This window comes from Hyaena hyaena, unplaced genomic scaffold (genome assembly GCF_003009895.1).
Source record: "Hyaena hyaena isolate Hyena2069 unplaced genomic scaffold, ASM300989v1 scaffold_406, whole genome shotgun sequence".
NCBI lineage: Eukaryota > Metazoa > Chordata > Mammalia > Carnivora > Hyaenidae > Hyaena > Hyaena hyaena.
In genome coordinates this window covers 1,501,674-1,573,762 of record NW_024081038.1, presented here as the reverse complement: position 1 = coordinate 1,573,762, position 72,089 = coordinate 1,501,674, and the positions used below count along the sequence as shown (strand labels likewise).

Here is a 72,089-nt window from a genome sequence, read left to right as displayed (position 1 = left end):
ACCCAAGGGATACAGGAGTGTTGATGCATAGGGGCACATGTACCCCAGTGTTCATAGTAGCACTCTCAACAATAGCCAAAAATGGAAACAGCCTAAGTATCTATCAATGGACTAATGGATCAAGAAGATGTGGTTTATCTATACAATGGAATATCACATAGCAATGAGAAAGAATGAAATCTGGCCATTTGTAGCAATGTGGATGGAACTTGAGGGTGTTATGCTGAGCGAAATAAGTCAGGCAGAGAAAGACAGATGCCATATGTTTGCACGTATAGGAGGATTAGGAGGAACTTAATGGAGGACCATGGGGGAGAAGAAGGGGAAAAATAGTGGGGGAGAGGGAGAGAGGCAAACCATGAGAGACTCTTGAATGCCGAGTATAATGGATATTTTAAAAATTACTAAAGGGCAATTTAGCAAATGAATTCATCTGGAACTAGGTTAAACACAAACTGAATGCTTTTGGAAAGCAGTTTGACAACAGGATTCATGAGGCCTGCACGATAGTCAGTAATTTCCCTTCTAGGATTCTATCCTAAGGTTGAACAGAAAAAAATGTTGACAACTATGTCTGTACCACTTGGTATACATAAACAAACTAGCCTCACTACTCTGAGAAGTGAAAGTTAACCACAGACCTGGACACACAATGTAAATTGTAATTACAAATATTTTTAATCAAACATGATTTTTTAAAAAAAAGGAAAATTACAATGTTGATGAAATCTAGTATATGATGTATATCTAGGCACAGCTTACATCTTGTTTTTAAATAATAATTGACCCAAAAGTATCCATATTGATTATAACATCATCTGATGTGGTTTTTTTTTTCCAGCCTTCTATTGAGAACTCCTTCCCAGTGTCCCTCTTGGAGACCTTGAATACCTTAGGCTTGAGGTTTAGATGTCTGAAACCTAGGGCCAGTCACGAGCCCCAGCAGGAGAGTAGGAATTAAGTCTATAATCCAGTCTTGGGAATGGAGTGGGATTAGGAGGACACCCAAGGGGGCAGTAACTGAAGGTCCAGAGGGAAGGGCACAGGTTTCTTTGTGCAGCCCTTGAGAAATAACTGGCTATTTTTGATGCCTGGATAAAGAACACAGGATAAAATAATGAAGAGATCAGGGCTATGGCCTTCCCTTGACTCTAAACTAAATTTTTCCAAGCATCCAGTTCAGAGGGGACCACTGTAAGGCACATAGCCTAGAACTCGGAGGACAGGACCCCCAATGAGTAAGTACATCTCCGTGAAGGAATCAAAGTCAGTGGGAACAAACTCCAAGTTCTAGAAACTACATTTGTCTTCTGGTCCAACTAGGGCTTCTCTTCTTCCTGGGTCTAGGCAAAAGTAGAACAGAGCACCATTTGGCCAGGGTTATGAAGACAAGAAACCCCAAGGTAGGAGGCCTCATTGCCTAGTACTGTCCATCAGAATACAAGAGGAAAAATTGAACTATTCCAGCCTTCTTGGGCCTCTGGTCTCTTGCTCCACAGTCTGACAACCTCTCCTAAGTTGATCCTTACACTATCAGAAGGTCTCTTCAATGATTATACCCATGTTTTAAAAAGCTACTCCTATAAGTTAGGAAAGAAGGATATGGAATCAACAAGGTCATATGGTAACAGTACAGTGTGTCTGTGTTCTGTGGAAGAGAGCAAAGAATAGAGGGGAGGAATAGGTAGAGAGGAAACACAGTGCCTATTCCAGAGGCCACGCATCCTAACACTGACTTTCCACGCACACACAATTATAAACAGGTCATTTAATACATGAAGTAACCCTAAAGTAGTTATTTTCTTCATTTCACATACTGGGAAACAGGACAGAAAACTGAGGCAGACAGTGTATGCTCCCTAAGTTAGAGCCAAAATACAGCAGGTTAGTATTTGAACCTAAGTCTGTCTTCCTGCTAATCCATGTTTAATTTTTCATAGCAAAACCTTTCTCAGGAGCCTCAGACCCATCAGGATGCTTTTTCTAGGACTTGTAGACACTGGTCACCAGTGTTCCAAGTAGGGTGGGCTGACACAGAAAATATTTCTCTGGAATGTTCTAGGTAAAGTGACACTATTCTGGTGCCACAACCTAGTTCAAACCACCACTTAAGGTGCCAATTATCAGCTTTTAGTGGATTTTATTTTTATACTTATGTTCATATTCTGCTTGTCCTAGCCCAAAATTTGGTTAGTTTCATTGACTAAACTCGATCTGGTACAAATCAAAATTAGAATCTGGGGGTTTAAGTCCATCCTATGAACATTAATTCCCTTTGTGATAATGCAGGGTAGGTTACTTGAGTAATCAGGCCCCTTCCTGCTTTAAGATGGTAGTTTACCACAATATTTTTAGAGAACACTTCAGGCATTCTCCCTATTGTGAAATAAAATTGCATATTGCTGAGGGTTCCTTTTAAATTCCTGTCTCCTCTCTCATTCCTGGACTTTCTGAGACTTCCTCAAAGATGTCCCATGTAACAGATAAACATAGGAAACTGTCACTTTGCAGATTCTAAGATTCTGGTCTACTTCCCCATAATGAACGGCAAGAATTCAAGTAGAGAATGTTGCCACCATGCACCAAGAAATGCATACTCCTTTTGTTCTTTATAATTCTTTGTAGTGGGTAAACCCACCTTTTTTAATGAAAAGGACAAACTTAGAGGTTAGACTACTTGCCCAGATAGAGTGAGATAAAGGTCTGGAACGGGAAACCTGGTTTATTAGGTGGCAAAGCTGGTGCCCTGAGTGGCCCCTGTGGTGCTGTCTCCAGGACATCTTTCCCTTTCTTGTCTTCTCCAGAAAACATAAAAGCTCACGTTTGAACTCTGAAAAAGTGACTTCACACATTATCACTTGCTGGCATATTAAAGTACTCGATTCAAAGAACTGCTGAAGTTAGTGAGTTAATTTAACAAGAACACTGTGTAACACTTTAAAGTTCACAAAACTCTGCTTTTTCTTTTCAGCACCCAGTCAATGGCTGACCAAGAAGTAGGCAAACTTGTAAAAACTTGTGTTGGAGTTACAATTAGGGATCCCTGAGGTTATATAGAGGCATTTTTTGTGCTTACTTGCCATGGAAATGTGATTGCTACTTATATTTTAGACAAGAATATTTTAAATATGTCTGGGCTTGAGACAATTAGGAATTTAGGGACTACCCACCACTCTGGTGTAGACTAGAGTTCCCAAATAAGACTTTGTAGGAGAGATGATCTGAGATGAGCCTTGGATAATTGGGGAAATATGCCTGTGTAAAAACCAAAATGGTGGTGAAACCTCTTAACAAAACATGGCTGCGTGAAGAAAGTTACCGTGATGAGGGTGGGGAGACTGAGACTTGCTGCCTATTGCTGAGAATCTGATGGAAAACAGCAGGACGGCAACCCTGAGACAGGACCAGTCCCAAATTAAACTCTATGCTCTCAGGTTCTGAACCCTGAGGATGTGAAGCAATAGGACCCATTGCTGGTTTCTTGGAGATGACTGAGGGGCAGAAGAGCAAGAAGTGGACGAGACTTTTACATGTAATGGCCAGTGAAATAGTGCTTATCTCTCTTTAATAGAGAACAAGAGGATGTGGTCAGTAAGAAGGATCTTGTCAACTGTTTTCTTTGTCCATTCTTCTTATTTGCTATCATCAGGTAATGTGGAAAACATCCAGTGAGATATGCTTGTAAAAAGATGCACTTTTTCTTTTATCTGTCTCCTAGATACCCAGATTCTTAGATAGGTTTACTCTAATAACACACTATTAAACTTTCCTAAAGAATTTGTCTCTTCATCTTTTAACCATGAAATATGAGCAACTTTAAATGAAAGATTTTTCTTTGAGAAATAAGATCCTGTGCCAAATATCTTTGAATAAGTCCATTAGATTTGACAAGCTGACTAACCCAGTGTTAAACCCTTAGAGAAAAGGATATTGTAAATACATAGGTCTAAAAATATTATAAACCTAATTCTAATTCATTGAGTGGATGTTCTATAACTTAAATGCTTTACTTTCAATACACACTGCTTCCAAATTTTCATTATAAAATCAATAGTTGCAAATAGCTAATCAATGTTATTGATGTTATTAATGTTACTATTTATACAGAGAAACATGCAGACACAGAGCTAGACACATTACATGGATATACATTTAAACATTGCACATAGAACTTTTCTGTAGTTTCTGTTTCTGTTAGGAAGTACTTCCCAAAGCAAGAATACTGGATCAAAGGGAATGAACCAGTTGGGAAGACTTCTAGGGTGGATTAGGGTATTTTAGCAATAGAAGTCATAAGCATTCCCATTTCCACTTTACCATTGGGTGTTATCATGCATAATTTTTAAATATGTAACATGCCAATCTTCAAGTAGACCTTCAGAATTCTTTATTATAGGTTCCACCAGTTGCACAAGATGAAAATCAGAATCTAATAGTCTACAGTTTCCAGAGACCATATTTCTCATAAGAATAAAAGTCTAAAACTAAGAGCTCCTATCTCCTGGATACTTCACTCACTGAAACATGTTCATATCTAATAATGCCTGCTTGGTGCCTAGTTCTTTCTGGCTTACTGGCATTCCAGGGCTGGAGTCCCTGCACATCTGGCTTTCTATCCCCTTCAGCTCTATGTACCTGGTGGCTGTGGTGGGCAATGTGATGATCCTGGTAGTGATAAAGATGGAACGCAGCCTGCACCAGCCCATGTACTTCTTCCTGTGCATGTTGGCTGTCATTGACTTGGTCCTGTCAACTTCTACCATGCCCAAACTGCTAACTATCTTCTGGTTTGGTGCCCGCAACATTGACCGGGATGCCTGCTTGACCCAGATGTTCTTCATCCACTGCTTTGCCACCGTTGAGTCAGGCGTCTTCCTTGCCATGGCTTTTGATCGCTATGTGGCTATTTGTGACCCATTACGCCACACTTTGGTGCTTACTCATGCAGTGGTGGGTCGTTTGGGCCTGGCTGCCCTCCTCCGTGGAGTACTCTACATTGGACCCCTGCCCCTGATGATTCGCCTGAGGCTGCCCCTTTACCGGACACAAATCATTGCCCACTCCTATTGTGAGCACATGGCCGTAGTCACCGTGGCATGTGGTGACACAACAGTCAACAACTTCTATGGAATGGGAATTGGCTTCCTGGTATTGATCTTGGATTCATTAGCCATCACTGCCTCCTATGTGATGATTTTCAAGGCTGTAATGGGATTGGCCACCCCTGAGGCTAGGCTTAAAACTCTAGGGACATGTAGTTCTCATATTTGTGCCATTCTTATCTTCTATATCCCCATTGCTGTTTCTTCTCTCACTCACCGCTTTGGCCATGATGTGCCTCCCCATATCCATATCCTTTTGGCCAACTTCTATCTCCTCATCCCACCCATCCTCAACCCAGTTGTCTATGCTGTCCGTACCAAACAGATTCGAGAGAGACTTCTCCACATTGTTAAGGTAGGTTCTCAATCCAAGTAACTGTTCTGCATCTGTGGGGCATACAGACAGTTACACATAAAGGCTCTGACTGGGGAAGCCAATGCAATAATACCCATGCAACTAGATCTTACCTGAGTTGTGGAAATAAGAGTCTAAGAAGAATGCTGGAATATATTCCATTTGATTATGGATTTTCTCAAAGTGGAGAGAAGAATATCTGAGAAAACCAGGCCATGAGTTCTTATATAGTATCCCTTTTCATATTTAACTTCATAAAACTATAAGACACAAGCATGCTAACCACAGAAGTAGGATAATTTCTATATTCGACATTTTTTTGTAAAGGATTTCTAGTTTCTCTTTGGGGTATGTTTTGCACAATTTGTGGAAGATAAAATTATACTCTAATACCTTCTTGAAGGCAATTTGCAAATTGTTAGTAAAGACCTTGGAAAATTCAACTGCATTAACAATCTTTTCCAATCCTTTTGGCTTGCCACAGAAAAGATCTTTTGTTGAGGATAGAGGCAATATGAATGTGACAAATCTTAATAGGACTTGGACTGGACCTCACTGCCCATAGGAGTTAGTCCTCAAGCCAGGTCATTCTCCAATTTAAATAAATGGAAATGCAATATCCCACATCTCCTCTTGATAATTAATTGGTCTCCTCTTCCCGTCTCCCAAAGGACATTAGGAAAGTTTGTTGTGGAGGCCCTGAAATGGTCATGAGGGACAGTAGCCACACTGAAATAATGACAAAGAGAGAAGAAAGTAACAGTGGGATTATTGGCAGGAAAGAAGTTGGGTAGAGATTGGAGTAAAAGTGAGATTAAGTGAAGACCTAGTGGTAGATACAAACTGTGAAATAACTTCACATCCTTCTGGAAAATTCTTGATTTTGTTATGATTGGATCCTTTTTGTTAATCAAAGAAGTTCTATAATGAGATGATTACTTCAGACTAGAAACTCGCGAGAATTTTGTGGTAATGCATGAAAAATAAAGCAATTCCCAATTTTAGTGATTCAGAATTATGGTATATTTATTTTAGTTCTAAAATACTTGAGACTTTAAATATAAAATGTTCATCTACCCTCAGTTTACAAACCATTACAAAATCTAAGGTGACTTATCTTAAGTTAAAAATAAATACTTTAAATATTTATTCAATAAACATCTAATATTTTATTTATTTAATATTTAATATTTTGAACTTATAAATTTAAGGAAGCCAATTTCAACAATATTCAACAACAATAAGCCACAACAATATTCAAACTTCCTATCATCCAAACAAATTTTTAGGGAAAACACAAATTTGGAACTAGCTAGGGGTTTAAGCTAAACTTCAGAATAGTTTACGATATTTTATTTCCTCAGAATCCTATGCCTAACGCTCTTTAGTTGGCGCATACTGATTTTCCTCCATTGTTTGGGGGTGAGGCTTGCTCATTCCCCCATCTCCTTATCAAGGACTCTGGAGTCCACTGCCAAACCCAAGTTCATGTATTTTAGAAAAGTTATGTTCTATGAACATAATTTTGGTGCCAAATATACCCACTGATATTTTTAGATGAAAAGATAGTATAGAAGGCTCAGAGCTAAAAGTTTATCTCCTGACTATACCCTGAGCTTTGGAGAAAATTAAGAAAAATTATATATTCAAATCCATCAATGACACCAATACTGAAGGGAATGACCAAAAAACCTTTGTCATGGGATAGTTCTTTGGCATATTGTGTGAAGTCCATGATTTATGCTACATAAAACAATGTGTATGGAGATCCAGGGCTTTTATTTGGGGTTGAACTGCATACAGTAGGGTTAGTACTATAAACTTCATAGCCAAATAATCTAAAAAACCCCACAATATGTTTCTAGATGAACTTCTATGTCTACTGTAGTTCAAAACCAAATACCAAAGGTCTCTAGCTTCATCCCCCTAAGGCACTGATTATGAGTAAAAAGGAGAAAATAGGATGTGGATGCGTGCTCCCACTCCATTTAGTGGTAACCACCCATGACAAAGTCCAGACCCATCTAACCCGGAATGTGAGTTGAGTTACAGTAAAGCATTTAATCCCATTGTCAAATGTAGTCATGTCTGGACTCCTTCATAAACTTTCATGAAGGGGTGAGCTCAGAGTAGGATGGAAGAGAATGTATCCTTCCATAGTATGGGGGTATGACAAATAAGTCTAATAATTGAACATCTTATTTAAAGTCAATATCTTGTTTCTCCTTCACAGAAATTTATCTTTGTTCTTTTTTCTACCACCCACGTTCAAGGTGGGAATAAAAGACTATAAGTACCTCTCGAGCCGGCAAAAGTCTTCATGGAAAAAGTGAAGATGGGGTGGGGTACGTGGGTGGCTCATTTGTTAACATCTGACTTCAGCTCAAGTCATGATCTCACTGGTTTGTGAGCATGAACCCTGTTTATCTCCCTCCATCCCCCACCTCTCTCTCTCTCTCTCTCTCTGCCCCTTGCTCACTTGCACTCTCCGAAAAAAAAAAAAGTAATGACTAGGGAAAAGTTGAGGGAGGCATCCTTAAAGTTTTTTGTAAATGGTCATGTGACAAAGGTGGTTAAGAACTTGGGCTCTGAAGGGACCCCTGTGGCTCAGTCAGTTAAGCATCAGACTTCAGCTTAGATCATAATGTCACAGATGGTAAATTCGAACCCCACAGTGGACTCAGTGCTGACAGCTCAGAACCTGGAACCTGCTTCAAATTCTGTGTCTCCCTCCCCCACTCAGGTGCTCTCTCTCACTCTCTCTCTCTCTCTCTCTAAGAATAAAGAAACATTAAAAAAAAAAAAAACCTTAGACAGAAATGGATCTGAACCAATAACTATCAGACTTTGGATATATTCACAATCTAAGCTTCAAGTTCCTTTTTTTAAAAATGAAAGTAATGAGAGTAGCTTCTTGGTTTTATTTATAGATTTAATGACATAATGAATCTAAAATGCCTACCTCATTTCTGGCAAATAAAGAAAAAACTCGCCTTTAAATAGTAACAGAATCTTATTGTACACTGAAAGGCCCAGAGGTAGAATGACTTAAACAAGTCTCTGGAAAAGCCATAGAATGTCTGCAATTGTTCCTCATGAATGTACCAGCCTCAGCTCTAGAAAATTCTTTCTGTTCTTTGCTTCTCTGTATAAAATCATAGCAACAGAGCCAGCTTTCCTCTAGGTTCCTTGGCTGCCCAGTACCCATTCACATACATCTGAGGATTTTCAACTAGTGACATCCATTTATTTAGTCTTGGGATGGTAAAAGGCTAAATATCTCTAAACATCTCTTGTATAACAAGTTAAAAGCCTATATTCACATGTTCGGTTGTACAAAAATGTTCCATTGGTTTTTTTTCCTGCATGATCCAACATGGGGCTTACAGTAAAAATAAAACCAAATTGAGCTATAGCAGATAGCACTTCCAACAAAATCCAATCAACTTTAATAATATCTTAGTCCATTCCAATTTATAGTTTAGTCTGATACAGGTTTTAAAATTCTCCCAGTTTTTGTCACCTCTTTCCTTGTGTTAAATTTAAAATTGCAGTAGGAGATGGGTGTGTTTTTACAAGATTGCTACCATGGCAGTTACATAAAAGAGGACTTTCTCTTTCCTTATTCCTCACCTGACCTCTGACCCCAAATACATCCTATTCTATACTTATGATTCTTCTTCACAGTGTGACCATGGGAAATGACCATCTCTACTGGATTCTCTGGCACTGTTGATCCACAGAGACTATAATCACATTCCCACAGGCCCCTGGCAGGGATTGTTGACTCTGTATCCTTCTAATTCTCATTTCTTTGCCCCAGTACCAGGGATGTGTGCAAACTGGTCAGAGTGATCACCCTTACTTTCTTTCAGCCAACCTCTTTGTCTCACTTGTGCCTCAGGGATGCTTAGGATCCACTTTGACACCACTTGAGCCTTGGGAGCTCGCTAAAGGAGGAGTAGGAGATATGATTCCAACTAATGTGTTTTCTCCTGCTGGGAACATAGGGTCTTTATGCCTAACCTAATCTAAAGCTAGAAAGATAAACCTGTTCTGCCAGATCAGACACCCACATTTTTTTTTCCAGAACAGATGCCCTTATAAATCTTCTGACTTTCTGGATCAAGGCTTTTGAACTTGAAAGCCTAGAATCATCTGTCCTGCTACAAGGGCACAGTAGAAAGCCCTGGCTGTTCTGATCTTCTATGACTGGATTCTAGAATTGAGGATTCTAGAATTGAGCTTGAGAAGTGACTCTGCAAAATATTTAGAAATAAAAATCTGAGATCTGAGGGATCTACACTTCTGGAAATCTTGTCTGACCAGCACAAATCTTCTTGGAGACTAATACGGTTGTTTACATTTTTCTTCAGGAATGAAGGAAACCAACTCACTTAAGTCAAATAGAACAAACATTATCTATGTATAAAATTTATTATGTTGCTCACAATTGGATAAGAATCTTGGCAAGGACTCCTTTTCAAGGAATTTCTGGTTCAATTCTGACTTGTTAGATTTGGACGGATATGAAAGTGAGAGTGAGACCTAATTATTCCAGTGATACAAGCGTCCTTCTGTGTTTTACAGACAGATTAGATAAACAAATATAGGATATAAATAAGTAGGCAGGTAGACTTTCCACTTAGGAGCTAATGTTATTCTCAACTTGATTAGTACAAAATTTCTCAGGTGTATCTAATGTTAGGGCATTGTACTGTGTCTTCCTGGCCAAGCTGAAACTGTTTCCCAGAATTCCTTTCCCTGTGAGGTTTCTGATTAAGGGTGCCTGTAGGGTCCATTTCTGTGAGATTGGAAGGCAGTGGTGACCCAGTAACCATTATTTTCTAAAGACTGGGGTAGAGCACCCAGTGCTGCTATAGCTCCTTCTAGATCCCTGATCTGTGAGCTCACCTTGTTCACAAGAAGTAGCCACTGAACCCACAATTCCTTCATCTCCTGCTTTATCTCCTTCCATTTCTCCAAATCCCGGGGCAGGTGTGTGCTCAGCTCCATGATAAAAGGCATCTCTTTCTGCCACTCACCTGCATTGTAAAGGTTGGAGACAAGGAGTGATATGTGGATTCTAGGCTTCCTCTGTGGGTTCTAGAGATGCTTATCCTTACTCTTTACTCTTCCAGTCCACATCCAAGTTTTCTTTGAGTGTTGGTCCTGCTGAACTGTAGGGTCACTTCAGACACAGGGTCTTCCATATAGTTCACCAGATCCATTAATTGCTTAAGGTCTAATACCTATAATCAATCCATTAATCCATATCATTCATAGTAGTTCTGCCTCCCTAATCAAACCATAATTGATATATCCTATCTCTTTCTATATCCACCCTCATCCAGTCTAAGGCAGGAAGGAAAATCCAGTCAGTACTACTCCAGGTACCTTTGTAGAATAGACAGGACCTCACTCTTACCTCTTTAAAAAAATTTTTTACCACTCCTGTTGGCAATAAGAATTTATTCATAGGGTTATGATAGCTCCCTAATAGAGAAATGTTTTACCCTGGGACTAGAATAAAAAGTTATAAGCTAAAAGTTAAGCAGATTTGGGACATGAGCCACTACAACACAAGGCTCTGGGGAGAGGATCAATGTCATTTCCTATACCTGAGAGATTACAAGGCTACAACTAAAGGGAAGTGGTAGCATACTGCTTAAAAATATACAGGGGAACACCTGGATGACTCAGTTGGTTGAGTGTCCAACTTCAGCTCAGGACATGATCTGTTTTGTGGATTCAAGCCCCACTTTGGGCTCACTACTGTCAGTGCAGACCCCACTTCAGATCCTCTGTCTCCCTCTCTCACTGCCCCTCTCCTGCTCATGCTCTCTCATAAAATAAACATTTTGTTTTGTCGATTGTTTCCTTTGCAGTGCAGAAGCTTTTTATCTTAATGAGGTCCCAACAGTTCGTTTTTGCTTTTAATTCCCTTGCCTTTGAAGACCTGTTGAGTAAGAAGTTGCTGCAGCTGAGGTCGAAGAGGTTGTTCTCCTCTAGAGTTTTGATGATTTTCTGTCTCATGTGTAGGTCTTTCATCCACTTTGAGTTTATTTTTGTGTACGGTGTAAGAAAGCAGTCTAGTTTCATTCTTCTGAGTGTTGCTGTCCAGTTTTCCCAGCACCATTTGCTAAAGGGGCTGTCTTTTTACCATTGAATGCTCTTTCCTGCTTTGTCAAAGACTAGTAGATCATACATTTGTGGGTCCAATTCTGGGTTCTCTATTCCTTTGGTGTGTGTTTAACAATAAACTATATTCATAAAACAAATAAACATTTTAAAATATAGGATTTAGTGTCATCACAACTATCATTTATTGAGCATCTTTTTTTTTTGCCAGATATGAACCTAGTATATATGTTACTTTATAGAAGTTAACCAATTATAAAGCCTCAAACCCTCAGATATAGATACATATTATTTTGAAAATGAGGCCACTGGCTTTGGAGAAATTACTTAATTTCATGAAGGCTCATTGACTTGGGTTTGAAACTTGGTTCCACCACTTTGAGATGTTTCTATTACCATGTTACCACTGTACTACAACTACCTCTGCTGGGCCGTCTTCTGTTGAAGTGAACCAATAACCACATAAGAACCACATCTGAGTGATTTTTGTTTAACCAGAGGTCCTTCTGGCTACTGTAGCTTGACACAAGTCCCTGAAAGTAGATCAGGCTCACTTACTGTCATCTGTTCATAGACAGTTCAGCTTTGAATAACTCTATTTTGAATTGTGGATCAACAGGAAAGATACTATTCATGTTCCTGTCTGAGGAGAGTTAAATGACAAATTAATGAACATTAGTTTAAGGCTTAAGGCCCAAACTAAGACACTATCAGTACAGTTGCATATTTTCATACGGTTACATATTTTCTTCAGGAACACCCTCTGTTGAGTGCCTCATTATCTTTCAAAGCCTTTTCTGGGTTAACAATATAGTCTTACATTAGAGAAATACCTTCTTGACCGGCAGATTTCCCCAGTATAAATCTTCCCAAGCCTCCCCAAACATCTAGGTTTCTGAATTAACAACTTTTTGTGTGTGAAGATTATGTTCATCTGTAAATCAAGCTATACCATCTTGTGACTATTTTTAAACACATATAGTTGAATACCAATGACTATATGACCTCTAATGGGGTATTTACCTACTAATTTATGAAATTTGTTGGCATCTATAAAATAAGATTTTAGAAGATGACCCCTAAGCTCCATTTTTAGGTTCTAAATTGAAAAACCGTGACTTTACCAAGGAAACACCAGAATGGAATTGCCTTTGAGTACCAGATATGGGAGCAATATTCCATTAAGGATCTTTCAGCAGACTTGGCTTCCTGTAATTTTTGTCTCCATTGAATGAGGATATAAACTTCCATTTCTGATGATACAGCATCCAGACATCTTCCTTCCATTCATGTATCTACATACTCCCTTTCCTCTGGGTTGATATTGCTGGTAATGACAGAAGCTTAGAAGTAAGAAAGCCAGCCAAAGTCAGGAAACTGGAAGAAGCATGGTGTCAGTCATCAAATAGGCTCCAAACTAATTCTTGGGCAAAAATTTGAAGCAGACAGACAGACAGACAGACAGACACACACACACACACACACACACACACACACACACTACAACTAAGCAGATGATAGGACAGAATTCAGGCAGAATAGGCTGTTAAGAATGGTGTGCTGAAAGAGACAGTGGTTCTAGCTGTAGCATTTAAGGTTTTCTGGTATGAGTCACTCAAAGTTTGTCTCCTATCACACTGCCTTATTGTTCTGATTGTATACTTCATGAGTATAAAAATGCCACCCATAACATATTTAAGGCATCAATAAATGTTTGGCTAGATAGATGAATGAACTTGAGAAAGCATGAATTTCTTTAAGCTCAGATGGATAAGATCTAATTACATGTCATACAGGTATTACAAAACTTGACACAATTAAGATGTTACTGTCTTAAGTCTTCAGAAAAACCTTAGGGTCATAGACAGCTGTTATACCAATAGTCCAAGCCAAATGCTAACAATGGACTTAGGAACCATTACTATGGGTCATATATTTTCATGCTTATCTATTAGTTGACACTGAAGTGGACATAATATTAGTTCCTCAGTTAGTGCTTAAAATCATTAGGGATTGAGACCAATAAAATCACTCTACAGTCCTGAACTGGAAGCTGATTCCATTTCTATAATGAAAATAGGTCCATCTAAATCCTGCCCATTCTGAAAATTTTAAGTCAAACACTAGGGGTCTGTATATGTGCTTTAGAGAAGAGATTCTCTGATTTGGGGCGTAAGTGAACTTCTTAACCGCATAAAGAGGCATATAATTTTTGAAAAACAAGTTTTCATCCAGAATCTTTACCTAATTAAAGTATAGAATTCCTGCATTACATTAAATATTGGGATTTTAAAATCAAACTGCTATCAAACTTTTAAATGTATTCAGTGTTATAAAAATATTTTGATGCCCATCATTATGTTTAAAATATGGGGGCTCCTGGGTGGCTTAGTCAGTTAAGCATCATGATCTCGCGGTTCGTGGGTTCGAGCCCTGCGTCGGGCTCTGTGCTGACTGCCAGCTCAGAGCCTGGAGCCTATTTCAGAGTCTGTGTCTCCCTATCTCTCTGACCCTCCCCTGCTCGTTCTGTCTCTCTCTCTCCTAGAAATAAATAAAAATATTTTTAAAAAAATATGGACAAGCTCTTTTTAACTATCAAACTTTACATCATCCTTCTTTCTCTGTAAAACCCTAGAATTTATCTTGAAAAAGTGTTTTTACAGCCCCAGTGTCAGAAAACAAAAGCTTCAGAACTAAGGAAGGATACAAAACCAGGACTTAACCAGACACATTCTCAGAGGGAGGTCTCAGCATTATAGGAACTCAATTACCAAAAGTGACTAGACTTCTCCCAGACTGGAATCCTACATAGGGGAGAGCTCCTCTGACACCTGGACTTTAGTCATGTCTTTGTGGAGGCAGTACTACACGAGGGTAGAAGCTAAGACCGTCTTTAGTCTGCTTCTAGTAAGGTTGGTATATCTGTCTCTAACTCACTAAGCTTCCCAATGACCAGTGGGCAAGGAAGTCAGTTGAGCGGCTGACTTCAGCTCAAGTCATGATCTCACAGTCAATGAGTTCGAGCCCCGCATCGGGCTCTGTGCTGACAGCTCAGAGCCTGGAACCTGCTTGAGATTCTTGTATATTTAATTATCAGGAAATACACATTAGAAAAATTAAAGCAAATCACAAAAAACTACAGATGATAAAATTAGCATATAAAGAAAATAAGCATACAGAATACAATTATAATGGTTTAAGAATCTAGAGGAAAGATGGAGCATGTTAGAGGCATCAGAAGATAATAAAATACGTAAATAAAACTTTCAAAGATGAAAATTACAATATCTGAGATAAAATATATACAATCATGAAAATTATATCAGATGAAGTGTACAACATCAGAGATTAAAATGTACAATAAAGGGAAATAACAGCCACAACTATGATGCAGAAGGATCCTGAACAAAACACTACGTGAATTCTATTCAAATTGTAGTTATTTAAAATATTGCTTGTTAAAATGTAGGCTAAAGTTTGTCTTTTCTGTTATGTTAGTCTGCATTCTAACTCTGTCATTTGGCCATTCCAAACTATCAAAAGGCTGGGCTGCTCTAGCTAAGATTGATATCTGGGTGAATCAAGGATGCATGCAGAGGCATTGTTTAGGCAATTACTCCGGGTCCAGAAAACCCAAAACTAAGGTGTAGGAATTGTTGAAAGTGTTGTGTTTAAGTTTCAATTAGTGCATATTTTCTGTATCCTCTTGTATCACTTACATAACTGTAAAATTTCAACTCTAAAAATAGCGTACATGTATTCTTATGACTGCTACACTCCATCAAAGTACATAGTGTTAATTAATGTAAGAAATAACTCACCTTTGATTATTGTGAATAAAGCTAGCACTGCATACCATCATTTGTCACATAGAAACTGAGTCCCTAAACTATCAGACTTACATATTGGACTAAATCACTCTGTGGAGGGTATGGGTTTCATTTCTGCACCAAACCTAAGGACAACTCGGGTCTTCCAGCCTGGAAATACTAACTTAATCCACTCACTATATTCAGCTTACTAAATAACCATGACAGATTAATAGTTTCCAGAATTTGCTGTGGAAGAAAAATACCCACAAAGTCTGTGACATGTAACAGTAAAAATGTAACTCTCATACATCTGGAGATTGAGATGACTCTGCTGCCACAAATGGTAGATTGTCTTCTTTATTTATTTATTTTTTTTAATAGTTTATTGTCAAGTTGGTTTCCATATAAGACTCTGCTGATTTCAATTGGATTGGCTTATCCATTTGCAGGTCAGCTGGAGAACCTGCTGATCCAAATTGGCTTTGATTGTGAGGCTCTGCTTCAATCTGCAAGTTGATCAAGCAGCTCTGCTCATTCTCATTCTCTCTCATTCCTCATTCTCATTGAACCAATGGGCTATCCAGGATATATTGTCATGCTACAGCAAAGTCAGCAGAAGACAACAAGCCCCATTGCACAAGCAAATTTCAGGTCTTTGCTTGTACTTCATCTGCTAATACCCCATTAACAGATGGCCAACCCCAGAGTCCGTGGAGTTATGTATTCTGGGAGAGTGAATGTTTTTGAATAGTAATCTAATCTATCACCCAGAATGCCTGAACTCAACTCAAGAAAAAAACAAACAAAAAAAAAAAAGCAAGAGTTTGGGGAGGCTCAAGGAATAGTCAGAGGCTCTTGGTTAATATCACTTTCTTCCTTGGTGTCCACATGTCTAGAGGACTGAGACATTTGGGAACTAGTCAGAGACCTATTGAAAACAGCATCCTCCATATGTCCCTATGGGGTAACATGAGGTATAACATGGGTATAACATGAGGAGGGCCTGGGGATGCTTTTTCAGAGCCTATCAAGTTTCTTTGTTCTTAGAATGGGAGAAACTCCTTTTAAGGGGTTACAAAATTAGAAGAATAAGAACATAGTTGTATAAATAGACCTTCATGAAGGTGTATAAGAGCTTCTTTAAAGAACTGACTGAAAGAGTGTTCAATTATGAATTCACATAAGAACACAAGCAGAAAGATAAGTAAAATCCAGTTTCATTTTTAGGATGTACTACAAAACGAAATAGTATACTTTCCTTTTCTTCAAATACTCAAGGCCTTGAACTGTCATGAACTGGAGTGCAAAAATAGCTTACAACTCCAGAAATCTGTTTTCCCTGGGTTATGAAACAACTCCTAAATCTCATTTTACTACAAGAACAACAAAATCATCCTTATTCATGTTATAGGAACATTTTGAGGTCAGTGGAAGCTATGCTTCAGACTGTGAATCTGATTCACCTCTTCATGGATCTTCTCAATCATAGGTCTAGGTTGAATAAAACATTCTGCCGAGGGACATGCTCATTCTAGTGGCACAGACAAAAATTAAGAGAAACAGAATACACAAATGTATTTTCAAGTTTGTGATTATTGTGGAATATTTTAAGACCATTCAAATTCCATTGGCTGAAGAAAGTCACATAGCAAGATTGAATATTCCTGGAGTGAGGAAATTCCCCATCCCATGGTAGAGGGATGGGATAGTAAATATCTGTGAACAATAATACAGTCTACCACAACTATGTATTATAACGTCTTTAGCTTCAGATGTCTCAAGTTCAAGAGCAAAGGGTATTAATCTTTCTTTCCATAATAGCTCAAAGATGATATTCAGCTCTTCATTCAATAAATACTAATGGTTGTTTTGGAAATGCATATGTGCATAAAAAGTTAGTTACATGATAGAAACTTATATAAGAGGATGTCAGAAGACTCTTTTGCAAAATGTTCAGCAAAGGAATTGGCTGTTCCTTGCACTTCTTTTCTGATTCACACTGACTTAGTGGAAGAAATAAGTCTGCTTAGAAGTGGAGCTGCCCAAGTGTAGACCCAATAACATAGGGTGTAGTAGTCTAATAGAGTGTCAGAGGCTAGAGGTCACTTAGAAAAGCTATGGAAACAGTTACAGTACTGGAAGTAATGCTGGCCTTTGGGTCATAAAATTTGTGGTCAATTGCTCACTCATGGTCTAGATGAAGAGTTCACCAAAACCTCAACTACATGAACCAGTCTCAGCAAATATTCCCATTGTCTTTCACTTAGATAACAATGGCATTTTGGAAGCTTCTTTGTTTTTCTTAATCATGTGATATGTCTAAGAAAATAAGAAGCTCAAACTAATGCTATCAGACATACTAAACGGACACACCTGGTTTAATCTAACTGTATCTGTGAGAATGAAACTTCATTTTCTTTGTCATACTACAAAACTGCCAAACTTGAAATTTTTCCTCTCTTGAGATTTTTCCTCTCTACCTCAAACAAGTATGCACTCCATCAGAAATAATAGGTGAGGAAAAAGTAATTTTCCTACTTGAGATTTTTCCTCTCTACCTCAAACAAGTATGCACTCCATCAGAACTGATAGGTGAGGGAAAAGTAAGCATCTAAACTTTCTTTCTCTGAAATAGACTGAGCACATGATCACGAATCTGCTTGGTCTTGACACCGTAAATGATGGGATTAACCATAGGTGGAAAAAGAAGATAGAAAATGGCAAGGAGTATGTGGACATGAGGAGCAGCCTGGCGAGCCACACGGTGCATGACTGAGGAGATGACCACAGGTGTGTAGGTGGACAAGATAGCACCTATGTGAGACACACATGTCCCAAAAGCCTTGTAACGGGCCTCCTGAGAGGCAAGCTGTAGAACTGCTCGAAGGATGAAGATATAAGACAGGATAACAAAGAGCAGGTCCAATACCACTATAAACACGGCCACAGAAATGCCATAGATATTGTTGAAACGAGTGTCCCCACAGGCCAGCCTTACCACAGCCATGTGCTCACAGTAGCAGTGGGCAATCAGGGGGCCTCGGCAGTAGTGGAAGCTTCTGAGCAGAAAGGGGAGTGGAGTCATTAGTGTCACAGCCCGAGTCACAGCAGCCATGCCAATCTTGGTGATAAGGGATCCAGTCAGGACCGTGGTGTAGTGCAGTGGCTTGCAGATGGCCACATAGCGGTCGAAGGCCATGGCCAGCAGCACTGCCGACTCCATGATAGAGAAGGAGTGGAGAAAGAACATCTGGACCAGACAGGCATAGAAGTTGATCTCCCGATCTCGGAACCAAAAAATAGCTAGCATTTTGGGAAGTGTTGTAGAAGAGAGGACCAGATCAATGGCTGCCAACATGGCCAGAAAGAGGTACATGGGCTCATGGAGGGCTGCATCAGCCTGGATGATGAAGAGGAGGGTGCAGTTGCCTAGCAAGGCCAGAGTGTAGGCAAAGCAGAATGGAATAGAGATCCAGACATGCAGGTGCTCCAAACCTGGAACTCCTACCAACAGGAAGGAAGCTGGATGGGTTGTGGTAATATTGGAGGCAGTCATGGTTTTTTGATATTTTCCTTGTCCATTTTTACAGGGCCCCTTCACCTTCTATATACAGATCTTCATTGGAGAATTAGCTCTTGTTCCTTTTGCTAGACTTTAAACAAAATCAGTTAGTAGTCCTCACAGACTTGGATAAGCATAATCCATGTTTTCTACCTTCAAGGAACTTTGACTCTTCTTGAGTACATAGAACATAAAACATCATCAGAACTGATATCACAAGGCAACTTACATAAAGAAATGGAGAAAAAGTAGTGTTTCCTGTGTCCATGGTGGACATCAGGAATACTCTGATAAAAGAAGTGAAAATACGGTTAAACTAATTCATTGTTTTAGAACATACACTGGTACACGATAATCAAGCTAAGCTCACAGTCACTAAAAACAATTTTCTGTCCTGAAATCTCAGACCATGGATGTCTGTATAAGTTGGAATAAAGCTTGCAGTGTCTAATGCCCCTATTTATCACAAAATCTGTTTTCTCTAGCACTACTTTTTTAGCTATGGTTGCCACTGCCACATATGGCTCTTTAAATTTGTTGATTAAAATTATTCAGTATTTCAATCACAAGACTTGTTAACTACTTACCAGACACACATGACTAGCAGCTACCATATTGGACTGCTCAGATACAGACTATTTCCATCGTTGCAGGACGTTCTGCAGGAGAAAACTGCTCTGGAATATATCTTTCCGGTCCTTTCCACACTCACAAATCTTTGTAAGTACAGCTTTGCCTCCAACTTACTGAATAAGTGAGGAGCTGCTACAGCTTTGGTTCTCCATCTAAATTCATGTAAAACCTATTCATGTGGTCCTCTCTCCATTCTCCTCCCAGCTCCTCCACTGTCCTCACAGGAGAACTCTCCTGTTTACAAGACTGCTATCTGTCTTCCATATCAAATGTACTTTGTTTTGTTCCTTTTGGTTTTTTTTTTTTTTTTACTATTGAAATTCAAGTTAGTTAACATATAGTATAGTATTTGTTTCAGGAATAGAATTTAGTGATTCATCACTTACATATAACATCCAGTGCTCAACCCAACAAGTGCCCTCCTTAATGCCCATCACCCATTTAGCCCATCCCCAAACCCACTCCCCCTCCAGCAACCCTCAGTCTATTCTCTGTATTTGAGTCTTTTATGGTTTGCCTCCCTCTCTTGTTATCCTTTTTCCTTCCCTTCCCCTATGTTCATCCATTTTGTTTCTCACGAGTAAAATCCTACAATAGTGGTCTTTCTCTGACTTATTTTGCTTAGCATAATACACTCTGGTTCCATCCACATTGTTGCAAATGGCATGATTTCATTCATTTTGATCACTGAGTAATACTAATAATTTTTATCTTTCCCTCTAGCTCATTTTTCTTTCTTCAAACCATTAAACACTGGAGTTGCCCAGTTTTTGTGCAATCTCACTTCTCTTATAGGATACAGTTAATGTGTGTTTTTAAAGCATTGAGATAATATTTAAAACATTTAACAAAACACTAAGCAGAGTACTAGAAAATGTGGTCTCTTTTTAACATAAGAAAACTACATTTCTGAAAGTTATGTCTAAGATACCATAGTTAATAGTTATAAAGCCGGTTTGAGTCCTAGCTTTCTCCATTCCAGTGTCCTAAATAACTAGGCATTTGTTTCTCCTATCTAAATGCCTAATAAACAACACACATTCAGTATACCTAAATTAAAAACTTTCCATTCAGTGCAGAGAACTGTTAGAATCTGAACATCTTGGATCAAGTCACTTTCACTTACACGAGTTGCATGACCCTTGCACTAGTGTCTTATCTCTAAACCCTGTTCCCTCCTCTATAAATAAGGACTAGTAATGCCCTGTATTTATGTAAGGGATTGTAGGGAAAGGCAAGTGGGATTATGTATAAAATACTTTTGTACAATCAGGATTTGCTGAGCTTTATTTGTCATTTAACTATATCTTTCTTCATCCATGTAACACCATTTTAAAAAATTAATATTCTCCCTCCTTTGATCTTATATCCTCATATTATTTCAAATCTCTGCTTCTCTTCACAGGAAGGATCCATTAAATGCTTGTATTCTGTTTCAATCTTCTCTCAAATATTTCATTTTCAAACATTCCAACCTGTATTCCATTCCCATTATTCCCTGAAACAACTCTCATCAAGAACACCAAAAGCCTTCATAATGATGTTGCCATTGTAATTTATGTGCTTTTGTGCAACTTGACCCCAAAGCGACTTGTATCTGTCTCCTTTTTAAAACACTCTTTTCTCGGGGCGCCTGGGTGGCTTAGTCGGTTAAGCGTCCGACTTTCGCTTAGGTCATGATCTTTTGGTTCGTGGGTTCGTGCCCTGCTTCTGGCTCTGTGCTGACTGCCAGCTCAGAGCCTGGAGCCTGTTTCAGTCTGTGACTCCCTCTCTCTCTGACCCTCCCCTGCTCACGCTGTCTCTCTCTCTACTAGAAATAAATAAAAAACATTAAAAAAAATAAATAAAACACTCTTTTCTCTTGGTAGAAAGATACTACCATTTCCTACTTCCTTAGATTGTCTTTTCAGTCTCCTATTTTTGCCTTACTTCTGATTATTGAATTTCACAGTGCTCAACATTGAGATCCGTTCAACTTTCTATTCACAAAACATTTAGTAAACACATTCGATACTTTGGGGGGGGTGAGGATTACATATATTTGCCAAAACAGTTAAGGATAAATGTAAGAACAGATCAGACTGATGATTTAGAAGAACAAATTTTCTAAAGGTTTGAAAAGGATAATAAAAGAACATAATTCTTACATACTACAGTAGCAGCTTATTAGAAAAATGGAAAGTGGGTAAAAAAAAACTCTGTGGCTAGGAGAGGGAGAAAGTAGTGATTTTAAATACATCAGGGTAGGCCTCTTCAGGAAGGGATTTGAGCAAAGATGGAATGAGGTAAGGAAATATTTTTGTTTCGAGTCTCTTTTTAAAAGCAGAACCTGAGGTTCCATACAGGTAATTTTGTGGGGAAAATAATGGGGAACAGGAATGATGATGAGGGGCGCCTGGGTGGCTCAGTCAGGCCTTCAACTTCAGCTCAGGTCATGATCTCGTGGTTCCTGAGTTCGAGCCCCGTGTTAGGCTCTGTGCTGACAGCTAGCTCATAGCCTGAAGGCTGCTTCAGATTCTGTGTCTTCCTCTCTCTCTAACCCTCCCCTGCTAGCTCTCTCTCTCTCTCTCAGAAATAAAAAAACATTAAAAAAATTTTTTTTTAATGTGGGGTGAAAGAAAAACAGGGAAACAGAGAATCCTAACTAGGAGTGCATTACTGAGCTGGGTACTGTTGTAATCAACTGTGTCCAATCAACAGTAGGAACCATGTAGAAGGCACATAAGAATTGTCTACTAGAGACATGAAAGAGGAATCTATTAAGCCACTGGTTTCCACCCCACTCCAAGGTCAAGGGTTGACCCATAGAGTGATAATTTCTTCAAATTTCCAGGTTCACACATGTTTCAGGGTAGCTGAGCTGTCTAATTCAAGTATACCCTCACAATAGAGCAGAGAAGCCCAGGGACAAGATGCAGCTGAGTAAGGTGCAGTCAAGATATACCTACACTTGAGTGTTTGCCACAGCATTGGCCAGGACAAAAAGGTGAATGAGAGGAAGTGTGAGGCATAGGAGATGAAAAGTAGAGAAACAGTCCTCGGTGACAAACTCTAAGGAAAAGGAACAGCCAGAGCAAATGTCCTAAGACAGCAATATGCTTAATGTCCAAAGCTCAGCTACCAGGACAGTGTAGCTAAGTGGTGTGAATGAATGAGATGTATATAGACAGTATAAAGATGGGCCAGCCAACGCAGGGCCTGTGGCCTTTTGTAGAACTTGGCAAATGCTCATTTCTCTCAAAGATCTTTAGAGCAAAGAAGTGACATATGACAAATTTTTAGTTTATCCTGGCCTCTATGATGAGAATTGCATTAAAGTGTAGGGGTAAAAGCAGGAAAGACTCTGGAGGCTAGTATAGAATTCATGAAATGGTGAATGTTGGCCAAGAACCAGGATGGCAGTACATGTGGTGAAAAGCAATCAGGTTTTGCAGGTATTTGAGAAAGGAGTCATGATATTTGACAAATTAATTGTTGGTCATGAGAGAAAAAGGAGTCCTACAAGACAGGAAGATATTTAGTTTGAACAACAACAACAACAAAAGAATTGTTTTCAAATGAGATGGGAAAGGTTGTGGAGAGAGGGGATCAAGATTTTAAGTTTAGATATGTTCTTTGAGAAGCCTATCAGAAATCTAAGTGAACATGTTGATATATTTGAATATATAAGTCTGGAGTTGGAAAGATTGATATAAACTTGTGATCATTGGAAACAGAAAATATCCATGAGACTGATATCACCAAGATAGTGTTTATAAAGAACAGAGAAACTAGGGCTCACTCCTGACAATAAGAACTAGACTAGAAAAGAAGTTAGAGGAAGTGGAGGAAGAGTCAGAAAGAGACTGAGAATAGTAACCCATTAATGTTTCTAGAATATGTGTTTCTTGGTAGACTATATTGAAAGCAACGCATCAAAGAGGAGAGAACTATTTCATGTTAAATGTTACTGGTGAGTCAAATAATTCCAAAACTGGACTGGTCTTATGTGTAGAGTTGCAGTGGTTAGATACCTTGGCAAGAAATTTTGCTAGAATAGAGACAAAGCCTGATTTGACTGTGTTTGATGAGGACAGGTGGGGAGGAAGAAAGTGAAGTTAGCTAACATGACTCACTCTTTTGAGGAGATTTACTACAAAGTCCAATGGTAAAAGGAACACTGGCTGCAGAGGAGGAAGTATGGTAAAAGGAAGGCTATTTGTGCATGTGTGTGTGCGTGTTTGTGTATGCATGTACCTGGGGGAGTGGGTGGGTATGAGTAGTCAATTGTTTTTAAGAAGGGAGAATGACATGTTTCAAAATGGAACATAATTGTCCAGTACCAAGGGAACTTAAAATATAGGAGAGAAAGAAGAATATTGCTTTAGAACAGTCTTTGAACACAGTCCTTTTTCTAGGTGTTCTAGTTACTATAAATTTGGTTATCAGATTCTAAAACTTGCATATGAGTCTCCCTATCTTCCCTCTAAGTGGCAGGCCAGTATATGCAACTGTCTATATGATATCCCCAAAGAGCAGTCTCACAGATATTAACCTACTATCAAAGTAGGAATCTTCATATGCATTCCACATGTCCATACATAATATTCTCTCCAACAAGTTGCTCAACCTAAAATCATGTCACCCTTGGTTCAGTCTATCACCAAATCCAGCTGGGTCAACCTCCACAGTCAATCACAAAGTTGCCTACTCTGGTCTAATTACCTCCACACCATGCAAGCCACTATTCTCTCTCACGACTGGAAAAAGACTCCTAACAAGTGTTCAAATTTCTGCTTTTCTCCAGTTCCTACCCTTCCACAAATACCCACCATCCTGTAGGGTGAAGGGACTGTGCTTTATTCACTTCTATAACCTGAGCCTCTGGCACACACACAGGTAAGTTAACTATTTCACCAAATGAAACATGATCATCCAGACTACTGAAGAATTGGTCTCTTCACTCTGTTCAGAAGACCTACCAATCCTATTCAAGCTCAGGATAGTTGGTTATATTCTAATTTAACATTCATCCAGATGGAAGTTCTAAGAAACCTCCACCAGCCTTCGTTACCTGAATCAAAAGCCTCTTCTCATTGGAGACTATTTTTTCATGTGTTAATATTTGCACCTCTTTGCCAAAACTGAGCACCTGGCTTTGTAGGACACAAACTTATGACAGCAGGAACTCTTTTGTTCTTCCTGGCATATCTTCAGAAGTGCCAAGAACAGTACCTGTTACATAACAGGCACTCTATAAATGATTACTGCTCCACAAGCCTGTTGTACCTTTGCCCTCAGTAAACATGCATCTTCTATAAAGCCAAACATCGTTCACTTTCCCTGTAAGTCTCTATGTTCTTTTGGCTTACTGTCTACCTTGTGAACATAACTGATGACACTGTGACCCGACCACCCTCCCTCACAGTTACCTGTTCTGTCCAATTTCTTCCCCTAAACACAGAGTGTTCAACAGTACATGAATCCTATTTCTGTTGAAGCTCATCAAAAATCTACCTCACTCAGATTCACAATCTCAGAGTAGGAACATAATGGAGCCAATCATCTTCCCCTAATATCCAGAACATGGGAAACTGTTTTGTAGTGGATATTTTATCCTGTCTGTACTGTTTCAAGAGCTAAAATGTCCACTCTAGACAATAGAACTTGTCTTCTATTTCTTTTTTCTCTTACGATTGTTTAGATAGGTCTCCATACCACAAAGTACTCACTTAATTCTTGCATCTATCTTAACGTCAACAAAATATATCTTAAAAAGATATCAGAATGATGGATTTGAAAGAAAAGATTCAGACACAGGAAGATAGTTTTCTAGGGCCTTTCAAGGATGTGGCTTGGGGGGGAAAATCTGTAAGAAATATTTCCCATTGAGCCATTCAAATAAAAGCGACCAGGGTAACTACCCCATCAGCAACGCTGGAAGAACTTGGAACTAAGAAAATGGTAGGTAGGGACGGAATAAAATTTTAGAAAGTATTGGTCTACCTGCTCTAGGCAGGCCCTTGGGAATAGCAAATGATTTTACAGTTTATGGATATTTTTATCTATAGAATTTCTAGGGTATGGACTCAAACTTATACATGTGAAGCTCACATATTTTCCTGTTGACAAGATTTAAAAATTTATTTCCAAGTATAAATATTCATCTATTAAATGATTCAATTCATAGAGGATATAGCAAAAGGTGAGTTTTATTAGAGAGGAGCCAAAGGTAATCGCCATTAGAAAAGCTTTGCTGATGCTCATTAAACCAAGAGTTTGCACTGTTAGAATTTATGCACCGTTCTAAATCAGTCCTCATAACCTACTGTATCATGATACCTGATGTAGATCTTGAAATGGGCATGAGAATCACATTTTTTTCTTTCATTTCTTTGACTTATTCGATGTATTAGGAAAAATTGTGTTTCCAATAGCATATTCTTATTACAAAGTTGATTTTGTCTCCTATTTGAAATGGCCTTGCAAAATTGTTTCCCGTGGAGCTTATCATTGTAGCAGAGGTCATTTTATGGACTATTTTAAAGAAGAATGCCAAAATAAATGACTCCTAACTCTTCCCTTAACACTCATTCCCTAGAAGTAAGAGACCATTAGACAATAGTTGAACCTGCATGTTTCAATAAACACATCATTATTCAAAAATACTTATTTCTTACCTCTCCCTGTATCTTTCTAGTTCAGGCTCATTTTCTCTCTCTTGACTAATGCAGAAGCCTCCTAATTGGGATAGGGATACTGGCAAGTTTGGGAAGGAGGAATGATAGGTGAGAAATAATAGGATCCACACAGGAATAATCAGCCAAAACTTCTTGGAGGCGAACCAGTGTTTCTGGTCATCGTCTCTAGTGGAAGGAGTTTCTGGAGTGTAGACAAAATATTTGGGTTGGATTCTCAGTGCTATGCCTCCTTAGTTGAAGAGCCAAAGTAGAGGCAATAAAGGAATTGGGGGGAGAGCAGGGAGTTGATGTCTAGGACCAAGACTAGGTATGGGAGGAGACAGAGTGCCCTTATCCTTTCCCACTCCCCACTTGTCACCTCTTTCCTTTGGTCCAGTTCTGTCCCCAGTCCTTAGTCTGAAGTAGAATTCTTGGCCCTGTTCATTAGCTTCATGCATCTTTAGTGGGAGGCATCTGAGAAAGAGGGAGGTGGGAAGGGAACAGCTAGCTTTATCTTCACAAGTCTCTGATCTTCCCTGAAAACAATGTGGGAATAGAAACTGCTGCACTTGAGGAGGGTCCTCAGAGGTTCATGGAAAGCTCTGGCCTCTTGAGAGGTTAACACAAGAGGACTCTCCTGACTCAGGTTCCCTCCTCTAGAGTTTCCTACAGTCCAAGCCACCTTCCTCTTTGAGGTGCAAATCATTCCTCCCAGGGGTCATGCCTAACTCTCCAGACCTTGAGAGCTTCAAGTAAATCCTGCTTGTGCCTTGGTCTTGAATGTGCTTCTGCTTGCCTCTACAGCATCCTTGCAGTGTCTCCTAACAAAGAGAGTCTCATGAAAATATATAAACTGAAGCCAATTACTGTTTGTGACCTGGAAGGGCAGGAACTCCAGCCTAACCAAGCAAAAATATCTGATCTGATCTTTGCATACCTATTACATATTGGCTGGAGCTAGAAAAGGATTTCCAGCTTGTCACTTTGGAATGACACTTCCCTGATCTCAGATGGGTTTCCTTATATCCAAAATGGAAATCATAATCCCAATGTTTCCTAAATCACTAATTTTATAATAGCAGCCATTATGATTATGCTGTGATTACTTATTAATAACTACCAAACACTGATAAATAATAAAAGGTGATATTCTACCTACAATTTGCCTCAATGCTGCTATTTTACAAAGACCTGAAAAGGTAACTAGTTTATACCAGGGTCAGCCATGGACTTTGCCTACTATTTCCCATAATACTTTATGTTTACTTTGAAAGATCCTGTTTTAATTTTGATTTAATTTTGTCTTATTATGATAAGAACACTTAACATGAAACCAATTTTATTCTTAACAAATTTTAAGTGTATAATACATTAATGACTACAGGTAAATTTTGTACAGATTCATCTTTTTTTTTTTTAAAGTTTTATTTATTTCTAGGAGAGAGAGAGAGAGACAGCGTGAGCAGGGGAGGGTCAGAGAGAGAGGGAGTCACAGACTCTGAAACAGGCTCCAGGCTCTGAGCTGTCAGTCAGCACAGAGCCCGACGCGGGGCTCGAACCCACGGACCACGCAAGATCATGACCTAAGCGAAAGTCGGACGCTTATCCAACTAAGCCACCCAGGCGCCCCATGTACAGATTCATCTTAACTGAAACTTTATACTTGTAATTCTCCATTTTCCCTCCCCAATTCCTGGCTAGCATAATTCCAGTCCTTGATTTTATGAATTGGACTATTTTAGATACTTCATATTAGTGGAATCCTGTAGTATTTATCTTTCTGGGTCTGTCTTATTTCACTTAGTATAATAAAATCAGGGTCCATCCAATATTATTCCATTTTGAAGAATGTCTTTTTTTTTTTTAAAGCTAATTAGTATTTCATGAGCTATGCATACCACATTTAATTTATCCATTCATCTTTGAGGGACTTCTAGATGTTCCCCCCCCACACACACACACACACATTTTAGCTATTGTGAGTAGTGCTGCAATGACTATGGGAGTGTTAATATCTTTTCAAGATCCTGATTTCCATTCTTTTTGGATATATGTACCAAGAAATACTAGATCATACGGTAGTTCTGTCTTGAAACTTTTGTGCTGTTTCCCATAGCAGCTGCACTATTGTGCATTCCCACCCACAGTGTGTGCAAGAATTCCAATTTCTCTACCTTGTTTTCACCAGCACTTGTCTGTCTTTGATAATAACCAATCTGACAAGTGTTAGGTGATACTTCATTGTGGTTTTGATTTGCATTTCCCTTGGGGAGCCTGCCTGGCTCATTCAGTTAAGCATCCGACTTCAGCTCAGGTCATAATCTCAAGGTTTGTGGGTTTGAGCACCACGTCAGGCTCTGTGCTGACAGCTAGCTCAGAGCCTGGAGCCTGTTTCAGATTCTGTGTCTCCCTCTCTCTCTGACCCTCCCCTGCTCATGCTGTCTCTCTCTCTCAGAAATAAATAGGGGCGCCTGGGTGGTTAGTCGGTTAAGCGTCCGACTTTCTCTTAGGTCATGATCTCGCGGTTCGTGGGTTCGAGCCCCGCGTCGGGCTCTGTGCTGACTGCCAGCTCAGAGCCTGGAGCCTGTTTCAGTCTGTGACTCCCTCTCTCTCTGACACTCCCCTGCTCATGCTGTCTCTCTCTCTCTCCTAGAAATAAATAAAACATTAAAAAAAAAGAAATAAATAAAACATTTTAAAAAATTTTTGATTTGCATTTCCCTCATAATTAGTGACCACAAGCATTTTTTTTTCATATACCTGCTTGCCATTGGATGTCCTCTTTGAGGAAATGTGTATGCAAGTCCTTAGCCCATTCTAAAATAGGGTTATTAGTTTTGAGTTGTAAGATTTCCTTACGCTTTAGAGATTAACCTCCTATCAAATATATGGTTTGCAAATATTTTCTCCCATTCCATAGTTGATTGTTTACTATTGATTGTTTTCTTTGCTGTGTAGTATGGTGTAGTCCTACTTGTTGACTGTTACTTTTGTTTCCTCTTCTTTAGATCTCATTCCATGAATAATGGCCAAGACTAGTGTCATGAAGATTATCCCCTAGGTCGTCTGCAGGAGTTTATAGCTTCAGGTCTTATGTTTGGTGTCTGATCCATTTGAGTTGATTTTTGTGTATGCTGTAAGATAGGAATACATTTTCCTTCTTATGTAGATGCCCAGTTTTCCCTTCACCATTTGCTGAAGGGACTGTGTTTTCTCTATTGTGTATACTTGCACCCTTGTTCAAGGATCAATTAACCATATGTATGAATTTATTCCTGGGTTTTCTGTCTGTTCCATTCATCTATATATCTATATTTATGCCAGTACCATACCATTTTGATTACTATAGCTTTGTAATACTTTTTGAAATCAAGAAGTGTGCTGTCTCCAGCTTTGCTGTTCTTTCTCAGGATTGGTCTGACAACTCATGGCACTTTGTAATTCCATGTGAATTATGGAATTCTTTTTCTATTTCCTTAAACGGTCTTTGTGGTTTTCATAGAGATGCAGTGAATCTGTAAGTTGCTTTGGGTAGTATGGACTTTTTAAGAAGTCCTCCAATCCATGAACACAAGAGGTCTTTCCATTTGTGTCTTCTTTAATTTTTTTCAATGATATTTTGTAGTTTTCAGTATTTAAATCTTTTACTTCATAAGTTTATTCCTAACAGTCTTATTCTTTTTGGTGCTATTCTATATGGGATTCTTGCCCTAATTTCAAGATAGTTAGTATATATAAACACAACTGATCTTTGCATATTGATTTTTTTGGTATTCTGTAAATTTATGGACTTGTTCTAACAATATTTATATGGCATCTATGAGATTTATTATATAAGATTTGTCACGGATCAAGGATAACTTTACTGGTTCCTTACCAATTTGGATGCACCTTATTTCTTGTTTAATGCTTTGGCTGGGACTTCCAGTACTACATTAAATAGACATATCAAGAGTGGGCACTCTTGCCTTGTTCCTGATTTTAGGAGAAAATACTTGTTTTTCACATTGAGAATGACTTTCATATAGCTTTTATCAAATTGATGTATTTTACTTCCAGTCCTAACTTTATCATATAAGTATATTGAATTTTATCAAATGTTCTTTCTGCATCTATTGAGATGATCATGTGACTTTTTAAAGTTTCTTATTCCGTTAAGGTGGCATATCATTAATTGATTTTTGTATATATAAAAGTCCCCAGAATAAATCCTACTTGGTCGTGGTGTATGATCCTTTTAATGTACTGTTGGATTTGGTTTGTTAGGACTTTCATGTGTATGCTCATCAGGGATATTAGCCTAGTTTTCTTGTGATGTCTCTGGCTTCAACATCCGGATAATCCTGGCCTCATAAAATGATTTCAAAGTGTTCCCTCCTCTTTGATTTTTTTTGACAAGTCTGAGAAGGAGTAGCATTAATTCTTTAAATATTTGGTAGAACTCACCAATGCAGCCCTCTGTTACTCCATTTTTCTTTAATGGGAGATTTTTGATGACTGATTTAATCTCTACACTAATTATGGGTCTGCTTTGGCTTTCTACTTCTTCATGATTTCGTTTGGGGAGGTTACATGTTCTAAAAGGATTCTCAGAGCTCTATACCTCAACTATACATAGTTCCTTTTGACAGAAGTATACTGAATCTAACTTTATCTTTCCTAACTGTTGTCCTCTGGGTGTGTGTACTGAGTGCACTCCTTATGATGGATGATCTCCTAACATGTGGGACAAAGTGAGATTTCTGCATAACACGTTTAAATTTGGAACTTAAATTAGCAAAGCACAGCAAGGCTGAGGAGATAGCGACTGTATGAAGAGAAGCTGACCTGAATACTAACATGACAATAGTTAATGTCAGGGGCAAATTGTAGGCAGAATATAAAAGAAAATCCATTTGGATTGAGAGAAAGCTGATGATGGAATGAGGACACGCTATTCAGTTATACATGTCATGCTTGTAACAAACAGGATCTAGAGCCACTTCCAGGGAGGCTGAGGTGACAGGTTTAATGGAGTGACTGACTATAACTTATAGTCAGAACATCCAGACAAGAGCCAGATAAAGTAGACAGGGTGTGAAGGAACAAAGTACCTTACTTTGCCCTTTGCCTCCGTTCTGCAGGGATAAAACATACCTAATGTCATGGGGGCTGGGATAAAAAGCACATGGAGTAGGGAGTGGCCATAGCTTATCTAGATAACTGTGTTGGAAGTTACTGGTAGAATATTAGAACGTTTCAACTCGGTTCCATTTTCTCTTATGTCTTTTGTTCAGCCATTATTTATTTATATTTATCCACACATTTGCTTTTCTGTTGTCCTTCAATCCCTCCTGCAATTCTGTGTTTCTATCTGTCTCGTTTTCCTTCAGCCTAAAGAAGTATGTTTAGTTTTGCCTTTTAGTGCAGTTGACACATTCCATCAGTTTTTGTTAGCAACACTCATTCTTTCATCTTAATTGTTGGAAGATATTTTCATTAGTACTAGAATTCTAGAGGAGTAATTCTTTTACCCATTTGAAGACATAACTTGCTGTTTGTGACTAATCTTGGTGGTTCTCGTGTTAGATATATTACCTGGCTACGGGATCTTTATAATATGAGACTTGTAATGGAAACAAAGCCATTCTTTCCTCATTTGGGAGATAGGTAGGATCCACAGGCTGGTGACATTCCTTATATAATTCATCAGGAGGATCAGAAGATCTCTGTTTTGGAAATAGCTTCTTTCAAGTTATGCTATAGTGTTTATGTGTTGTTAGTATTTGTAGTTTTTAAACTTTCCACTTGTACCAACATGCTGGAAGAAACGAGGTTTTTTACAACATAGAAACTAAAGGTAGAAATTAATTTCCGTGTATGTGTGTGTGTGTTGGTGTCAGAGGGGATTATAAAATCAGAGATGTGAAATGAGCTTAAAACCCTGGGTTCTTGCTACAGTTTCCCCTCTTTGAAACATCCAACAATTCATACCCCTGACACAGGCTCAGATTCTTTCAAAGCAAAATAATATGCCTAGATAGATCTGTAAACACAGAGACAGAAAAAGAGGCAGAATAAGATAAAGATATAGAATTTTTAAATAGTAGTCTGAGGAAACAAGGGAACCACAAGATAAAAATAGAAGAATGCATTTGTGGAAGATGGTGTATGAGAGCCTATATGACCACACAAATTCTAGTGGTCAGGATTAACACATTAAGGGAATTTTCTAGTATGTAACTTTGCATTGGATAGAAGAAAAGAAAGAGAATACAGGTCAATATCCCCATCTCCTATCTGCTTTGCCTATCTATTTCTTTCATGATACTGAGCCTTGGGATGGGCAGGTCAGAGACCACCACCTATTATGTTTAGCATTTCTTCCTTTCTGCTAAGACATAGACATAATGGCAATATCCCCACCTTAACTAAATATGTATTCCCAGCACAGCTTTAGGACTCAATAATATTTTTCAACTGGATTATTATGTGAATTAAGAATTCACATTCTTGGTGGAAAAAAAGCTAGATCTATGTGCAAAGAGTTTCATGTCGTGTAAAGAAATGTCAGGGGACATGTTTTACTCAAAGTATTTAATGAGAGTTTGGCTGTGAGAATATAGAGGTCAAAAGAAGTCAATACATAGGCTGAGACAATGGAGGAAAGAAATTTTAACAAGCAAAACTGTCTGATTTGGAACCTATAGCCCAGGAAAATTATGAGCTCCCCCAAAAGTTGGTGTTTAGCTAGACACTGGCCATCAACTTTGAAGCTGTATAGGTACTCATGCCTCAGATGAAATGTTGGTCTTTCCCATCTCATGATCCCATGACTCAGAAGAGAGACTGATTCTCACAGTCTTACTAAATGAACTTGAACGTATCTTTATGTCTTTAGATGATGCTATCAAGAGGACACTGGGTCATGACTTTGATAAACCTACTGAAAGGGTGAGCTCTTTGAGAAGATAGCAAAGTCAGAAGATTGAATCCAAAGGCTACCAAGGAACACAGCCCAATGATCCTGATCAAACTGGTGACTGAGTTTCAGGACATCATTTAGTTTTTTCATTACACCAGGAGAGAATTAAACTTGGAAACTGGCATCCTTGCATTCCTATCATACCACCACCCCCAGTTCAGCATTCAGTCTTTCTCTACCTGTCACTCACTCTCTATTTATACATCCTTTCTTGAGAATAGTCCTAAGACTCGCTCACGAATCTGCTTGGTCTTAACACCATAGATGATGGGATTAACCATGGGTGGGAAGAGCATGTAGAAATTAGCGAACAGTATGTGGACATGAGGGGCAGCCCGGCGAGCCACACGGTGCATGACTGAGGAGATGACCACAGGTGTGTAGAAAGCTAAGATGGCACCTATGTGAGACACACATGTCCCAAAGGCCTTGTAACGGGCCTCCTGAGAGGCAAGCTGTAGAACTGCTCGAAGGATGAAGATATAAGACAGGATAACAAAGAGCAGATCCAACACCACTATAAACACGGCCACAGAAATGCCATAGATATTGTTGAAACGAGTGTCCCCACAGGCCAGCCTTACCACAGCCATGTGCTCACAGTAGCAGTGGGCAATCAGGGGGCCTCGGCAGTAGTGGAAGCGTCTGAGTAGAAAGGGGAGTGGAGTCATTAGTGTCACAGCCCGAGTCACAGCAGCCATGCCAATCTTGGTGATAAGGGATCCAGTCAGGACCGTGGTGTAGTGCAGTGGCTTGCAGATGGCCACATAGCGGTCGAAGGCCATGGCCAGCAGCACTGCCGACTCCATGATAGAGAAGGAGTGGAGAAAGAACATCTGGACCAGACAGGCATAGAAGTTGATCTCCCGATCTCGGAACCAAAAAATAGCTAGCATTTTGGGAAGTGTTGTAGAAGAGAGGACCAGATCAATGGCTGCCAACATGGCCAGAAAGAGGTACATGGGCTCATGGAGGGCTGCATCAGCCTGGATGATGAAGAGGAGGGTGCAGTTCCCTAGCAAAGCCAGAGTATAAGCTGTGCAGAAGGGAATGGAGATCCAGTTATGTAGGTGCTCCAGGCCTGGAATCCCCATCAAAACGAGGACTGCCGGATGGGTTGAGGTGATGTTGGAGGCTGACATGGCCATTGGAAATTCTCTTCTCTTCCTATTTTCTACTTCCACCAGGGCCTGTCCAGAGAGTATTCTATTTCAACAGAGCTATAGCACTCAAGTTCCAACTCTGATCATTCACCTTGAAGGATTAGCCCTTGATATCATTTCTAGACCTTAAATTATAAAATAATCCCAATATGCATTATAAAATATACATGGTCTCTGCTCTCATGGTACTTTAAAATCATTAGATGATCAGAACATTAAATACCATTGAACTAGTATCAGAAGGCAATCCTCATTGAGGAGATGCATGGAAGAAGAGCTTTTTGTGGTCTTTGTGTGACCAAGGACTACTTTTGTAAAGGACATAGATCTGTGCTATACTCATATCTTCACTGTCTCCCTATTGCCTCCAAATTGAAGCTACATCTCTAATGATGGAGTCTCTGTGTTAAGTGTCTAGCTTGGCCATATGTAAAATAATTAAGATATTAATCATATTAATCTTATTATTATTATTAATTGGTGAAAGCCCCTTCTAATAATTCACTTTCCTCCAAGTTCTATAAATTTTTCTCTAACAGGGGTTAAATAGGCCTTTCAGACTCAAATTTCACCAACTGAAGCCCTACTTCCAGCCATTTTGAGAACATGAGAAGACCTATGCTGTTTTCCTTCACCTAACTTTAACTTCCATTCTACACGCTTCTACCTTCACCCACTTTGCTTTCTAGCATTCATGATGTTCAGAGGAAGAGATCCTCCACCCCTATCTTTTTGCAAGACTGACATCTGAACTTCATAGCATTCTTTTTCATTCTGGGATCCTTTATCTTTCTATCTCTTTTTTATTATCCCTTTTATCATTCTCTTTGAAAAAGTATAAACATTTATTTCCCAAAATTTTGATCTGTGTTTCCATTTTTCTCAGTTTATATCTTAAAAGTTTCTCCTGAGAATTGAGATATTATAAAACCATTAATACAATGGTTGACTGGATAAAGAAAAGTGATACACATAGGAATATTTTTCAGCCATAAAAAAGAAGGAAATCTTGCCATTTGTGGCAGCATAGATGGAATTTGAGAGAATTATGCCAAGTGAAATAAGTTAGAGAATGATAAATACTGTATGATCTCACTTTTATATATAATCTTAAAAAATGGACTGATAGAGAAAGGAACCTTCATGCACTGTTGGTGGGAATGCAAACTGGTATAGCCACTGTGGAAGACAATATAGAGGTTCCTCAAAAAATTAAAAATAGAACTACCCTATGATCACACTTCTAGGTATTTATCTAAAGAATACAAAAACATTGGGGCATCTGGGTGGTTCAGTCAGTTAAGCGTCCAACTATTGATTTTAGCCCAGGTGATGATTTGGGCTCTGCACTGGGGGTGCAGCCTGTTTGAAATTCTCTCTCCCTCTGCCTCTCTCAAAAAAATATATGAAAACATTAATTCAAAAGGTTACATGCACCCTTATGTTTACTGAAACATTATTTACAATAGTCAATGAAGCAGCCCAAGTGCCCACAAATAGATGAATAAAGATGTGTGTGTGTGTGTGTGTGTGTGTGTGTGTACACACAATGGAATATTATTCAGTCACAAAAGAATAAAATCTTGCCATTTGCAACAACATGGATATATCTAGAAAGTATAATGCTAAGTGAAATAAGCCAGTTAAGAGAAAGACAAACAGCATATGATTTCATATATAGAATTTAAGAAACAATACAAATGAACAAAGTGGGGAAAAGGAGACAAACCAAAAAATACTCTTAACTGTAGAGAACAAAGAGTTACCAGAGCAAGCAGGTAGGTAGGGGATGGTAAAATAGGTGAAGGGGATTGGGAGTATCTTGATGAGCACTGAGTAATATATGGTCTTTGCTCTCAAGGTGCTTTATAAAATCAATATGAAATTGTTGAATCGCTATATTGTGCACCTGAAACTAATATAATTGCATGATAACTACACTGAAATCAATTTTTAAAAAATGAACTCCTAGAAACAAAATGGACTTGTAGCTGCTAGGGATGGGAGAAATAGGTGAAGGTAGTCAAAAGGTGCAAACCTCCAGTTGTCAGTTCTGGGGATGTTATGTATAGCATAACAACTATAGTTAACAATACTACACCATGCATTTCACTGTGGTAAACAAGTAGATCTTTAAAGTTCTCATCACCATAAAAATACTGTAACTATGTGAAGTGATGGATGCTAACTAGACTTACTGTGGTAACATTTTACAATATAAACATAAATCATTATGTTGAATACCTCAAACTAGTACAATTATATGGCAATTATCTAAAAATTTGAAAAAATAATTTTAAAAATAAAAACCATTAGCCCAAATCTTTTAATTGAGAAAGCTAAAGGTTAAGTTACTTATTGACAATCATATGTTTGAAAAATGTCAAATATTAAACTTTGAGAATCTGGTTTCCTACTTTCAAATCCAATGTCTCAAATCACTATTTTCTTCTACCTCTACTTTGTTGTTCCACAGACAGTTGAAATCTAGAGTGTTCAAGATAAAGAAATAAAACTCTAGCTCATCACCATGGTATAGGGAAAAGTTTTAGAATCTAAAGACTTAGGCTCAAGTAATGATTGGGCTATCAGTCTACCTGCCAGCGGAAAGTGACATTAATTTCTGATATTTTTTAAGTTTTAGCTTCTTGACCTGTAACTGAAGGCAATAACCATACTTCCCTGCCGGGAGGCGCACCGGCCTCTCTGGATGGCAGTCACAGCAAGGAAATGGCAGTGTTTGCACAGCTCCTGCCATGAGAAACGAAAACTGGTATCTCCTTCTGCTACTACTGGCTCATGTTGGAAATGAGCCTGCTGTTATTGACCAGGCCTCACAATATTCCATATCAGACCAATATTCTGAACACAGATGCCTCATAAGGAAAAGTATATTCCTGCCTTTACAAAAGAGATTTTAGAGGAAAGCTCTGTGGGTGATTGTCAAAAGGCTCTTCCTATGGGCCTTGCATATCCCAGACTTACATAATTAAGGGGGTTTAGAACACAAGAGTTACAATTGAGCCTGGCCCCGAGACAAAGAGCCTATTTTGGGGTTAAGGTACAGATAAGGGCAGAACATAGTTACTGCATATATCTTTGCTAATTGGTGAAGCATAGCAGTCCCTTCCTCAAGGCCTACATTCCACAAACACCCTCCCTTACACTGGCAGCTGGGATGAGGATAGATAAGAGTAGCTAAAACATAAACCCAGGTGCAAAGACTGACACATTTAGGGCCCCCATGATAGTTTCCACAAACAAACCAATTCAGAAACATTCATCCTCTTGAGAGCCAAACAGAATGACTCCTAGCTTATCTATATGCAATTTAACCTATATGTTATCCTGTTTTTCACTAAGAGCTTCCTGTTAATTCTTTGTTTGTAAATTCACTATTACTGATATTATTCTGCAATTGTTATCTCAAAAGGCCTCTCATTGTAGAAATTCCTTTCTCTGACTTCATGTTGTTGCTGAACCTTTAAATAAAGACACCAAAACCGACAGGACAGAGATGCCTGCCTGGTGATCAGAAAGAATCTCGGGGCTCTCTCATTCTCTTTCACCGACACCGTCCATCCTTCAGGGACCCCTGGACCTGCCGGAGCCGGCCTCCAACACTTCCCATGACTATCTCCCCATTTTATTGTGAGGAAAGATGAAATCATATAAGAATAAACCTTGTGGGGGCGCCTGGGTAGCTTAGTCAGTTAAGCGTCTGACTTTCGCTTAGGTCATGATCTCGCAGTTCGTGGGTTCGAGCCCCGCGTCGGGCTCTGTGCTGACTGCCAGCTCAGAGCCTGGAGCTGTTTCAGAGTCTGTGACTCCCTCTCTCTCTCTGACCCTCCCCTGCTCACGCTGTCTCTCTCTCTCTCTCTCTCCTAGAAATAAATAAAACATTAAAAAAAAAGAATAAACCTTGTGAACTGTGAAGTATTCTGCACAACTATTTGTCATTACTATCTTATATACAAATCTGCCCCCCTTTCTATAATGTTTATCTTGATTAACATCAGCACCATCCTGTATTCTTCAGTTTTATCTCTACCATCTAGCAACCCCTTAACTCAATTCCCCTTCACAGCACAATTTGAATAAAAACTTGACTGTATTTGATCTCTACATCCTCTTGTCTCATTTAATTTCCAATCCTTTCCAAGCTAGCTTCCATCTCCACTCCTTTCCTTATACTGTTCTGGCCATTGCTTCTTTCCCTTCTCCCTCCTTTTCTCTCTTAATTTCCCTTTTATTTTCATGCTACCTTTCTAGGTTCTCCATTTTTTCCTCTTGTTTTTTGTTTTTGTTTTGTTTTGTTTTTCAGGTTTTGTTTGTTTGCTACCATCTATGTTTGGAGAATTGCCAAATGTATAGCTTCTACTCTGATTTCAGATAAGTTATTCTACTGCCTATTGGACCTCTCCACTTAGATGTTCCATGCTAATCTCCAACAACGCAGCCAAAATGAAAGTCTTGTTTTCTCCCTACAAACTATTTCCTCCCCATGTCTGGCCATCCATCCTGTAGCCAGGTCAGAAACCCAGGGATAATCCTTGACTTAATCCCTTCCCTCTTCCTTAGTATCCAGTTCATTAGCAATCCTATCAATCTGCAAAATGTATTTCACTCCTTATTCTTTTCCTTTCCCCCTAACAATGTTCTTATTTAATTCACCATCTCTCATCTAGACCACAAAAGCCTCCTAACTGGTCTCTGTGATCAGAATCTTGGGCCCTCTAGGCTCCATTTTCTGTACCATAGCCAAAGAATCCATTTAAAAATGCAAATTGTACTATGCCAGGCCTTGTCTCAAGACCTTCATGGAATTACCATTGCACTGAGAATGAAATCCTCATGCCTAACTCTGGTTTACCAGTCCCTGCATGGTCTGTTCTCTACTCCCTATTCAGCACTATCCCCTTTCACTTTCATTATGTTCAAGTCATAAAACTTTCTACCAGATGCCAACACTCCTGGAGCTCTTTCTCAGTCAATGACACTCCTTGATCCTGCCCCTCAGTGGTCTCCCACGCTGCTTTTCTCCTCTTCATGACTTTTGTCTTCCCAAATTCCAACATCTCTTTCCTGTGTCATTATAAAGACCTCCCCTTTAAAGAAATTTAAGATGACACAAAAAGATATTCCCTGCTCATGGGATGGAAGAACCAACATTGTTAAAATGTACATACTATCCAAAGAAATCTACAGATTCACTGCAATCTCTATCAAATACCAACAACATTTTCCACAGAACTAAAACAATCCTGAAATGTGTCTGGAACCACAAATGACCCCAAATAACCAAAAGAGTCTTGAGGGAAGAAAAACAAAACACAAAGCTGTGGAGGTATCACAATCCTAGATTTCACGATATACTACAAAGCTGTATTAATCTTTTCTTTTTTTTTTTAATACTTTTTATTTATTTCTAGGGGAGAGAGAGAGAGAGAGAGAGAGCGTGAGCAGGGGAGGGTCAGAGAGAGAGGGAGTCACAGACTGAAACAGGCTCCAGGCTCTGAGCTGGCAGTCAGCACAGAGCCCGACGCGGGGCTCGAACCCACGAACCGCGAGATCATGACCCAAGCGAAAGTCGGACGCTCAACCGACTAAGCCACCCATGCGCCCCAAAGCTGTATTAATCAAAACAGTATGGTACTGGCACAAAAATAGACACATAGACCAATGTAACAGAATAGAGACTCTAAAAATAAACCCACAATTTATGATCAATTAACTTATGACCAAGGAGGCAAGAATATGCAATTGGGGAAAAGTATCTTCAACAATTGGTATTGGGAAAACTAGACTACTTCTACCATATACAAAAATAAACTCAAAATGGATTAAAAACCTAAATATGAGACCTAAAAATATAAAATTCCTAGAAGAAAACAGGCAAAACTTTATTTAACATCAGCCATAGGAACATCTTTCTAGACTTGTCTCCTCTGGCAAGGAATACAAGAGCAAAATTAAGCTATTGGGACTACACCAAAATAAAAGGCTTTGATATGAAGAAATGATCAACAAAACAAAAAGACAACTTACTAAATGGGAGAATATATTTGCAAACGATATATCCAATAAGGGGTTAATATCTATAAAGAACTTATTCAACACTTAAAAATAATTGGATTAAGAAATGGACAGAGAACCTGAATAGACATTTTTCCTAAGAGGACACACAAATGGCCAACAGACACATGAAAAATGCTCAACATCACTTATCATTGGGAAAAAATGCAAATAAAAACCACAATGACATATCACTTTATACCTGTCAAAGTGGCTAAAATCGAAAGCACAAGTGTTGGCAAGGATGTGAAGATAAAGGAACCCTTGTGCACTATTTCTGGGAATGCAAATTGGTGCAGCCACTGTCAAAAACTGTGTATGGAAGTTCCTCAAAAAATTAAAAATAGAATTACCATATGATCCAATAATATGCTGGGTATTCACCCAAAGAAAATGAAGACACTAATTCAAAAAGATATGCACCCCAGGGCACCTGGGTGTCTCAGTCAGTTAAGTGTCTGACTTCAGCTCAGATCATGTCCTAGGTTTGAGCCTCACATCGGGCTCTGTGCTGACAGGTCAGAGCCTGGAGCCTACTTCAGATTCTGTCTCCTCCTCTCTCTGCCCCTTCCCTGCTCAAGTTTCTCTCTCTCTCTCTCTCTCTCTCTCTCTCTCTCTCCCTCTCCCTCTTCCTCTCCCTCTCCCTCTCTCTCTCAAAAATAAACATTAAAAATTTTTTAATATACACCTTTATATTATTACAGGATTATTTACAATAACAACATAGACACAAACCAAGTGTTCATCTATAGATGGATAGATAAGATGTGGTAATTATACACAAGCACACACACAATATGGAATGTTTCTCAGCCATAAAAAAATTAAATCTTGCTATTAAAACAACGTGGATGGACCTAGAAAGTATAATGCTAAGTGAAATAAGTCAGAAAGACAAATATGATATGATTTCACTCCTATGTGGAATTTAAGAAACAAAACAAAGGGAAAAAAAGACTCTTAAATGCAGAGAACAAACTGGTGGTTACCAGAGAGGAGGTGGGTGAGTGGATGGGAGAAATAGGTGGTGGGGATTAAAGAATACACTTATCACGATGAGCACTGAGTAATGTATAGAATTGTTGAATCCTTATATTGTAATACTTGAAAGTAATGTAACACTATGTTAATTATATTTGAATTAAAAAAACTCCTCTTTAGTTTCCACCCCTATTCAATCCACCACTACAATACAACAGACTACATGCTTATTCCTACTGAAAACCACTTATGAGACCTCATTGCTACAAAAATAACCCAAAAATCAAAAACAAAAAAACTTTAAAACTACTCAACACACTTACAAACTTGTTCTTGCCTAAATTATTAGCCTCTCTTCTTACCATTCCCCTAAACATTCATCCTAGATTCAGCTATATTGAATTATCTGTCACTTCCTGAAAGTTATGTTTGTAGCTCATACTATTTATCCAGAATGCTTTCCTCTACCCATTTCCTTACCTGGCCCATATCCTGCCACCTTTTTGGCGAAGTCTTCTCAGATTCTTCCAGGCAGATTTTCTCAGTGTTTTCAATGAGGGATCATTAATGCACTGAATTAAACAACCCAAGGAGAACACAATCTGTGTTGCCAGTGTGCATGCACTGTCCACTCACGAGACTGAGTACTTTTAATACAAGGGCTGTGACTTATTTCTATATTCACACTCTTCTGAATATCATTGATGCTCAATAAGTGCTTTGTTTTTAAAAAGTTTATTTTGAGAGAGAGAACACACACAAACACACAAGGAGGGAAGGGGGAGAGAGAGGGAGAGAGAATCCCAAGCACACTCCACGCTTTCAGTGCAGAGTCTGACACAGGGCTCAAGCCCCTGAACCATGAGATCATAACCTGAGCCAAAACCTAGAGTCAGATGCTTAACAAACTGAGCCACCCAGAAGCCCCTCAATAAGTGCTTTCTAAGTAAGTATATGAATGAATCCTTAAAGAAACTTTCTCCAATCTTGTTGATGTATAGTACACTACCATCCAATCCAAACTGAAGCTCCCAATTTTAAGCACATCTACAGATGGAAATCCTATGAAACCTTCCATCAATTTTGGCTTCCTAGATCAATAAAAGTACTCTTATTAGAAACTTCTCCAAATCTAATGTATATCTGCATTTTCTCTAAGATAGCATTGGAATGGACAGTGTGGATTGAGTGGCATGAGTGTTTGGTCCAGTCTGTACATGTCATTGTCCTATGCTTCCTGTCTTCACAGTCAAGACATCAGCAAATGACAAAAGGAAGCCTGTGTCACTTATTTGTCTCCCCAAAAAGTGTGTGTGGCTCCACACCTAGAGTATTCAGTCCGTGCTATAAACTATTTGATAGCTATACCTTTAACTTGAGAGGACTTTCGAGTGATATAATTGGGAATCTGAGTCTCCAAATGGTCATGGAGGAAGTAAGTAGCAGAGCTAAGACTAAATTCCACAACTTCTGACTCCCATCCAGGATTTTGTTTATAAGACCATGCTGCAAAGATATAGTTAGTTGTTGCTAAAACATTTCTTATTTTTTTAAATGTTTGAGAGAAAGTGTGCATGTGAGTGGGCAAGGGGGGCGCGGGGAGCGAATCCCAGGCAGGCTCCACACTGTCAGCACACAGCCCAGTGCATAGCTCGATCTCACAAACTGTGAGATCATGACCTGAGCCAAAACCAAGAGTCAGATGCCTAACTCAGCTACCCAGGCACCCCCATTGCTAAACCTTTTAATAAGTATAACTGACTTCTCTCTTCCATATCCTTATTTCAGATTTTTCCTTTTGTCTCAGGACTAGTATACCAGCCAGGACTGTTGTGAGGCCAAAATATGAAGTAGGAGGAAAGAAGGTAACACTAATGAGAGATTAACTAACCTGGTCTGGGTTAGTGAAGGCTTTCTTGAGGTGGTCCCTAATACACAATACAGGAGCACAGGTCTGGGAGGCAGAAAAGGATTTCTTCTAATGCTGGCAAGAGAGGGTCTGAAGCTTATAGAAGGTAAAGCCTTGATGAGAATTGAAAGCAGGTCCTCTGTTTGACAGTTGAAAATGCTAGAAGAAAATCAGAAGATCAGATAATTCCTGAGATAAGGATAAATTGTTTGGGGGTGAGAGGTGCTGAGAAATGTACTCTGCCCCATGAACTCCATGGCTCACCCTCTACACACACACACACACACACACACACACACACACACACCACCCCACCCCCACCACCACCAACAACAACCTAACCTATTCCCTTCAAACATTAAACACAATTTCTTCTAGAGGCTCTCCACTCAGCCTTTGGGTATTCCATCTAGTCATTACTATTTTCAGTCTGATTTCTGCCATTATCCTAGTTATTCTAATTTTCTCTGCTAGCCCAGCTCACAAGGCCTCTTTCTTTGACCTGTGGCCCCCAGGTACCCTGTTCCAGCCTTCTAGTAGCCAGCTGACTCAATAGAAGCATGCTTCCATGGCCTACTTGTCCCTCATCCCATTCAAACCATGTCTCTTACTATGCCCTATATATGCCTGATCTTCCCTATCTCCATGGGCCCGATGTGCTCTCACCCCTCAGCATGAGGCTCAATTCATTTTGCATAGACTTTAGGAAAAGCTGATGCAGTTTTCCTCTTAGAGAAGGCTGGGAAAGGAGTTGGAAAGGAGAGGTCTATCTATATCCTCATAATCAGCTACTCTTTTCCCAATAGAAAAACAGCAGGCCTGATCCCTAAGGAACATCCTGAAAGTGACCCATGATGGGCCTGGTGTCTTCTCTGGAGGTGACTCTAGAGAGCTCTGTCCCAGTTCCTGGTCTTCTGGGGTTCCTGCTCCTGGCTTCCTACAGACCCTACTTCCCCACCATTTTCTGTCATTCAGTGCCTCCCTGGAGGTAGAGTGTAGCCTGGTTCTGGCAATCATTGTGCCTCTTTCCACCCTCTCCTTCCTTCCTGGCAGTGCCTGCCGAGAAATAGAGCCTCCTCAGAATACTCACATGGATGCCTGCTGTGAGCTTTGGGTTGTGATTTAGAAAGGTGGGGCTCAGTTATAACTAGGTCAAGGTTATCTGTTTGTTTGTTTTTTTAATTTGGTTTGGAGTCTTGATGTTTTGCTTAATTTTGTGGACAGAGCTGTGAATTGAGGTTATGAATGGGAAATTAGGTTAAATCCCAGTTTGACTTTTGTTAGGCACTTAACTTCTGTTTCTTGGATTTTTTCCTTACTATCATGTAGGGACAATAATCCTAACCCTGCTCATCTCTCACAATTTGGGTAGTATCCAATGAGATCGTTGAGCTATAATTATCATGTTATTACTCAATAACTATCAACCATTAATAACAATACCAAAAAGGATGCTTTTCTCCTATGACTGGTCTCAACATCTGCTATTTTGCCATAATCCTGAGAGGGGAATTTGTTTTTCACAGGGGCCCCTCTGTCATTTAACCTGAATTAACTCTCCATGAAACATCCCAACAGTTCCTGCTGACACTGTATACTTCTGGCTCCCCTCTTATCCACAGAAACATCCAGATTTTGTATTAGATGTCCTAAGTCTTGTCCCTCAGAAACAAGCACTCACCTCTCCACCTGGAGTCTCCAGAACACATTGGGTTGAGGTGAGCCTTCTACAACAGGGCTTATTTTGAAGTCTGAGTTAGACTGAGGAGATAGACTATGTGGAGTTGGTAATCCTGACTTGAGATTCACAAGCTGATATTGGGAGCAGTCAGGGAGGGATATACCCAGGTTGAATTAGGTAAAGATCATGACAATTTCATGTTTAATTTTTGGAAAAACTGCCATGCCATTTTCCACACCAGCTGTACCATTTTTCATTCCAACAAAAATGTACAAAATTCCTATTTCAACACCTCATTGACACTTAGAATTGCCTATTTTTTTGTAATAGCCATCCTAATGGATATGAAATGGTAACTCATGTTTTTATTTGCTTTTACATACTGATTAGTGATGTTGCGCATCTTTTCTTGAGCTAATTGGCCATTTTGTATCTTTTCTGTATTAGTGTCTATCCAAGTCTTGTGCCCACTTTGAATTGCATTGTTTTTGGTGCATTGTAAGAATTCTTTATATATTCTAGATATTAATCCCCTATCAAATACAACTTGCAAATACTCTCTCCCTTTCTATAAGTTCTCTTTTCACTCTCTTGGTAGTATTCTTTTGAACAAAAACTTTTAGTTTTCATGAAGCTCAATTTATTTTTCTTACTGTATTTTAGATGTCCTATTCAAGAAATCATTGCCAAGTACAAAGTCATGAAGGTTCTTACCCATATTTTCTAGTGTAAGTTTATAATTTCACAGCTTCTGTTTAGGTTTTCAATCTACTTGAGCTAATTTTTGAACAGGATATAAGGTGGAGTTCAACTTTATTCTTTTGCATGTAGATATCTAGTATTTCCAGCATCATGTTTTAAAAACACCAATAATCAATTTCCATCTTTATTGAGGTATAGTTGACAAATTGTATGTTTAAGGTGTCACTACTTGATGTTTTGATATACATCTACACTGTAAACTCCTTACAATCTAGTTATATTGTTACTATTTCTTTCATGGTAAAAACACTTAAGATCTACTATCTTAGCAAATATCCAGTATATGATACAATATTGTTAACTATCAGTAATCAATTCTTAAACCCTGTCTTACTCAATGCCCTGGTAACATTTGGCAGAGATGTGCACTCTTTACTTCCTGATTTCCTAAACAATACTCTGAAGGTTTTCTTCATACTTCATTATGTCACTTTCTGAGTATCCTTTACTGTCTAGTCTAGTTCCCCTTTTCCCAGCCTCTGATGTTGAGATCTCTTCTCTCCATTCTTTAGGTGATTTTTATCATTTCTCATCCCTCTAACTATTCTTTGATACCTCTCTAATTCAGATAGCTCTCTTGGGCTTCAAATTTGATAAATATAATTTGCTTACCTGATAGCTATTCTTGAATGTCTAACATATATTTCCAAGCTTACATATTCAAAACAGAATTCTGATTCCTTTTTGCCTCTACTCTTTAAACCTACTTTAATCTCAGTGTTTCACATTGTACTGAAGCCCTTCTATTCATCCATCCAGTTGGAAACCTAGAAGTCTCCAACCTGAAGCCTATCATATCCTTATGATGCTGCATTCAGTGAATCCATCAACAAATTCTAGTTGCTGCATCTTCAAAGCATATCCCAAGTGTAATCACATTTCATTGACTCTACTGCTTCCACTCTGGTTAAATCACCATCATTTCATTCTTTGGCTATAACAATAAGTTTTGAACTAGTTTCCCTCTTTTCATCCTTAATCCCCTTATGTAGAATCCAGAAAAGACCTTTTATTTTTACATTTTAGTTGGGGAGAGGGGCATAGAGAGAGAGAGAATCTTAAGCAGGGTCCGCCCTCAGTGGGGAGCCCAACACAGGGCTCAATCCCATGATCCTGGAATCATGGCCTGAGCCAAAATCAAGAGTCATATGCTAAATGTACTGAGTCACCCAGGCACTCCCAGAGTAGACCTTTTATTAAAATTTTTTTTTGCATTTATTTACTTTTGAGAGACAGAGCGCAAGGAGAGGAGGGGCAGGGAGCAGAGGAGACACAGAATCTGAAGCAGGCTCCAGGCTCTGAGCAAGCATTCAGCACAGAGCCTGATGCAAGGCTCAAACCCACGAACCATGAGATCATGACCTGAGCCGAAGTCGGACACTCAACTGACTAAGCCACCCAGGTGCCCCATGAGTAGACCTTTTAAAACCTAAGTCACAGGATAACAGAATCCTGTTGTAATTCCTCAAGCAGATTTCTACCACATTTCACACAATTTCCAGTTTTCACCATGGCTTACAAGACCCTTTATTATCTGGACCTTGTCTACCTCTCAAATTCATCTTTCTTCTTAGTCACTCCACTCAACCAAGTGGCCTGATGCTATCCCTCAAATTCACCACATTCTAGACCTAAAAGCATGCGCATCTGCTGTTCTGCCTGGAGCACTGTCCTTCATACAGCTGCATGCGTTGCTCACTCATGTCCTCAAGATCCCTACTCAAATGTCATTTGAGAAAAGTCTACCATGACTACTCTAAAACTGTGCTCCTTGTCACTTTCTATCTTCCTGTTTTATTTTAATTAGCACTTTTCAATACTTATTTATGTTACATGTTGAACTTTTTAATGAAAGTCTCCCTTACTAGCTTAGAAGTTCTATCAGAACAAGGACTTTGTCGTCTTCAGTCACTACTACATTTCTAATACTTAGAGAAATGATGACAGATGCTTTATAATATTCTGCAGAATAAATCTCATTAGTTGAATAAAGATCTGTCCAATGGTGTTCCAAGTTGACGATGAATAACCATGCCTATCCATGAGCCCCATCAGAATAATGGAGATCCTTGGCTTGGCTCTTGAGCACTGTGGTACTGACAGAAAATTTAAGAGTCCTCTCATTTATCTGCTATTGCCACTCATTCCCTTTATTAGAATCAGTTGTGTTCTGGAAGAACTAAATGGGGGAATGACCAAACCTTAGGATCTCTGAAACTGAATTCTTGAAGTATGAATATCCTGTGAGCTCCCCAGGGAATCTATGTTCAGAGAAAAAAGCCTGAACCTTTCTTTCTATCATCTGGGCCGTGCTATCTCCCACTAGCTCTTCCCTTCACCATCTGCATTTAAAGCTCCTTAAAACAGGAATCGTGTGTGTGTGTGTGTGTGTGTGTGTGTGTGTGTGTGTGTGTCTCCTAGAAAGGAATGTATTTGTAAATCATTCATATAATTAAAACTTTAAAATAGAGTTAAAGGACAAATCATGTAATAGGATTATCTTAGAACAGTATTATACTTTTTAAAATACTAGAATCCCTCAAATCAAATTTTATATAAAACACGATGGTAAACATCTGTTGTTTCTCTTCTTTGGTATAGAATTCAAAAATAGCTTGGTTCCTGGGAACCACCTTCTTTTCACATCTTTTTGGTGTAAACACTTGTATTTATGAAGATTTTACATATTTACTTCATATAAACCTCCTAACCATCCTAAGTTCTATCACCATAAATTTAACCAGGTTTATTACTTTTTCTAGTTATTTTTACCGTTTTTTAAGTTTTTATTTTAATTACAGTTAATATGTAGTATTTCAGGTGTACAATATAATGATTCAACAATTCTATGCATCACCCAGTGATCATCATGATAAATGCACTCCTTAATCCTTGTCACCTATTTCACTCATCACTCTACCCACTTCCCCTCTGGTAACCATCAGTTCTCTACAGTTAAGAGTTTGTTTCTTGGGTTGCCTCTCTCACTTTTTTTTCCCTTTGAGCACTTTGCTTCTTGAATCCCACATATGAGTGAAATCATTTGGTATCTGTCTTTCTCCGACTTACTTTGCTTAGCATTATATTATCTAGCTCTATCCATATTGTTGCAAATGGTAAGATTTCATTTTTATGCTAAATAACATTTGTGTGTATGTGTGTGTGTACAATCTTACATCTTTATCCATTCATCAATTGACACTTGGGCTGCTTCCATATCTTGGCGATTATAAATAATGATGCTATCAATAGGGTGCGTGTATCCCTTTGAATTAGTGTTCTTGTACTCTCTAGGTAAATGCCCAGTAGTGCAATTGCTAGATCATAAGGTAGTTCTATATTTAACTTGTTGAGAAACCTCCATACTGTTTTCCACCATGGCTGCATTAGTTTGCATTCCCTCCAATGGTACAAGAGGGTTCCTTTTTCTCCACATCCTTGCCAACACCTGTTATTTCTTGTGTTGTTGATTTTTAGTCATTCTGACAGTTCTGAGGTGATATATTTATAGTTTTGATTTGCACTTGCAGGAATCTTTTCAATGTTTTGTATCTCTAAGACCATGTCAGATACATACTGAATCCTCAATAGGTTTCTTGACTTATTGTTTGAAATCAAGCTTCATGTCTGTCTGCCTGGACTGCATTTAACTAGAATCCCATCCACTCATTTAACAGCCTTCTCCCTATACCTAAATTGTGATCTTTTAAATACCATCACAGAGCTTAATTCATTCACCCTGATCTCTGCATTCAAAAAACCCATTGTGAAGCAAGATGACTTAAAGATAATAATGTAATGATAGTAAATCCTCAACAGATTGTTGTTGTTATTATGTCCCATACACTGTAGTAAGCATCTTCTGTTTACTAGAACTCTCCCCATTTTTTTACAGATGGGGAACAAGAGGCTAAGGGCTGTTGCTTGACTGAGGTCACACCAACAAGATTTAAAGTGACAAGTATCACACAAACAGCATTTGATAAGATGTTGTTTGGATGAGAGGAGAGAAAGGACACTGGCTCAGAGTACCTTTGATTTGCATTTCTCTGAGTAATGATGAGCGTCTCTCCATGTGTTTGGCCATCTGTATTTATTCTTTGGAAAAATGTCTAGTCAGGTCTTTTGCCCATTTTTTCATTCAATTTTTTGGGTGTTGTAAAAGTTCTTTGTATATTTTGGATTTTAACCACTTGTTTTCTATTCAGTAGGTTGCCTTTTTGTATTGATGATGATTTCTTTTGCTGTACAAAAGATTTTTATCCTGATGTAGTCTCAATATTTTATTTTTCTTTTGTTTCCCTTGCCTTAGGAGACATACCTATTAAAATGTTTCTATGGTCAGTAGGAATTTCTACTGACTTAAGGAATAAGAAGTAATTTCTGCCTGTGTTCTCTTCTAGGAGTTTTACAGTATCAGGTGTTACTTTAAATTTTTAATCCATTTTGAGTTTATTTTTGTGTTTGGTGTTAGTGATCCAATTTCATTCTTTTGCATGTAGCTGTCAAGTTTTTCCAGCATCATTTATTGAAGAGACTGTATTTTCCCCATTGTATCTGTCTTCTTTGTGGATTAATTGACCATAAAAGCATGAGTTTATTTCTGGGCTCTCTGCTCTGATGAGAAGGCTAAAATGGGTACAGGAGGGTGGGACATTCGGCTTCCCATTATGAAATGAGTGAAACATGGGAATAAAGTAGAGCATAGGATATATAGTCAATGATCTTGTAATAGTGTTATATGATAACAGATGGTAGCTACACTTGTGGTGAGCATAGCATAATACATAGAGATGTTGAATCACTATGTTGTAAATCTGAAACTAATATAACATTGTGTGTCAATTATAATCATTTTTTAAATTTTTTTTAAAGTTTATTCACTTTAAGAGCAAGCACATGTGAGCAGGGGAGAGGGAAAAAGAATTCCAAGCAGGCCCCATGTTGTCAGTACAGAGCCCAACACAGGGCTTTATCCCACAAATTGTGAGATCATGACCTGAGCTGAAATCAAGAGTTAGCTATTTAACCAAGTAAGCCATTCAGGCACCCCTAATTTTTTTAAAAATATTAACTTTGAACTAGGCTGCACTGGCTGCCAGAAAATACCCATTATCTCTTGTCTGCCATGTTTTACACATGCTATTTTCTCTCCTTCATATGAACCTTCCTCCAAGCCCACCTTCTTTTTCTGAATCTTTGACTAACTTTTATAGCACTAACCTCCTTTCTGCTGAATGAACTTGTCTTTTTTAGATCTACATATCTCTCATTAAACTATAACTAATCTTTTATGTCTTCCTATCCCAAACCAGACTATGAACAAGGGTGTGATCCTCCATTTCTGTGCACTAACACCTAGTTCTTAGCATATAGTAGATGTTCAGTCAGTGATCATTAAATTAGATAAAATACTAAAATTAAAACTTTTTACCAAGTGGTTGGGCACAGACCAGGAAAAATGATAAATGCCTTGCATATATCATCTCATTCATTGCCTTCCCCTTTTTCAGATGAAAAACTAACATTCAGAAAAGCTAAGTTTAACCAGAAGAAACATTGAGAAGCAAATATTTGGGACATGTGGAAGGGATCAGGAGAAAAGGCAAAATTAGTAAAATTTTCTAAACAGTATTCCTATGCCAGAAGGCCTTTAGGATTATTTTATGCAGGGGTCTGTATACATACCTCCTTCCTATCCACTCTGAACTCTCAGTGTAAATCTTCTCTATTATCCTATTATTTTTCCCTACCTTACCCAACAAAGGCCCCAATATTCTAGCTTCAATTTTCTGCCTCTTTTCAGCCTCCCAGAGGTCTTTGTAGTGCCTTCATCCCCAGGGAATTTTTACTCTCTGCGAGGGCCTTAAAAAGAGGATAAATATTCCAGCCTTTTTGCTCGCCACACTCTAATCCCTGCAGGACCTGAGACTTTACTACTGCTCCTTGTCCCAGGCCTGGTAAGTCTGTGTATGTCACCCTACAATAAGCACACTACAAGCAGTCCAAAGACTTGGAGACCACTAAGATCATTTTCTCACTGAGGTGGTCTCCACTTCAGATAAAAGCGACTTAACAAATGAATCACACTTCTTTCTCACTGCTATATGCCGTGTAGTGCTCTTCAGATGAATGTCTCCCATAAGTATTCCTCACAATAGCTTCTGAAGTAGGAATGAACTCTCCAGGTCACATATGAGGAAGCATGTTGACAGAGGTGAGGTGACTTGACTGAGATCACCCAGCTGGTGAGTTAGCAGAGCTGAGACTTGAAAAGGACTGCTCTTACTCTTCTACTAATAAACGTTGAATCCTGGGCAGGTGGCTTCCAGATGCTCATAAGCACTTCCAGCGATGAATAATTTGTTCCTTCATGAGACAGCTTTGTTCCTGGACATTTTTCATGAGATCTAACTCAAATATTGGTGAGAAGGACAAGAAGTGATGACCCCAAGGCCTTCACCTTTACCTCTCATATCATCTTGGCATACTGTGCTTAACATATGCTTTTCCAACTTCATTTTCCCTATCTGTGAAAATGGGGTTGAGGCAAGGGAGGCATTCAGTTCATTGTGCTGTGTAACTACAAAGATAGAGTAAATATTCTTTGAGAGGTAGCTCAGAGGCTGAAGAAACTTGATTCAATTATTAAAAGACTGGAAGAAAAGGGGGAGGGAGTGAAGAAAGTTAAGTCTGTTCCATTTATGTTTGGATTACTTAGCTCCCAGTTTTCTCCACACCAAAGAAAGGGCATTGAAGTACGGATACTCCAAAAACAATGTTAACTAAATGTATGTACCATGTCTGAGTACAGCCTTGTTCATTTTATACAGCAATATATATAGGCACAGTCATATACTGAACTAAACACATGGGGTGCTCATACTTGGAATGGAACAGTTTTATGTATACCATTTTATAAGGACCCCTCCACATACACACCCAAATTTCTCTGTCCCTGACCCCTCGTCTACCACCAAAACTGAAATACCATTTGAATATGGTAGGAACTCAGGAATGGAAATAGCACAGAAGGAAAAATTAAACACATGAAAAAAGGGATGATGAGGCCATAAAGGGACAAAATGTTTGTCTCTATATCACAGTGACAGCCACAGTTGGTACTGGATGGCATCCTGGTCCAGGGTTCCTTCCCTCAGACCACATTCTTGCCTCTTTCTGGATATAGATAGCTTATGCAAGAAATTGAAAGGAGTACTAAAACTTAAGATTAGGGACATTGATGGACTGTCTCCAGAGGATTCAAGTAGTTCCACTCTCTCCCCACTAGCAGCCAGAACACAGTTATCTCCCATTATATTAGAAATTGGTATGCCAGTGAGGGGGACGAAACATGAGACTCTTAAATATAGAGAACAGAGGGTTGCTGGAGGGATTGGGGGAGAGATGATGGGCTAAATGGGTAAGGGGCATTAAGGAATCTACTCCTGAAATCATTGTTGCACTATATGCTAACTAACTTGGATGTAAATTTAAAAATAATAGGAAAAAAAAAAGAAATCAGTGTGATAAAGGTACTGTTCTTCCCCTAATCTCTCCTATGTTTATTCCTGTTTCTTGTTATCAACTTTACTTTTCATCCTCCTCTCTCTATTGTCCCCTTCCTGACTTTTTATTCAAATTCTTTCTCAAATTCTCAATTACTGGCTGGCTACTGTATCAGAGAAGAGTGAGAAGGTATATTTAGGTAAGGGAAGTTCAGGGGATATAGAAAGTGTGGGTAATAGACAAAGAGATGGGGTGGACATGTGTAGAAGCTTTATGCTATCATCTGACCAAACAGGTCTCCATACTTGCTTACAGTTAACAATTGTGTTCCCAGTGATTAAAATTCACTTCTCATACCTTCTTCATGCACCATTGATTTTTTTTTTATAAGACTGTGCTTTTGTCCCTCAGTAACTTTATTAGATCACATATTATGGCCAAATTAGCCTGACATATATCCTTGATCAATACTGCATGATCTCACCTGTTTCACCCAGACACTTATGACAAGCACAGGATCCTAGCACTAACATAAGCCAGATAATGGTCTGGCTTTAGCAGGCTACAAGAGACTCCTCCTTTTATCATGTGTTTGTTGTTCTGAGCCTCATCTATGTGTAACCATGGGTTCAGTGGCTTGAAAAACCCATCCAACATCCCCCCACTCTCCTTTCTTTTACCTCTCAGTCTTGATCTTCCCATCGTGAAAAGTAACCACAAATCAAATGTGCCTGACCTTTGATTTTTATAATACTGTTTTACTGTCACAGCAGATCAGAAGAAAATAAGAGTATAAGGTAGAATCAGGTCAGAAGACTGGTAAGATTCTCCATGGTAAAGATAAGTGGCTAGAGTTCTAAAGCCATGTCACTCACCCTACAGCCCCAGCCTAGACATTATTGAATCAGACATAATCGGAAAAGGCTCCTTTGATCCCTGGTAATGATAAATTCACCTCCTCCTACCATCACTTCCCAATGCCATACAACCTTCTTATCCTGGATGTTTTTATGAGGTCTAACTCAAATATTTTCTGCTGCCCTTTCAGTTTCAGCCACAGCATAAGAGTGAATCCCAATGGCCTCATCTGTCAAGGCTTCCTAGGGTTCAGAGCAGTGCAGTAAGGTCTTCTCTACCTGTCCTACCTGGACCTGACCATGCAATTCACAAACCACAGCCTTCAAAACCCAAGCTCTTTTCTGCTCATGGGAATTCCTGGTCTTGAGGCATCCCACTTTTGGATTGCATTTCCCTTCTGCTCCATGTATGCCCTGGCAGTGCTCGGCAATATGGCAGTGCTGATGGTGGTGCGATCAGAGCCTGCACTGCACCAGCCCATGTACCTGTTCTTATGCATGCTGTCCATCATTGACCTGGTGCTCTGCACTTCTACTGTGCCCAAGCTCCTTGCACTTTTTTGGACAAATGCTACTGAGATTGACTTTGGGGCCTGTGCTACCCAGATGTTCTTTATCCATGGCTTTTCAGCTGTCGAATCTGGTATCCTGTTAGCAATGGCCTTTGACCGCTACTTGGCCATCTGTCGGCCACTGCACTATGGGTCATTGTTGCCCCCAGAGGCTGTGGGCAAGCTGGCAGCTGCTGCTGTGTTTCGTGGCTTGGGACTCATGACCCCACTCACATGCTTATTGGCAAGGTTGAGATACTGTGGCCGAGTGGTGGCCCACTCCTACTGTGAGCACATGGCTGTGGTGAAGCTGGCTTGTGGAGGCACACGGCCAAACAACATCTATGGCATTACTGCTGCCACGCTGGTGGTGGGCACAGACTCTATCTGCATTGCTGTCTCCTATACACTCATCCTCCGGGCTGTGTTAGGTCTCTCCTCCAAAGAGGCAAGAACTAAGACATTTGGCACTTGTGGCTCCCACCTGGGCGTCATCCTTCTCTTCTATACACCAGGGCTCTTCTCATTCTACACTCAGCGCTTTGGCCAGCATGTGCCCCGGCACATCCATATCCTCTTGGCTGACCTGTACCTTGTTGTACCACCCATGCTCAACCCCATCATCTATGGCATGAAGACCAAACAGATCCGGGATGGGGCCCTCCGACTGCTGAAGCGGGGCATTGTTCAGTCTTAAGTCTTCAACCCCACCCTAAAACCATGTCTTCCTCCTTTAGGCCTTAGGCAATTGTTGGGGTGGTCCATTAAGAGGATGTGCTGACCAGTTAACCTGTGAGCCAGATCAGGGCAGTTGGAGGTTCCTCACACCTTCCACTGTCCCTGGAATATACATCCTGCCTATCATTCCCACAGTGAGAGCTGTTCCATGGACACAGCTTGAGAGAGTAAGGTTTTGTCAAGACCATCTGGACAGTATACATGACTGAACCCAGTTAAGGCCTCTATACAAACTTTAAAGATTTGTCAGTGTACTTGTGGTCACTAACACAAATCTCATAAGTTCCCTTGCTTTTTAAACCTGCTCATCTGGAGTGGTCTGACTCCTTGGTCTCTTCTTGCTCTCTGTGTATAGGCACCAGTTCATGAACCAATGGTAATGTTTAAGAGACCAGTGGTTCCCAGCATGGTGGAGAGAGAGAAACCCACATTCTATGGTATCCTTACTTAAGGAAATGTAGCACAAGTCTGAAGTATGAGGAACCATTAGATATTTCCCATTTGTGATGTAGATATGATTACAAAGCCTAGGAATCCCATGTTTATTGGGAAACATGGTCACCAAGCTGATGATCATCTCCCAGGGAATTCCATACTGCTGTTCTGACATGGCTCCTACCTTCTAGGAGACCTTGATAAAATGAAAATGATATGACTGATGGCCTGACCAGAAGAAATAACCTTGATCCACAGATCCTACTCTGATATAGATACATGAATGCCTCACTCAGTGAATTCTGAGTTTGACAGGAGAAACACAGAGAATTAGAGAAGCAGAGAGATGGAGACCTAGCACTCAGCGGTGGGGTATAGGGACAACTGTGTCTGCTGTACAGAAGAATAAACAAGGTATAATGTCAATCTAGGAAGATTCTCTGGGAGATGAGAATTTTCATCTTTTTTTTTTTTAACTGAGTATGCACTATACTAAAGTCTAGAGGTATGGACATGATATGGTCAAAAGTGCTCATGGAAACTATTCACTGTTGGAGGAGGAGACAACAGTAAAACCAAATCAGCTACATCAAATTAAATGAATATGATTAGGATAAGCACAGGGACCATGGATACTGAGTAAGGACATCTAACTTGCTCAGGGGAAAAGAGGTCTTAGGACCCACCTTATCTCATTCCACTTCTGTCCAGATAGGAAAGGCTGCTTTCTCAGAAGCCTTCAATCACACCTGAGTTTGAGGTGTGGGAGCAAAGTCTCATACTAAATGATGTCAAGTCTGACATCCTTAGTCTTTTTTTCTATTCCATAGAGTGGCCATGTAGAGCTGCCACCAAGCCTCAACGGTCCAAGGAAAAGACCAAACCCCTTCTTTGGGGATAAAATAGAGAGTGCATTCCAACTTGACCTCCTGAGCAGGTTTTCAAAACTGAAAATGATGGCTGTGATTGGAAGTTTCATTAGGATCCAGAATTCTCAGTCTCGTTTTGACATCTGTGCTCAGACTCTACAGGCAGATGGATAGGTATTTAATAGGTATTTGTCTCCATAGTAAAGCATTTTAGTAAGTTAGGAAAGAGCTTACACAGGAGAAGGCCACTAGCAGGCTCAGGAAGACCTAGGTCTTCAGAACTTCATCCAGTTACAGCAGTGGATTAGCTTAACACTCTGCAGTGTCACAGGAGGAGGTGCATCATCTTATTAAAATCTCATAACCATCTGATGAGCACATAATTTCCTCTACTTTCTAGAACCAGAAGATCAGGAAGGTAACACCTTGTCCATGAAACCAAATAAATATCAGAGCCAGGATTCAAATCTCTTTAATTCTAAATTCTGTGGTTTTTAACTCATTACCAGGTGAGTTCCTATAAACCTAGACGCTGACACCAAAAATCTAATAAGATCTATTCTTTTCCTAACATTACTGATCTTTCTGAGAATATGCAATATTCCAAGCACTATTCTAGGAATTGTAAATATGATGATGATTCAGGAAGATAAATCCCTGGTGAAAACTTGAATAGAAGACCTCAACAAACCCGCTCCCTCACCCTACTTCTTGCAACATACTCTCAGTGACTCTTAAGTTAACATAATAATTCTTCCTTCACTCAAGACTCCGCACACACAAAATCAGTAGTTTTAACTTACCCACAAACAGCCCAGGTTGCCAGACAACTGGAGACTGGCAATTCATTGGCCAATAAATTCTAGTCCCCAGGATACTTAATTCAAACTAATTCAAATTAGGGGGAAACCAAGAAAACCAGCTACAGTCTATTTGGGATCATTGGTTACAACTGGATTTATTTTTCCCAAACTATCTTTTAATGAGATATAATTTACCTAAAACAAAATGCATATTTTAAATATATAGTTAGATGATCTCTGACAAATGTGTGCATCAGTATAACTACCACATTAAGATACAGAATATTTTTATAATCCCAGAAATTTCCCCTGTTCTCTTTCCAGGGCTCTCCCACTGAGAAAACCACTGTTTGGCTTGGATTACCTTGTATCAAACTTAGTGCTCTAAAAGTTCATATAAGTGGAATGATAGAATATATATTCTATGTGTCCAACATCCTTGGCTCAATATAGTTTTGAGGTTCATTTGTATTTGTGCACATCAGCTGTTAATTCTTTTTTTGTTGCTGATATTCCATTGCATGAATACATCAAAGATAACTATTTGGGGATACTTGAATTGCTTCTTTTTTTTTTGTCTTATAAATATGCTATTAATATTTCTTAAACTAAAATTTCTGGGTTATAGTGTAAATGTATGTTTAATAGAACCTGCCAAATCATTTTCCAAAGTAATTGTACCATTTTATAGTCTCACCAGTGATGTATGACACTTAATTTCAAGGGTTGATCAGGATGTAGAACAACTATCCTTCTTTTTTATCTTACCCATCCCAATATGTGTAAAATAGTAATTTTGGGGTTTTATTTACATTTCATGACATTGTGCAACATTTTATAACACTGTTCATGCAAATACCTTCTATGATATGTCTGTTAATGTCTTTTGTCCATTTTATTGAATTTTTTGCTTTGTTCATTTATACTAGTCATTTATATATTCTGAATACAAGTCATCTGTCATACAAACATAGTGAAAATATTGGCCAATTGTGTAGGTTGCCTTTTGATTTTCTAAGTAGTCTCTTTTGATAAAAAGACATTTCAGTTGTGACAAAATTAGCAATCTTATTCATGGTTAGTGCTTTGTTTTATGGATTTAGCTTTTAATTTCAGGTCTAGGATCAAACACAAATTATAATTGTATATGGTGTGAAGTAGAGATCAAGATTTATTTTTTCACTTATGGATATTCAGTTCCAGAATTTGTTGAAAGATTCTTTTCAAAATTTAATTGCCTTGATAACTTTGTCAAATGGATGTATTTCTGGATTTTCTTCTCTTTCGTTAATCTATTTGACTATCATGTCAAGCTTATATCCACATATCAACACTGTCTTAACTTTATAATAAGTCTCGAAAGGAGGTAGTGCAAGTCTTCCAACACTAATTCCACAGTGGTTCTGACCATTCCATGTTCTTTGCATTCTTATATGTATTTTGAAATAAATTTGTTAAAAATCACATCAAAACCCTAGCAATAATCTTTGTAGGAATTTTTTTCTGATTTCATACTGGTTAGTATCTCTGATACAGTATTCAATAGAATTGAGTAAATATCGTTGTCTTGTTTTTTTATCTTAATTATGAAAGATGGAACACTTACCTAAATATCATGTTAACTGTAGATTTTTCATATGTTTCTTTTTACCAACTGTTGAAAGTTATTATCCAGATGGTGTTGATTTAGTCTTTTTTTTTTCATTTAGTTAGGTGATCACATGATTTTTCTCCTTCATTCTATTAATGGAGTATATAATTGACTTATTTTTAAATGGTAAACTACCTTACATTCCTGGAATAAACCCCACTTGGTCATGATGTAGTACCATATTTGTATATTGCTAGAATCAATTTGCTAATATTTTGATAGAGATAATTGTCTCTGTTCCTGACAGATATTGATCTTTTAATTTTCTTGTAATTTTCTTGTCATGTTCTCATATCAGGGGTTTTTTTTTACTCATAAAATGTAATAAAGTATTCCTTCTTGCTCTATTTTCTGAAAATGTTCATGTAACATTTATTTATTCCTTAAATATTTGATACAATTGCAGAGGAAAGAAATCTGGGTCTGAAGTTTCCTTTGTTTTTTTATGTTTTTAATGAATTCTATTCATATGTTCTATTTTCATAATCTTCCCATTTCATCTAGATTCTCAAAATACCTATTACAATATACAATATAAATTATTTATAATATCCCCTTATAATCCCTTCAATTCTGTAGGACTTGTTACCTCTTACTATATTGGTCACTTGTGTTTGTTTTGTCCTGTTTTGTCATGCTGGTTGTGGGGAGAAGCCTATCAATTTTATTAATTTTTAGAACCAAACTGTGGCTATGTTTTCCCCCCTATTCGTTTCTCTTTAATTTCTACTCTATTTCCATTCTTCTATTTACTTTGGGTTTAATTTGCTCCTCTTTCTAGTTTCTTAAGGTGGAAACTTAAACCATTTATTTTAAACATTTGTTTTCTAATTTAAAAAAAAAAACGTAGTATAAACTTCTCTCCATGCATTGCTTTAGCTGTGTCCCACAAATTTTGATACGTTCTGTTAAAATAGTTTGTACTATTTAATTTCCTTTATGACTTTTTTTACGACCCATTGGTTATTTAAGTGTGTTGTTTACTTTCTTAGTATTTGGTGATTTTCTATATTACTTATTACTATTAATGTATCATTTAATTCCATCATGTTTGGAAAACATACACTGTATCTCAGTCCTTCAAAATGTATTCACACTTGTTTTATGGCCCTTCTATGGTCTATCTGGGTGGATATTCCATGTGCACCTAAAATTTTCCTGCATATTTGGAGTGTATTTTAGGATTATCACTTAGATCAAGTTGATCAATGATCAACTTTACCATATTAAAGTTTTTTTATCAGGTTCTTCTATCAGTCACTGACAGAACTGTTAAAATCTCTACAGTTGTGGATTTGTTTCTCCTTTTATTTCTGTCAGTTTTGCTTTGTGCATTTTGTAGCTCTGTTATCAGGTGCATGCACATTTATAATTTTTATATATTTTTGATTAATTGATACTTTTAACATTATAAAATAATCCTCTTTATCTTGAGTGATGATCTGCCTCTAAGTCAATTTTGCTGATATTATACAACCAATTTTCTTCTGCTTAAACTATATAGTACATTTTCCATCTTTTTACATTTAAACTATGGCTTTATATTTAGTTAACTATAAAGAGCAAAAAATTGGGCCTTCATTATGTATCTAGTCTGATAAATTCTGCATAATAACTGGAATATGTCATCTGTTTACTTTTAATGTAATAATATACTTGGATTTAAGTCTATCTTACTATTTGTATTTGTCTTCTTTATTCTTTTTTCTTCTTAGTTTATTGTCAAGTTGGTTTCCATATAACACCCAGTGCTCATCCCAACAAGTGCCCTCCTCTGTGCCCATCACACCCCTCTTCTCCTCTCCCCTACCCCTATCAGCCCTCAGTTTGTTCTCAGCATTCAAGAGTCTCTCATGGTTTGCCTCACTCCCTCTCGTCAACTGTCTTTCCCCTTCTTCTCCCCCATGGTCCTCTGTTAAGTTCCATATGTGCAAACATATGATATCTGTCCTTCTCTGCCTGACTTAATTTCGCTCAGCATAACACCCTCAAGTTCCATCCATGTTGCTACAAATGGCCAGGTTTCATTCTTTCTCATTACCATGTAGTATTTGTTTCCTTATTTCTCCTGTATTGCATTGAGGGGGGTGAATTGAACACATACTAAAATATAGCATTTTATCCCTTCTACTTGTGTTTATCTGTACTTCATATTATTCTATAGGTAGCTCTAGGATTTACTATATATATATACCAAATTTATCACAATCTTCCTTGAATTAATGTTATACTACTTCATGGAAATCATAAGAATATTACAACAGTTTAATGTTCCTTGTGCTATTTTTATATATATTTTACATAAAATATATTTTATATATTTTTACATACATTATAAACTTCAAAAACTGAACTACCTTAAATAATTTAATAAAAGAAAACTCATGCATATATTTACTATTTTCAGTGCTCTTCTTTCCTTCTTATAGATATAAATTTTAATATAATATTTCTCTTCAATGTGAATCATTTACTTTAACATTTTTATAGTATGAGTTTATTGGAAAATTTCTGCTTTGACCTGAAAATATTTTTCCTTAAAATTTTTTTTTTTTTTACAAATAGTTTATTGTCAAATTAGTTTCTACATAACACTCAGTGCTCATCCCCAAAGTGCCCTCCTTCATGCCCATCCCCCCCTCCCCCCCACATCTAACAGTTTATGGGTTTGAGCCACATGTCGAGCTCTGTGTTAACAGTGCATAGACTTCTTGTGATACTCTCTCCCACTCTTTCTTTCTCTGGCCCTCCCACCCACTCTCTCTTAAAATAAACTTTGAAAAAGAAATTTAAAAAATTTTAAGGAATTGTGGAGAGCGCTGCATAGCTAAAACATGGAAAGAGCCTAAGTGTCCATCAACGGATGAATGGATCAAGAAGATGTGGTTTATCTATACCATGGAATACTACATGGCAATGAGAAAGAATGAAATCTGGCCATGTGTAGCAACATGGATGGACCTTGAGGGTGTTATGCTGAGCGAAATAAGTCAGGCAGAGAAGGACAAATATCGTATGTTTGCACGTATAGGAGGATTAGGAGGAACTTACCTGAGGAACAAGGGGGAGAAGAAGGGGGGAAATGGTGGGGGAAAGGGAGAGAGGCAAACCATGAGAGACTCTTGAATGCTGACAAAAACTGAGGACTGATGGATGTGGGGGGGAGGGGAGGATGGGCATGAAGGAGGGCACTTTGGGGATGAGCACTGAGTGTTATGTAGAAACTAATTTGACAATAAACTATTTGTAAAAAAAAAAAAAAAAGAAAGAAAGAAATATGGAACTCTTAACAAAAAAAAAGATTCTGATGGGTATATGCGGAGATCAATTCACCTTGTGGCTGCATAAGACGAGCCTCATATCTAAATTCCCTTGCTTATTAAACCTTCCACCCACCAATCTGTAGTGGTTTACTTTTTTCTTCTGTCTCTCCTTGCCCTCTGTGTACAGGGGCCAGTTTCAGATTACACTTAGGAAGCTCCAAAGGAGATTGCATAGTAACAATTGTCATCTATTTATCTATCTTATCTATTTATCTATTTTGTATTTTTTAAAGTTTATTCATTTTGAGAGAGTGTGTGAGCAGACAAGAGAGAGAGAATCTAAACCAGGCTCCATGCTGTCAGCACAGAGCCTGATGAGGGGTTCAGTCCCACACACTGCAAGATCATGACCTGAACTGAAATCAAGAGTCAGGCACTTAACTGAAAGAGCCATTCAGGCACCCCCGTTTTTTTAAATTGTTTTTATAGTTAAGCTGAAATATTTGTTTTCATATTTAATTCCAAACACAAAGAGAACCTATTTTTAAACCAAAATATGGTTATAGGAAATCTTTGTTAATTTTTTTCCTCTTGATTATGCCTTTTTTGGTATTACAGTAATTTTTCATTGTATCCTAGATGTTGTAAATGATGTATTGAAAAATCTCTGGAGTCTGTTATTTTGCCTTGAGTTTTTTCTAGCAGGAATATTTAACTTATTGGTAGATCAATGATCTTCCCCTATGAGGTTTAACTTCAGGCTTTAAGACTTATTATTTCATTTTACCCTTATTCCAAGATCATATCCCTTAGTATGTGGATGTACTATTAAGACACAGCTTTTCTGAAGATTTAATCAAAGTCTGAGGTGTTACCAATTGTTCCCAACTTACTGAAATTAAAATGTCAAACTCCGTCTTGCTAACAGGAAATTTCTGATATCTGGGATGCTACCCTAAATAAACCTATGTGAAGTTACTTCCTTGCAGTCTCCCTGACCTTGTAATACAGGAAAAACTATACCTCATGGCCAGGATTATTGCTCTCTATCCTCCTTTCATTCTTGTCCAGCTGGTTCATCTAACATGTACTGTGCTATTGTCTTATCTTTTCCTTAGACCCACCTGTTCTCCTCACTCGAGGGTCAGTTTTAGAGCCCTCTGGTTTCTTTGTCCTTTCTGATACCCACTATTTAAGCATTCTCCTAACAAGATTATAAGCCTTTCTCATGACACCACTTTTCTCTGTTTTGTAACTCCAATAGGTCTGGTTCCAATATTATATCCTATTCAGATAAGTAGTTAAATGGGAGTAAGGAAGTCACTGCTGCTAATAAGTGCTCTGAAGCAATGAGTTGCTATAAAATGACTGCCTGAATGACTCATCTCAAGAGTCTGAAGACAAATACTAAATCCTGTGGTGACTAGAAACAGAATAATGTCCATGTGAAATGGGTCAAGACAATCCATTCCATTTTTCTAAGAAATAGAGATGGTTCCCAAAGTCTTAGGATTGGTATACAGAGCCTGAGCCACCATAGGATACAAGGTCAGAAGAGGAAAAGACCGCAAAGAAGGGAAGACACTGGTGAAGTAAGAATCTGTATAGGAATTTTATTATATTAATATAATGTTTCTCAACTAGAATTCAGACTTCTGGCATTCCTGATGGGGGAAGATAAAAGGTACACTGTATATTTATACATTCTACAATTTTCTATGTGTGTAAGTTATTGCCTCTAGAAGCAAATACGGTCTTTTTCCACCTACACTATTCTAAGGTATAACTTGGCTTGCAAATAATGAAAAATGATGAAGTAGATCTTGAAGAGAGCAAGAAACCTCTTGCAAAGCATGTGCTTCAAATAAAATTGTCATGATTCCCAGGCAGAGAAACTGTTGTCTTCTTGCAAGGGGAAAAGAGATGCTTCTACCAGCCTGGATAGTTTGGAATATATTGAAGGTCTAGTAATTTTAGGCTCATTCACTGAAATGCCTCATTTCCTGCTTTTAAGGTTCCATACTTTCTGTGTCAGGAAGTTTACTTTGATGCAGATGACCTATTGAGACTCTACATTCAGTAATCTCTATATTTTTGCCACCCTTAAAGTCCTATCTTGGATCTGATTTTCAGCAGTCTGGCTTCTGGTTTCAGGAAATTAGAATCCCTTTTAAAGATACCATGGAGAACTTCTGCCTTTTGCTGTTAGAGTCCAGAAGAAAAAAAATTTTTTAACCAATTTTCTGCATGGGGATGGGGGAGTCTTACTAGCCTAAAGATTAAGGACAGGATCTTTAGAATTCATGTACACAGGGTTTTTTTTTTTTTTTTAGACTAATGACACTAAAACCACTATGTATCACACTTTGATCTTTAAACTGCAGACTAGTAGTTCAGCTTTCTAGAAACCATCTCAGGACTTCACTTTGTGTCAGGCTCAGATACTTCAATATTTTTCAGGTCTGTGGGGAAGGCATTATTGGAACATGCTTGGATGCCTGTGTCCTGAAGATAAAGTAGTAGAGACAGAGACCCTCAGAACCCTTCCATCTCTTGATGTCAGTGCAGCTATGGAATGTAGGAATAGTCATGCTACGATGACAGAGATTAAAATGAGAAAAGGTTCCAAGTTCAGTGCTGCTATTGAGAAAAGGTAAAAATGACAAAGCCAAAGGATCCCTACAATCCTAAATTGGGTGTATAATATCCAAACTTGATTCTGCTAACCCCCCAGAATAGGACTTTTCCAGACTCAAGGTCTGTATATAGTGATTTTTGTTTTAACTGCCCAAGGCTGCTTGTGATTCTGAACACAATCATGTCAGCTGTGGGTTTCTGAAAGACATTGGTGGGACCCTCAGAGAGAGAGACATGCTGGTCCTCTGATAAGAACCCTCTGTTATTGGAGTGGAGGGTGAAGTGTGCAGAGATACCTAGATAACACAGTTGCTTGTTTAGTCCAATATTTGTGGCCTTGAGTTGAGTAACCTTGTCATATAGCACAAGCTATCTTTATAAATGACCTCCCCTTCTAAAGTAGCCTGTCAAACTAGACTTTAAAACCTTTGGTTGGCTACTATCAGACGTAATATTCTAAAATGGTAACTCTAAACTCATAATTTGTTATCCTTGCTTCTTGACCTCAATGGGCAAGATCTGTGATCTTCAGACACAGAGTTGGAAGTGGCCTCCCCCTAGTTACTGATAAGCACAGGATTCTGAGTTCTTAGAATCCATGCTACAGTGGCCAGTGCAAATACATCTAATAGCAGAAACAAGTTTTCCTGCTGGAACTGGATATATAAAGCTCACAGTTCCTCAACCCTGCCTCCTGCCTCTGAGATCTTCATTCTCTTGTCTCAGTTCATGAAAATGATACATAGAAATGATAACAATCACTAAGTTATCAATTATGTGGATGGCTATAGATACAAGCAAGAAGTTTCAAATAACTTTATTGTGGCTTTTTCTATTAGATATGAGTGGTTATTTTCTACCAGGAAAATCCCTATTTCAAGTCTCTATGAAATTTTTAGTTGTTTTAGAACTGAACAGGCCAAGGGCAATGCTAGTGCTGGAGTGGGACACTCTTCAGTTTCTGGGTAAAATTCCCCCTGGAAATTTGCAAACAGCTTTGGGGAAATCTCCACAAAAAAAACTTAAGCCCCTCTCTGAACTTCACCCTTGGAAACAGCTTTCTGGACAGATGTGATCTAGAGAGAACCATATCTCTTCCCCAAGGCCTCTGATATTCATCCTGACTTCATTCCATTGCAGTTTACTAACTGTTCATTCTCTCCACAGGCCTCAGATATTTGGATCTCTGAGTCTTCTCTCTTCCTGAGGGTCAGCTATCAAGACTTTTTTTGTTCCTTTGTCTCCCCTACTCATTTATTCAATATATATCGACCACCTATTACGTGGTTGGCACTGTTCTTAGAGCTAGGGGATAGATCAGTGAACAAAAACGTCCCCAAATCCCTGGTCTCATGGAGCTTGTATCCTAGCAGATCACCTGCATTGCAAGTGAGTGGCTGTTTCACATTTACCATTGATACTTGAGAAGCCAGCACTATCCAGAAGTTATATCAAGCAGGTTTCCTAAGTTTAACAGTACCAAACTTTCTTTCAAGCTCAAAGCAGAGACACACATGAAGAGGATCAAGAGAAAACTATGACTTCCTAGACTGCAGATAAGTGCTAGATAAATCCAGCATTTGCAGTGTCATCCTATGTGTTTCCCACCATCCACCCCCTGTTTTCTACCTGTTATGTAAACTGGTCAATACTGAGTTTGGGCCAGTGTTAAGGTGAATATAGTTTACTTATGTCTAACCTTATATATAATAGCAATATATTTCTTCCTTAGGCTTATAAATGAAATGGGGGCTGAGGGTGGTGGAGTCCAGTGAGGAAAAGGAGCGCAGTGCCTGCACAAATGGGTATGCACACACATCCTCTCAGTTGCTGTGGTTAGGTCCCCTAGGTAAGGAGATGTCACAGTATATGAGTCTGAAGTAGTTTGGCTCTAATCAGAGCAATGGGAGGATTATCAGAGTGATATTTAAATATACTTTTCAATAGTCTCAGTCCCCCAAAATTATAATTATAGAATTTAACAGTGCCCTAGAATTTGCTCAATAGTAAAAGTTGAATCATTGAACCCTCAAACATTAACTCTCCATCACTAATTCTCCCCTGCCCCAAGACCCAGAGTGCTCCAAAGGGATCATGTGCCATTGGATCCTTCTGTCATTCTAGAAGACATCAACCCTTTTATGCTGGAAGTGCTTTAGGAGGCTCTGACGTATCTGCTTAGACTTGATACAGTAAACAATGGGGTTCATGATAGGTGGGACCAAAAAGTGCAGGTTGGCCATGAGCACTGCCAGAGCAGGGTAGCTGTGCTTCTCTACTCGGTGTAACACAGACAGCCCCAGTTTGGGCAAATAAAAAATGAGAACAATACAGAGGTGTGAGACACATGTGTTGAGTGACTTGAGCCATTCCCCAGGTGATGCAATGCCCAGTACTGTTTGTAAGATCAGGGCATATGAGAGCACAATGAGGGAGGAGTCGAGGCCCAGTGAGAAGAGGATGGAGACCAGGCCAACCCAGCTGTTGATCTGAGTGTCTGAGCAGGCCAATCCCACAAGGTCACAGTGCAGGCAGTAGCAGTGAGAGAGTACACTGATCTGGGGGAAAAGCAGACGCCGCAGGAGGATGGGTCCTGGGAGGTTGAGCAGGACGGCTCTCACCAAGATGGCAGCCCCCACTTTGGCCATGGCTGAGTGGGTAAGAATTGTGGCATAGTGCAGGGGTTCCCGGATGGCAACAAAACGATCAAAGGCCATGGCTAGCAGCACACCAGATTCCACATAGGTGAAGGCATGGATGAAGAACATCTGTGCTGCACAGAGATCAAAGGACAGTTCACGAGTACCCAACCAGAAAAGCCAGATCATAGTGGGAAAGGTAGAGGCACAGAGGCCCAGGTCAGAGGCCGCCAACATGGACAGGAAGATGTACATGGGTTCATGTAAGGCTGGATCTGTGCAGATCAGGAGAAGGATTATAACGTTACCCAGGATGGAAACCACACAGATGAGGTTGATGGGTATGGAAACCCAATAATGAGAGGCTTCCAGGCCTGGAAAGCCAGTGAGGAGGAACGTAGAATGACCAGAAGTGCTGGTATTGCAGGAGAACATAGTGATTCCAGGAAGGAGTTGTCCACCCTACAAGTAAAAAGCATTCATTCATGTGATCATCACTTATAATAAAGTCCCTACTAAGTGTAGGATAGAAAGGAGCTGCCCCATAACCCTTTCTTAGGCCACGAAAGAGCTTCATTCCTCTTAGAAGCCCCATCCCCCTGCATCTCCTGGCTAATTTAGCCTTCTCTTTGGATGCGGTGACAATGAATACATTTTAAGAGTTGATCTCTCCTTACTGCTTTAGCCACTCAGTATCTTCTCTTGAACCTGAACAACCTCCTTTTTTTCACTTAAGCTAGACCTAAAGATCTACTCCAGAGTGTTTTCTCAGATTAATAATGAAGAAAGGAGAATAATTTTCTGTCAATATTTAGAATGGTACTAGGAATAAGGAGTATAGACTCCTCTTTTATTCTTAAGTCAGACTGTGGAAAGCCTGTCCCTATCTGTTAACAAGTACACCAGAAAGGTCACATTCAAATAGTGTGTTTTTAAAACCTTCCTCTGAGGAGGCTGATTAGTTTTTCCTCTGGTGCTGTTAAGAAATCAACATTTTCTGTATTTCTTTCCTGGGAATGCCTTTGGGGCCCCAAAGAGGTTCTTTTAAATCTATTCAATAATGACCACTTTCTCTCCTGTGAAGATGGGTTGGCTTAGAGGATGACCATTTTCTCTCCTGTGAAGATGGGTTGGCTTAGAGGAAGTATGCAAGAGATCTTCAAGCTAAGTCTAGTAAACAAGATGGGAACTCTGATGATTCATTTTTGTTAAAATAACATCTTCCTCCTAATCCTCCTATATGTATAGGAACAAGGGGGAGAAGAAGGGGGGAAATGGTGGGGGAAAGGGAGAGAGGAAAACCATGAGAGACTCTTGAATGCTGACAAAAACTGAGGACTGATGGATGTGGGGGGAGGGGGCATGGGCATGGAGGAGGGCACTTGTGGGGATGAGCACTGGGTGTTATGTGGAAACTAATTTGACAATAAACTATTTGTTAAAAAAAAAAAAAACTTAGTCTTGTCTCCACCTCACACTGGCTGTTTGAAGCTTGCAGTTTTTCTTCTGATCCTGCCTCCTGCCCTGTGGACATGGACTCAATGGGAAGGCACCGTTCTCTTAAATATATTTTTCAGCCCTCTTACCAAAAATGCTATTATGACAGCACCAAGTACTTTGAACTTCTCTTTGGTGCGGGCAGAAGTGTGAGGCTGACAAGTCTTCGGGTCACCACCTGTAAAGGATAAATAATACTACACAAGGAGCCCAGAGTACAGTATGTGAGCTCCTCTGATCCCATAACTTCATGTTGCACCTTCAGGCTTTCCAGTCTCCCCAGGTTCTCTCCCCAGGACTGCATCTCCATGTATCTGCTAAATATCTTCACATTGGTTTGCCTTGTAAATTGAATGTCTCATAGAAGCCCAAACTGTAATTCCCTTACTTTGTCCCCAAAGTTTACTTTCTTATACCTGTCAGGACTTCCTCCCATTCCTGTTATCCATGAAATCTCCAGGGAAAAACAACAAAAAAAAAACTAATATTTCTTTTCATTCCATAACCTATTCCCCAAATCAATTGTATTTGAACGTCCCCTCCTCTCAGACCCCAGTGAAACTAAAAATTGCCATCATTTCTCTAGATATTATGACAACGTCCTAAGTGTCCAACTTTGTTTATTCAGTCTCTCTGTATTGATTCATTATCCAAACTTCCATTAGAACTAGCAGAATACTTAAAAGGCAAGTATGGACATTTAAATAAGTACATGCATAGGGATAAAACACAGTGATCAGATATGTTATAGGAGGGTGTCTCCTGTCACAACTTTAATGACCTCCTGGCTCCTGATTCTGCAGGATGAGCTCTAAGTAAGATCATTATACTGGGTGCAGAAGGGAAGAGACCTTCTCCATCCTACATCTATAGCCTACTCAGTCACCCCTCCCCTAAGCATCATAAACCTTACTAGTAAGACATCTTTCTATTCATCAAATTTACCATATTTGATAATTCTTAGAATATCTTTTTTCTAAGGAAAACATTTTTGTTGAAATATGTAAAATATGCATAGAAAAACCTAAATATTTAAATTGTAAAGATTGATGGATTTCCTAAAAGTGAACACACCTGTGTAACAATCACCCAGATCAAGAAACAGACTGTTGTCAGCCTCCAAGAATGCTCAGAGACCCCTTCCAGCTACCCCACCCTGTCAGTGATAACCACCTTTCTGACTCCTAATGCTACAAATTCACCTGTTAGAATCATTCTTTTCTGTCTTCATTCAATTTTGCCTATTTGTTGAAGGAATGAACCAATGATTTCTCTTATAAGCACTAAACTGACTTTCTGTTCTCTGATAATCACTATGCTAGAAATGGCATATAGCAATGAAAACTCATATTAGATAGGGATATCCTAAAGGGATGTGCTTTTTTGTTCCAATATAAGTGTGCACAGATCCACCCATCAGTTTCTGATGAGAATAGTTGCTATCATTTATTGACCATCTGTCACACCCTAAGTAAGGCTATTATTTGTGTTATTCATCACAGTGAGTCTCAGATTGACTAACTTGGTGCAAGCCAAACATCTAATAAGTGAATGATCGTTATCTCCACTCAGCACTGATTCTCAAGGCCATGTGGTATTAGACAGCTTACTACTGTCAGGCAAGACCTGCATTACCTAATAGACCAGAGTCCAAATGGAAAGTTTCTTTCTGTGGAAACAACTTGGTCTATTCAGCAAAACAGCAGCTTAGGGCCCACCCAAAGCAATGTTTTCATTGCCTCTCATTCTACGTAGCATCCTATCATTTTGTACAAAGCTATGTCCACAGCAGAGTGACATGACAACCACATGCCCACATGTGTTCAGAAAAGAAAGTTCAGAGAACTGCCATATCAGGCACTTGAAAGCTTGGACATGACCTTTCTCTGATTCCTAGAGATCCCTTAATCAGTGTGCTGGAGTTAAATCCACTTTGCTATATCTCATTTTTCCATTTGCTATGCTCCTTCCTTTCCAATACTTCAGGGTCCTAAGTTCATTTTCTTACAAAATAATAGTAAAATTCAGAAACAACACATTCATCTTTTACAAATGCTCTGTACACATATTCTTGCTTAATCCTCTAACCCTGTGGGATATTTTCTATTTCCTGATAAAAAATTGGGAGCTCTGAGGGGCTAAGTAGTTTTGCCAAGGTCATGAAGTTACGTGGTAGATCCAGGATTTAAATCCAAGCTGGCCTAAAGACAAAGGCTTAATTGTTTTAAATAAAAAAGAGCTGTTTTGGCACTTCATAATTACTAGATCCTTTACCCTTGAGACAATTTAAAGGCCAGAGTTTCTATCCCCTCCGTCCAACCCCATCTCCCTCGAAAGCAGACACAGGGGTTTGGGACTGGAGTGAGGTCACCCACTAGAAGTGGTCTCAGGTCAATCCAGCCAGGCCCCTCTGCTCAAATCATGCCCAGGTTTTCCAGCCTTTCCACCAGATTGTGGCCCATCCTCTGGATGCAGTGGCCAAGTCACTTTCCACAACCTACCTGTGCCCAAGGCCCAAGAGTGCTGCGGTGTCATACAGGGGAGGTTGCTCCCTCTTCCCCGATTCCAGTGTGGCAGTGGTGAGAAAGAGTTCACCAAAAAGTTGTGTTCTTTCATTTAAAAAGGACAATAATACTGACCTCACCAGAGAGTGAACATGGGAAAGACTATAAACTGTTTAGCACATGGTAGGCATTCATTAAAATGTAATAACAAGCAGAGATACCCTAGGAGTTTACATTCATTATCTCATGAAGTCTTCCTCCTTCCAAAGCCTATGAGTGGCATTATTCCCCTTCTGTAAAAGGAGAAATAAATCCTGAGAGGTGAGGAAGCCTGTCC

The 72,089-nt window shown here is 38.9% G+C and overlaps 5 protein-coding genes across 6 annotated transcripts; 2 read left to right on the top strand and 3 right to left on the bottom strand.

Moving 5' to 3' along the window:
* Positions 1-3,547: 3,547 nt before the first annotated feature.
* Positions 3,548-5,478, top strand: LOC120245134 (olfactory receptor 52M1-like). 2 transcript variants are annotated; one of them, XM_039252052.1, is made up of 2 exons: positions 3,548-3,679; positions 4,636-5,478. In XM_039252052.1, exons 1-2 carry the CDS (start codon positions 3,653-3,655, stop codon positions 5,476-5,478), a joined length of 870 nt encoding a protein of 289 aa, XP_039107983.1. In that variant the 5' UTR covers positions 3,548-3,652. The 2 variants fall into 2 exon arrangements, with proteins under 2 accessions (XP_039107983.1, XP_039107982.1); XM_039252051.1 differs by lacking the exon at positions 3,548-3,679 and having other exon boundaries at positions 4,525-5,478.
* A 12,543-nt stretch (positions 5,479-18,021) lies between these two features.
* Positions 18,022-18,966, bottom strand: LOC120245149 (olfactory receptor 52K1). The gene has a single exon (XM_039252067.1). It carries the CDS (start codon positions 18,964-18,966, stop codon positions 18,022-18,024), a length of 945 nt encoding a protein of 314 aa, XP_039107998.1.
* Positions 18,967-33,425: 14,459 nt separating this feature from the next.
* LOC120245148 (olfactory receptor 52K1-like) lies at positions 33,426-34,376 on the bottom strand. Its single transcript, XM_039252066.1, has one exon. The coding sequence runs from the start codon at positions 34,374-34,376 to the stop codon at positions 33,426-33,428; it is 951 nt and encodes a 316-aa protein (XP_039107997.1).
* A 20,089-nt stretch (positions 34,377-54,465) lies between these two features.
* Positions 54,466-55,413, top strand: LOC120245147 (putative olfactory receptor 52P1). The gene has a single exon (XM_039252065.1). The coding sequence runs from the start codon at positions 54,466-54,468 to the stop codon at positions 55,411-55,413; it is 948 nt and encodes a 315-aa protein (XP_039107996.1).
* An 11,819-nt stretch (positions 55,414-67,232) lies between these two features.
* LOC120245143 (olfactory receptor 51G2-like) lies at positions 67,233-68,186 on the bottom strand. Its single transcript, XM_039252058.1, has one exon. The coding sequence runs from the start codon at positions 68,184-68,186 to the stop codon at positions 67,233-67,235; it is 954 nt and encodes a 317-aa protein (XP_039107989.1).
* Between the last annotated feature and the right edge of the window lie 3,903 nt (positions 68,187-72,089).

Excerpts from the sequence above, each read along its gene's own strand:
- LOC120245134 (XM_039252051.1), top strand. The coding sequence starts at position 4,525 with ATGTTCATATCTAATAATGCCTGCTTGGTGCCTAGTTCTTTCTGGCTT.
- LOC120245149 (XM_039252067.1), bottom strand. The coding sequence starts at position 18,966 with ATGACTGCCTCCAATATTACCACAACCCATCCAGCTTCCTTCCTGTTG.
- LOC120245148 (XM_039252066.1), bottom strand. The coding sequence starts at position 34,376 with ATGGCCATGTCAGCCTCCAACATCACCTCAACCCATCCGGCAGTCCTC.
- LOC120245147 (XM_039252065.1), top strand. The coding sequence starts at position 54,466 with ATGCAATTCACAAACCACAGCCTTCAAAACCCAAGCTCTTTTCTGCTC.
- LOC120245143 (XM_039252058.1), bottom strand. The coding sequence starts at position 68,186 with ATGTTCTCCTGCAATACCAGCACTTCTGGTCATTCTACGTTCCTCCTC.